This window comes from Myxine glutinosa, chromosome 4, assembly GCF_964187855.1.
Source record: "Myxine glutinosa chromosome 4, kmMyxGlut1.1, whole genome shotgun sequence".
Taxonomy (NCBI): Eukaryota; Metazoa; Chordata; class Myxini; order Myxiniformes; family Myxinidae; genus Myxine; species Myxine glutinosa.
This window is the reverse complement of record NC_136264.1, coordinates 203,038,677-203,099,624: the sequence shown is the minus strand read 5'-3', so window position 1 is coordinate 203,099,624 and position 60,948 is coordinate 203,038,677. Positions and strand designations below refer to the sequence as shown.

Below are 60,948 nucleotides of genomic sequence, written 5' to 3'. Positions count from 1 at the left end.
TCCTTGTTAACCCCATTGCCCGCATTTCTTCTTCCACCATCTTCAGCCAAGTCTTTCTCGATCTTCCCAGTCCTCGACTTCCTTCGACATTCATTTCCGTCACTCTTCTCAACCAGTCACTTTCATCCTTCCTCAACACATGACCAAACCATCTCAACCTGTTCCTCTTCACAACATCAATCACAGGCTCTATTCCCATCATCTTTCGCAATTCATCATTCGTCTTCCTCTCTCTCAACGATACTCCGCACATCCACCGAACCATTCGCATTTCCACCTTTTCCAGCCTTCGTTGCTTCCCTCAATTCATGACCCATGTCTCGCTCCCATAAATCATAACACTTCTCACACATGCAGCATACACCTTTCCCTTCAGCTTCAACGACACTCCCCTCCTCATCAGCACGCCACTCAATTCCTGAAACTTCTTCCATGCACATCTCACTCTAGCAACCGTTGCCGAGTCTGATCCACCTTCTCCATTCAGCATGTCTCCGAGGTAGCAAAATGTTTTCACACCTTCCAGCTTCACGCCCTCTCCAAGATCCAACTCAACATTTCCTCCATCTGCAGCTCCCTCTGTGCACACCTTACATTTGAATGTAGCTGCCACACTGGTTAATGACCCTCTCAGACCACAACATTTTTGATGAACCCTCTCAGCGCACAAGTTCACTCCGACACCCTTCCTGCACACAGCACATGGCCACTTCCCAGTTCTTTCCACCTCACCACATGCTTTACCACTTGCCATCACCTTCGTCTTTCCTATATTCACCTTCAGACCTTTTGTCTCCAAACATTCCTTCCACTTGTTCATCTTTTCCTTCAGTCCATCCATGCTTTCCGCAATCAACACCAGATCATCTGCATACAACAACTCCCACGGTAAACCCTCCTTTACGTTCTGAGCCAGCACCTCCATCACAGCTACAAATAGTAGTGGACTTAGTACCGACCCCTGATGCACTCCCACCTTCACCTCAAACTCACCACTGTTCCCGTCCTTCGTCCTTACAGCTGTGCGCGCTCTTTTGTACATTGCCATCACTACTCTGATCAACCATTCCTCCACTTCTAACTTCCTCATTGCCCCTGTCAATACTTCACGTGGAACCCTATCGAATGCTTTCTCCAGATCAACAAACCCAAGAAACAACTTCTTCCTCTTCTCCATGTACTTCTCCTGCAACTGCCTCACAATAAAGAGCGCGTCTGTCGTTCCTCTTCCTGGCATAAATCCAAACTGCATTTCATCGATCTTCACCTTCTTCCTTATCCTCCTCTCCAACACCCTTTCCAATACCTTCATTCCATTCTCCAATAACTTTATCGCTCGTTACGAGCCACACTCCAGAGGGTCACCTTTCCCCTTGTATAGAGGGACGAGGGTACTCGGTTCCCAATCCACCGGAATGCGGCCTTCTTTCCCCACCAGATTACAGATCTCTGTCATTCTCTTCACACCCCAACTTCCTGCTGCCTTCAACATATCTCCCACAACTCCCGTCAGCCCTCCCGCTTTTCTACTCTTCATTGCTTTTATGGCTTCCTCAACTTCCTCAGTTATCTTCTCTGCTGGGCCTAAAACTGGGTTACTCTCTATGTTGCCATCCCATTCATTCTCTGTATTCAACAGCATTTCCATATATCTTTGCCATCTTCCTTTAATTCCATCTGGGTCCACAACGATTTGTCCCACTTCATCCTTCAAGCAACTCACCCCCATCACATCACACCTCTTTCGCTATCTGCTTTGCAATCCTGAATACTGCTCTCTGACCCTCTTCCGAATCCAAGCATTCTCCGAACATTTTCCTACATGCCTCCTGCGCCTTTGCTACCTCTTTCTTTGCTGCCTAATAACTTTCATGCTCTGCTTTTTCTGCTCCCGTACCCTTCGCCTTCTGCCACTCCTTGAACTTCTTCCTCTTCTCGTCAATCCTCTTTCCAACTTCATCATCCCACCACCATGTTTCCGAGTGCCTCGGTGGTCCTTTTGTCCATCCACATACCTCACCAACGGCTCCCAACAGACTAACTTTCATTGACATCCAACCACGTTGAAGCTCAACCACATCATCCTCTACCCTACTCAGCCTCTCTTTTAATGCCTCCCTCACCGTCATCTCTTTCAACCTCCACACCTTCATTCTTGGTTGGTACTTCACCCGCCGAGCTCTCCTCGCACCTTTCACCCTTATGTCGCAGACAACCAAGTGGTGCTGTGAAACAGCCTCCTCCCCCGGGATCACCTTTGTGTCCCGGAGGTGCCCCCTATCTCGCCTACGCACCATCAGGTAATCAACGGTTGTCGTCGACCCACCTGACGTGTCTGTAACAAGCTTATTATCCCTTTTCTGGAACTGAGTGTTACAAATCAACAAATCAGCTCCATCAGCAAACTGCAAAATCCTTTCACCTTCTCCATTTCTCACACCATATCCGTAACCCTCATGAATCCCCTCAAAACCGTCCATACTCCTTCCCACATGTCCATTTAGGTCTCCTCCTACCACAACAACTTCCTCATCTTTCACGTTTTCCATCAGCTTCTCTATCACACACCAGAATTTGTCCTTCTCTTCATCGCTCCGACCAACCTGCGGAGCATATCCCGAGATGACGTTCACCAAGAGCTTTCCAATCATTATTTTCACCATCATCAACCTATCACTCACTCTCGTCACACTCACCACATTGTCTACAAACTCCTCAGAAAACAGGACACCAACACCATTCACGCCCTCCAGGCACCCTTGCCACACAAACTTGTATTTCTGTCCCTGCCTACCCTTCACCATTCTCACACCACTTCCCTCCATCTCGTCTCTTGCACACAACATATGTCTACTCTTCTTCTGACCAATACTTCCACCACTTCTCCTGATCTCCCTGTCATTGTCCCGACATTCCATGTCCCAAACCTCAGAAACCGATCTCCACTTCGGGCTGTACCCTGCCCATATGTAGTTGTAAGTCATGGTTCTCTTTTTGAGGCAATGTTTTTATGGCCGGATGCCCTTCCTGACGCCAACCCTCTGTCGCCTCTTATGACACGCAGGGATACGGTGTACCTATTCTAACCAGGGTACACACCGGTGAAAAACACACACGTCTAAAATTGGGTCATGACCTTAAATTAGGTCAAGGTCAAAAAGTTATGTCAACCCCGCATCGTTTTTATTCCAATTATTGATGCAAAATTTCATAAAAGTTTGAGCCAGTTCCGAGATACCGCTCAGAAATTGATACAGTTTTGAAATCTGGAGTGTTGGACATGCAGGAAGAAAAAAAAAAAATTCTAAATGGTGGTTTAGTGCTACTGGGGGTCTTAGAACCTCTGCAGTGCAATTATAAACTGGGGTCACTAATTGTGGAAATAAACCTTCCAGCACCAATATGCTACTTGGGAGGCTTATTAGTCATCAGACAGTATTTGGCAATTCGCGGGGGTTACGGAGAAATTGTGAAATTAATAAAGGGAGCGGGAGGGGTAAAGGTTATTTTGACCCTCCTCGCCTCCCCCTAGCATGAATAGGGTTAAGGGTCAGCTTTACCAGTCACTCCACAATCCAACATTTTACAAGCAGCTGCAGTGTGTGGGAGAATATTTTGCGGTAATTACCACAGCACCGAAATAAGTCAAAAGAAAAAAGCCATGGTGTGGAGTAGGCGGTCACGTACGCACAAACACAAATGTGGAGGGGAAAATAATCCAAGGAGGAAGCTACCGGTCACTCTCAATCACAAGCGGAGCCGGTACGACAAATTTATCCTCTTTAAATAATCGAGCCTACAAAAGTCCACTGGTTTGCAAACTTTGCCCGGAGCACTCGGGCATATTGTAAATAGGTTCTGGGTACTCTGTGACGGAGTCAGGCCTGGCAGCCAAACTCAGCTGTTCCCTGCTGTGCCGTTGTGAGTGGGGAGCGTGAGAGGGGGCAGGAATGTCGACTTCAGTTTGGCAGCCATTGCTGCAATCTCGGAATCGTGTGCCTCGTGACTTCTGACCACCTTGGTGAATTTGAGCACACCTGCACGCAAACATGGAAAGATCACGAATCGAACAAAAAAAAAATGTCGATTACAATATGTTTTACATATTTTATTAAATGTGAAAATTAACTTTGGTCCCATAAACCCTGAAGTGTTTTATCGTCTTACAAACCACTTTTTTAAAAACAAAATGGGGCTCGTGGTGTCACGGGATGACAGAGGATAAAAGACAAACTGACAGAGGGGTAATGGCAACGGTGGAACGCAACAAACACAGGTAAAGAACAAAATGGAAGAGGAAACTGTGACCTGCAAGCAAGACAACTACTGGTGACGTTAGGTAGGGCTAATTGGGGTATAAAAGATTGGTGAATGACATCAAATTGTGGTGCACCGCCATCTTGAAACCCTGCAGGGAAGAGTGGCATTGAACAGCCTCAAGCAGCCGGCTCCACACCTGGGAGAAAAGAGGAACAAAATAGTTGGTGTGCAGCCGGCTCATGTTCTGGAAGTTTAACCAGGAGGAGGTCGACTGGAAGATCCATGAGTAGGGGGAGTGGGAGGGCTGAGGGGGAGAGAGAGAGCACCTTGTCCAAGGAAAGAAGAAGCCTGGTGTTGGCTTAATGATTAAAGTGGCTGATACAAAGAGAAAATAAATAGGTACAACGTTGGGTGGCAAAGCACAGACGGTATGTGGAACAGGTAAGGATGCTTCATACCCCAGGTAGGCCCAAAGAGCCAGAGGTGGAACCCTCTCCTCCCACACCCTCCCTCCCCATCCCCATCCTGTTTCCTATAAATGAAGTACAGAAGCACCTTCTCCATCGTTGCTGAAACCATAGTTCTGGATCACTTGCTGCTGGATCACAATGGCCACCGGAAGCACCAGCTGAAGCATCTTGCACGTGTCGCCGCACGCACTTTCACGTGCTTCCTGAATGCGTGCGGCGTTCATGGGTTCAGCGAACGCAGCCAGCACCTGTGCCAAGATTGCTGTGCAGTACACAAGGGACAGTCAGGCACCTGGGAGATGGCAGGTAAATGTATCCTTTCTGTGTCACTCTTAGAACCACCTGTGATCCCAGGTTCACATCTCACATACTGTGTCGATCCATCGGTTTAATCAGGCCTTAGCCCTTGTATAAGTTTTAGACATTTACCAAAATAATTTGCTGCTTTGGACACACAATCCATAGCCATTTTGTGTGCAGTCATATGTACAGTAAAATCGTGTGGGATATTTACAAAGGAGTACAGTACGAGACAAACAAGATCCTGCTTATAATATACCGAGGCACTTTTAACTGTACTTCTCTGGAAACGTCATCTATCAGTCTCCGATATGAGATCAACAAAACTTGAGAGCTTTACATTCCACAGAACCCAGCAGAGAGATGTGATGCTGGAGTACCAGCCCACAAAGGGGAGCAATACTCCATTGAGCTACAGACAAAGTAGTTTTGACTTTGGGAGCAGTTTTGATTTTTCAAGCCTGGGGTTAAAGTGGTTGGTTTAAGATCTTAGGGTCTTGAGTTTGAGCCCCTTAGGCTATGAGCCAAGGGGGTTGGTCAGTACCATACAGATGGAGTAAGGCTCATTGTGATTTTTAGCAAGATATATGTCCCTAGATATGAAAAAAAAGTGATAGTGTATAACTCTCGGCCATCTCTGTGTTATCACCCGAAATATTATTATACGCCCGCTTTGCTTTGCCAAAAAATGTGATATTTGCTAAAATTGGAATAAATGTGTTTTTAAGGACCACAGAGTGCCAATAATTTGCATACTGGATGCCAACTAATATAGTAATAGAAATATAGAACATTTGTGGGGGTTATTTATCAAAATATTGATATAATGACAAAAAATATGTTAAATTTAGTGAAAAAGTGGTCGAAATCGCTTCGAGTTCAGAATTCGCATTGTACATTTTTGTCAATATTTCAAAAATGAAAACTCCCAGAGTAACATTTGACCCCTCAAAATCTTCGCAAGGAACCACTGCATTGGAATATATCATTACTTTGTAATATGGTGGTTGTTTGGGGCACATATTTTGGTAAAGTTCAAAATATGTTCAACAATACCCCCTAATTTTGATATTTTGGAACGAAACATAGCTTTTGAACATTTTAGGTTTATTCGTCTACTACTTTTGGTATCTCAGTGTAATTTTTGGTATTAGCTAGTATCCTAAAGTAGGTTTGTAACATCAGCTACATTATATTTCACAATGCATGCAAACTTGCTCCACACTCTAGGTTTACCATGATCTCTCGAACAAATACGATCTCGATCTCGATCTCGGCACTCTGTGGTCCTTAAAAACATATTTATTCCAATTTTAGCAAATATCACATTTTTTGGCGAAGCGAAGCGGGCGTATAATAATATTTCGGGTGATAACACAAATGGCCGAGAGTTATACACTGCTATCACTTTTTTTTCATATCTAGGGACATATATCTTGCTAAAAATCACAATGAGCCTTACTCCATCTGTATGGTACCAACCAGTCAATTTGGGGGGTCTGGCTCATAGCCTACCTGTCGTGTCGTTGAAATAACACCAGGTGGGTTGACAGCCTCTCATCCTTCTGAGGTCGGCAATACGAGTACCGGCTTACACTTAAAAACAGGGGCACTTCATCAGCGACACAACCGCGCTTCCAGAAAATGATGCAACCAGCAGCCACAGGCTACATACAAAATAGCAATTTTCTAGGAATGGCTCCCAGGAATGGCCCAGTCTGCAGACTGCCTTTGTAGAAGGAAGAATGAGTCTTGCTTGTGAAGGCTAGTGTCTATCTGCATCAACAGACATGTATGGTTTGTGAACACAAGATTTGGAGGCAAGGACCAAATTGAGACATTCTGGGCTAAATTTACGAAAGGCGCTGAGCAAGCATCTTCCTAACACATGCCTAACGCTTAAACGGTGACAAAAACATCGTTGTACGCACACTGGTAATCGCCCTTCTAAACAGCAATTTACGAAGGGAGATAAACAGCCGATTAGTTGTGCGCGTCTAAACAGCCGATTAACCTGTGAAACCCCGCCCCTATCTCCAACATCCAATCAAAATGATGCGCTTGCATGGAATCACAGCGCCACGAACAAATGTTGGAGGAGATTCAGCGAATTGCTCCTCATCGTAGGTTGATCCAGGCCATTTTACACTAGATTCAGCATAATGATTCCTTCGAGAGTCCGTAACTCGACAAATTTGATATCGTCATACTTCTTCATTGCATCTATCCTCGAAGATTCTTAATGCCCGTTGGCAACCTGCCCTATTCCTATCCTCTTCTGCCTCCTCTTGAGCCAATTCAAGCACTCCTAACATATTCATATTCACTGTTCCATGTAAACTACCAATTATAAGCCATGCAATGCAAGATGGCCTTAAACATGTCCTCACCGACGCCTAGACGTTTCTCTATTTAAATGTTTGTGATTAGGTTTTGATCAGCATTAGATAATTATCATCATTAGATCGATTATAATCGATCTTCAGCTATTGGCGACGAACTTTGAACATCGCTTGCACGAGATTAGCGATTCTACACAAGTCTAACACTTAAACACCTTTCGTAAATTCGGCCCATGGTCTTTTCACAAGCAAAGGTGAAAGAGGGAGGGAAGGAAGGGTGCAAGAGGGAGGAAAGGAAGGGTGCAAGAGGGAGGAAAGGAAGGGTGAACGAGGGAGGGAAGGAAGGGTGAACGAGGGAGGAAAGGAAGGGTGCAAGAGGGAGGAAAGGAAGGGTGCAAGAGGGAGGAAAGGAAGGGTGCAAGAGGGAGGAAAGGAAGGGTGCAAGAGGGAGGAAAGGAAGGGTGGAAGAGAGAGGAAAGGAAGGGTGAAAGAGGGAGGGAAGGTAGGGTGAAAGAGGGAGGGAAGGTAGGGTGAAAGAGGGAGGAAAGGAAGGGTGAAAGACGGAGGAAAGGAAGGGTGCAAGAGGGAGGAAAGGAAGGGTGAAAGAGGGAGGAAAGGAAGGGTGAAAGAGGGAGGAAAGGAAGGGTGCAAGAGGGAGGAAAGGAAGGGTGAAAGAGGGAGGAAAGGAAGGGTGGAAGAGAGAGGAAAGGAAGGGTGAAAGAGGGAGGAAAGGAAGGGTGAAAGAGGGAGGAAAGGAAGGGTGAAAGAGGGAGGAAAGGAAGGGTGAAAGAGGGAGGAAAGGAAGGGTGCAAGAGAGGGAGGGAAGGAAGGGTGCAAGAGGGAGGGTGAGATGGTGAAAGAGGGAGGGTGAGATGGAGGGAAGGAAGGGTGCAAGAGGGAGGGAAGGGTGCAAGAGGGAGGGAAGGGTGCAAGAGGGAGGGAAGGGTGCAAGAGGGAGGGAAGGGTGCAAGAGGGAGGGAAGGGTGCAAGAGGGAGGGAAGGGTGCAAGAGGGAGGGAAGGGTGCAAGAGGGAGGGAAGGGTGCAAGAGGGAGGGAAGGGTGCAAGAGCGAGGGAAGGGTGCAAGAGGGAGGGAAGGGTGCAAGAGGGAGGGAAGGGTGCAAGAGGGAGGGAAGGGTGCAAGAGGGAGGGAAGGGTGCAAGAGGGAGGGAAGGGTGCAAGAGGGAGGGAAGGGTGCAAGAGGGAGGGAAGGGTGCAAGAGGGAGGGAAGGGTGCAAGAGGGAGGGAAGGGTGCAAGAGGGAGGGAAGGGTGCAAGAGGGAGGGAAGGGTGCAAGAGGGAGGGAAGGGTGCACGAGGGAGGGAAGGGTGCAAGAGGGAGGGAAGGGTGCAAGAGGGAGGGAAGGGTGCAAGAGGGAGGGAGGAATGGTGAAAGAGGGAGGGTGAGATGGTGAAAGAGGAAGGGAAGGAAGGGTGCAAGAGGGAGGGAAGGAAGGGTGCAAGAGGGAGGGAAGGAAGGGTGCAAGAGGGAGGGAAGGAAGGGTGCAAGAGGGAGGGAAGGAAGGATGCAAGAGGGAGGGAAGGAAGGGTGTAAGAGGGAGGGAAGGAAGGGTGCAAGAGGGAGGGAAGGGTGCAAGAGGGACAGAAGGAAGGAAGGAAGAGGGGAGGAAGAAGGGAGGAAGAAGGGTGGAAGAAGGGTGGAAGAAGGGTGGAAGAAGGGTGGAAGAAGGGTGGAAGAAGGGGTGGAAGAGGGGTGGAAGAGGGGTGGAAGAGGGGTGGAAGAGGGGTGGAAGAGGGGTGGAAGAGGGGTGGACGAGGGTGGGAGGGGTGGCAGAGGTGGAAGAGGGGTGGAAGAGGGGTGGAAGGAGGGGTGGAAGAGGGGTGGAAGGAGGAGTGGGAGGGGTGGACGAGGGTGGAAGAGGGGTGGAAGAGGGGTGGAAGAGGGGTGGAAGAGGGGTGGAAGAGGAGTGGAAGAGGGGTGGAAGAGGAGTGGAAGAGGAGTGGAAGAGGGGTGGAAGAGGGGTGGAAGAGGGGTGGAAGAGGGGTGGAAGAGGGGTGGAAGAGGGGTGGAAGAGGGGTGGAAGAGGGGTGGAAGAGTGGTGGAAGAGTGGAGGAAGTGTGGAGGAAGGGTGGAAGAAGGGTGGAAGAAGGGTGGAAGAAGGGTGGAAGAAGGGTGGAAGAGGGGTGGAAGAAGGGTGGAAGAGGGGTGGAAGAAGGGTGGAAGAGGGGTGGAAGAGGGGTGGAAGAGGGGTGGAAGAGGAGTGGAAGAGGAGTGGAAGAAGGGTGGAAGAAGGGTGGAAGAGGAGTGGAAGAAGGGTGGAAGAAGGGTGGAAGAAGGGTGGAAGAAGGGTGGAAGAAGGGTGGAAGAAGGGTGGAAGAAGGGTGGAAGAGGGGTGGAAGAGGGGTGGAAGAGGGGTGGAAGAGGGGTGGAAGAGGGGTGGAAGAGGGGTGGAAGAGGGGTGGAAGAGGAGTGGAAGAGGAGTGGAAGAGGAGTGGAAGAGGGGTGGAAGAGGAGTGGGAGAGGGGTGGGAGAGGAGTGGAAGAGGAGTGGGAGAGGAGTGGGAGAGGAGTGGAAGAGGAGTGGAAGAGGAGTGGAAGAGGAGTGGAAGAAGGGTGGAAGAAGGGTGGAAGAAGGGTGGAAGAAGGGTGGAAGAAGGGTGGAAGAAGGGTGGAAGAAGGGTGGAAGAAGGGTGGAAGGGTGGAAGAAGGGTGGAAGAGGGGTGGAGGGGTGGACGAGGAGTGGAAGAGGGGTGGAAGAGGAATGGAGGAGGGGTGGAAGGATGGAGTGAAAGGGGGGGGGGGGTGGAAGGATGGAGTGAAAGGGAGGGGGGGGAACAGTGGAAGAGGGAGGAGGAAGGAGTTGAAGCGGGGTGGAGGAGGAAGGATACACCAAAGACAGACTTGACTACCAGTACCACGACCTTGAGGAAGGATACAGGTATGAGAGAGAGTTCACCCCTGAGATTTGTAAAATGATGTAAAAACTATCGAAACGACAAACAGTTTTTTAAAAAGGCAAAAAAGAAATAATAATTCGAATCCTCCTTTAGTAACAAAAAGGCGACTGGTTAATTTATCGGTCCTACTGTAAAAGAAGAATGTGTTAAATAAAATGATTCGCTGCATATTGTGGTGCAAAACGAGGTTATGGAACATAAACTTGTTCGGTAAAGAGGTTCATACTGTATATGTCAAGCGGTTCATTGTGATTATATATATATATTGACTATTGTGGTGCATAAAGCGTTCATCATCATGAGACATTTCAACGTTCACTTTTTAATATCCAGTCAGGATTCTAGAAAACTCAAACTCACCTTTAATTTGTTCCGTCGTATGTGAGCCCGATTGGCAGGTCGCCATTGCAACGACTTTTTTTTGTCACTTTCGAGTTAAATACCTTCACACATATAGCAACAACTAACGTGCAAGCCTTTTCGTCACCGCCCACCGGTCTATTTCGCGAGACGTCACTTCCTCAATGGACGGTTGTTGTTGTTTTACGATCAAAATATCCGGCCAGAACCCTCTCTCGATGCGATTCTTCGTATCAACATTTGTAATGGGTATTTCTCGACCTTAATAATTATTATTACGTTTAACAAACTAATAAACAGAGCGTAAAATGCAACAACAAAACATCAAGATAAAGGATGTATTGCACAGCGCGTCGAAAAACCGTCGTCGAATACACCGCTTAGAGATTCATAGGACAAAAATTGTGAGGCGCATCGATCGTTTCAAACTCAAATTTCTCATTTAATTCTGTCGAACCCAATCATATTCATTTTTGCGCACCATAATCCTTCGGGAATATCGGCTATCGTTATCTAATCTGCAGATATAATAATTTCCAAGAACTTTAAAAACTGCCTTGGTCTTCACTACTTTAACAACCTGTTATTCCTACTTTCTAGTGAGGTCGGTTGGGGACGTTTTTGGGCCGAAGTCATTCACGAACCAGCTGGCCAGGTCTGATCTTCAGGGATTTCTACATGCATGCGCACACAAAATGATAATCTTCATTGGCTGGAAGAGCCCTTTGAAGATTATGCAAAGAAAAAGAAGAGGGTGGGCAGGAATTTGTTGAGGGTGCTCACCAATGTTTAGCGAAAGCCACCGAGGGGGCTTTAACATCCTCAAGTAACGCCAGCAGAAGGGACAACCGGCTTAACGTCCATCCAAGAGACGACACTTTGTGATGTAATGCTCTGCTTGCCAAGCACAAACCTGAGCTTTTGTTATTGTCTGGTCGACGGTTCAAAGACAAGTGCACTTCCACTGCACTATGCTGCCAACTACCCTCAAGATGTAGTCTCAACCTTTTAAAAACAAAATTATGGACAATTTCCCTGTGAGCACAATGATGAAATTAATATATAATTAGCAATAGTACCCGCCCTATGGGCGGGGCTTCAATTGGGAGGCCCAAATGAAAAGGCAAAATATCAGAAATTGAAGGCTTTTTTTATTTTAAACGATTTATATAAACTTCCGTTAAATCATATCACACACAAATCATCAAAATCTAAACAGTATTTGTAGAATTTCAATAAAATCGACATCACTGTTCATATCGGTAAATATTATTCCATCGTGTTTGGAAAAACTGGAAAATTGGAAAATTGGGAAAACAATATAGCCTATTTTACTCCAGGGGGTCCCAGGATTACCCACCCAAAATTTCATTGCGATCGGTTCAGCCGTTTTTGCGGTACCTGGGAACAGACGGACAGACATTCGGTGAATTTTAGTGAGATTATGATAGGCCCATCAAACCTGAACAATGGTTGACGACCTATAGTTGTTTGGCCATCTTCTTTCCTTTTCAAATGCTGAGCGTCAAGCAAAGAAGCAGCACGTAACATTTCTTAAGTCTTTTGGAATGTCTCAACTGGAGTCCAAACAGCAGGACCTCCCAGACTCAGAGCGGATGCTTGAAGTCTAAGTATTACACCACCAGGTCTGGGTAAATAGTTCACACATTTATTCACCATTCTCAAGTCGATGGTACAAAGAGAAGCTTCAACCACCTGATTAAATAAGGTTTAAAAGAGAAAAACCACAAAACTTGACTTGATGCTGTCGAGCCCACAAGCGAATGAAGGGAAAAATAAAATAAAAAATAAAAAAAATGGACAAAGTAGCAACAAGTCATCAGTCAATGCAGCTGTCCCACCATGTGACCTTGGAGAAATCAAAGCAAGCAAGCTGTAGGAACAGCAGTCCGTAGGTTCTACGGTAAGTAGCGTGTTCGTGTCCTCGAGGAGCGCATCCGTGCTGAAGCCATTCATTTGCTTCAATGCTGAATCCATACCCGTGACCTCATTTCCTGTGGCAAATGGGTGGTGGCACATCCTGCTTCACGGACAAATCCCACCTACAATGTTTATTTCTTTCCTTTCACTGCTGCTTCCAGGCCTGTGATGTACTTGCTTGGGATCTTGTACTCATCTGCAGAAGTAAATATAAAAAGGGAGTTAGTTCACGGACGCTTGCCTTTTCCAAGGGCAATACTCACTGGTAAGCCGTCTACAGGTTGCCGTGTTGATACCAAGCATAACAGACAGAGGAGAGGGGATCTCACGAGATCTTGACGGCGACGGCACAGATTTTCGAAGCTGTACACGTTCTCCACGTTTTCAAAGTTAAGTCATTGTTCACAATTGTATTTTGTCGAAACTGTATTTATCTTTCGGTGTGTGAACCTATAGTGTGTCCCGAGGAAGTTTCTCAGTGTTAATCTTTCATAAATTAATCGTTTCTGTTTGCCGCACGTGTGCGGCCTTGCCTCAGGCTTCCCCGGGTCCCCTGTCGAAGTTTGTTCCTTCATTCGCTGTTTTTGCTAGGTTCTTAGATTTTTCCCTTCTCCCCCAAACTTCCCCGAACATCTACTCTTTGTCTAACGTTTTAACACCCCCCCGCCCCCCCCCCCAAAAAAGAAACAAAAAATAAAAAGTAAAAAAAGAACAACATTTATTTCCCTTTCTCCACGTGTGAAGTTGTCCCAACATATGCTTCCGTCCACGTGCACAGTCTCGCCCCGCCCCCATTATCTCCTTGCCTTCCACCTTTTCCCCTGATCACGTGACTCATGCTTATCCCTCAAGGCTCCCTCTCCCCGTTGGTATTTTTGTGAATATAAGACTGTTCTTCACGGTTCTGTTTAAATATGATTAAACTTTCCCCTGCAGTGTTTTATTCAGTGGTACATTACAACATGCTGTTTTTCTTCCTATTTAAAAGGCTTTTTTCAATTCCCTCTTCAATTCATTCCACTTCAAAAAAATATTCAATCTCTTACAATTCTTTCTCACTACATGCTCTAAATTCACAGTCATTCCACCCCTCCTCCATCTCAAACAGATCGCCAACTTGAAAATCACAATAAACCCAATTTGTGATAAATATTCGTCTTTCATCAATCATCCACTTTCGAAACTCCCCCCTTGCCCCTCCCCTCCAAATCTCCCCCTTGCCCCTCCCCTCAAAATCTCCCACTTTGCCCCTCCCCTCTTAAACTCTCCCCTTGCCCCTCCCCTCCTAAACTCCCCTTTGCCCCTCCCCTCCTAAACTCCCCCCTTGCCCCTCCCCTCCTAAACTCCCCCCTTGCCCCTCCCCTCCTAAACTCCCTCCTCACCCCTCCCCTCCTAAACTCCCTCCTAGCCCTTCCCATTGAAAACTCCCCCCCAACCCCTCCTCTTCAAATCTCCCACCCAACCATCCCTCTCCAATTCTCCCCCCTCCCACCTCCTCAAAGCTGCCTCCTCCCCACTTCGTCTCCCTTCTATCTCATACCTCCACCTCCCCCAACCTTCTACTTTCCTCTGCCCCCCCCCCCCTCAAACAACCCCTCACTGTGCCTCATCCCATCACCATCAAACCTTTCGTCCTCCTCATCCTTCCCTTTCTTGTAACTCTTCTGTAATCTCTGACACACTATCAACTGCTCTCCCTACGTCCCCCTCTCATCCTTCATCTGACCCTACCTCTCCCCTCCCCTGTCCTGCACCCGATGCTCCCCCTCTCTCCTCATTAATGGTATGGACCTCAAACATCCGGGGCCTTCGCTCAAACCTGATTGATCTCTCCATTCAGGTTGCTTCTGACAATACAGACTTGATCTACTTAACAGAAACTTTCCTCCTTCAAGATGTCTATGATCCCTTAATATCTCTTCCTGGTTACTCCCTCCTCCGGTATGATAGACTTGAGCCTTGTCCTGGTGGTGGGGTGGCTATCTTTATCAAAAACTCTCTTCCTCACTCTCCTTGCACTGCCCTCTCTCCACCCCACCCCCAGGAGTACCTCTGGCTATGGCTTCCTCTCCACTCCCACCTTTTGTTCATATGTGTTCTGTACCGTCCTCCAAACAGTGATGACTATTTACATTTCGCTGTCAGAAAACATGGACCAACTTCTATCAACTCATCCAAACTCTCTCTTCCTCATATGTGGCGACTTCAACTGTCATCATGCCAGCTGGCTGGGTGTGGGTTCCTCTCTCACTAGCCATGGCACCTCAGCAAAGGACTTCTGTGACTCATTGAGACTGACACAATCTGTCAATTTCCCGACCCTGCTCTCAGTCAAAGGAGTATCTTCTCTTCCAGACTTGGTTATGACAAACTTCCCTGCAAATGTCTGCTGCTCTTCTTCTGCTCCAATCGTTTTTCTGATCATGTGCTTGTTAAAGTGGACATCTCTCTGGCCATTCTCAAAGAGCCTCCTCAGCGCCGACGAGTCTGGCATTTCACTCAGGCTGACTGGCACGGTCTTCAAGCAGCCATCAATCATCTGGACTGGTCTCACATCTGTACTGCCTCTGACATCAATTCTTCCTGGGAATTCTTCCAAAGCAACCTGCTCTCTCTCATGCACAGATTTTCTCGTCTTCAGTTGTCCTACCCTTCCTCCCGTCCATGGTACACTGAATCTTGTGGTGAGGCAGTTGCCCTGAAACAACTTGCCTTTGCCTCTTGGAAGGCCAATCCAACTGAAGGCAATCTCAGTTCCTTCCACCAAGCTCGGAACAAGTGTGTGTCTACCCTCAGGAGTGCCAGGAAGCACTATCTTTCGACACTCAAGATTGAACTCTCAAACCTGTCTCCTTCCTCCAAATCCTGGTGGCGTCTGGTCAAATCCGTTTCTGGTGATTGTTCCCCCTCCATCCCCTCCCTTACCTCAAATGGCTACACAGTTGACACCGCACGTGACAAAGCCGAATGCCCCAACTCTGTGTTTGCCTCAAAATCTTGTGTCCCAAACCCATCCCTCTCTGTTCCCACCTTTCCCAGTCGAACCCAACTGCTCTTGGACTCTGTGTCCTTCTCTCCTGACAAGGTGGAGAAGTTTCTGTCAAACCTCGACTCTGATTCTGCAACTGGACCAGACGGCATCAGCCCACGGGTCCTAAAATCCTGCTCTGCCGCTCTATCTCACCCTCTCTCTGTTCTTTTCACCCTCTCTTTTGCTCAAGGTCATCTGCCAGCATCTTGGAAATCAGCAAACATTACCGCTTTACACAAAAAAGGTGCAAAAACAGACCATTGCAACTACAGACCAATCAGCCTGCTCCCAATTATCAGCAAAATCATGGAATCCATCATTGCTTCGGATATCAAATCCTTCCTCTTCTCCAATGGCTTGATCTCTGATCATCAATTTGGATTCAGACCAGGTCATTCTACTCTGGACATGTTGCTTCTGCTGTCTCAACAATGGATGGAGGTCCTCAATGCCAAACAGGAAATCAGAGCTGTCTCTCTTGACATATCACGTGCCTTCGATACGGTCTGACACCCAGCTCTGCTCACCAAACTCTCCTCCTATGGTATCCATGGAAATCTCCACTCATGGCTTGCGGACTTCCTCTCTGGTCGTAGGCAACGTGTGGCCTTGAATGGATTTCTCTCATCTCCCCTTCCTGTTGTGGCTGGAGTTCCCCAAGGTAGTGTTCTGGGCCCTGTGCTATTTCTGGTCTTCATCAATGATCTCTCTAACTCTGGAAAATCCTCTCTATCTCTTTGCTGATGACACCACTATCTGCCGCTCCATTCCTCATCCCTCAGATCGGCAGTCTGCAGCCTCCTCACTCTCTGCAGACCTGGACAAAATCACAGACTGGTCAAACAAGTGGAACATGTCTTTCAATCCTGACAAATCTCACACTCTTACTATGTCTCTCCGAAAAGACCGACTGGAAAACCCTCCCATCTACTTTCTCAACAATCCTCTCCAAGAAGTTCTGTCGCTCAAGCTTTTGGGTCTGACTATCTGCCATGATCTTTCTTGGGAAAACCACATTTCCAAGCTGGCCTCCAAAGCCAGTCGCCGACTGGGCATCCTCCATCATGCGAAGTCCTTCCTTGGCACACCTGAGCTCCTCACCACATACAAGGCTTTCATCCGCAGCTCAATGGAATACTGTTCCCCCCTCTGGGCTGGTGCTCCTGCCTCACACCTAGCTTGGCTTCACGCTGTTGAAACCAAAGCCTTCAGAATCATTGGAATCTCCTGCGATGAAGCTAACTCCGAGGGCCTTTCACTCACTCACCGGAGACAGATTGGTGGTCTTTCTGTCTTCTACCGACTCCTCTCCGGCCTTGCTCCCCCAGCTCTCTCTGTGCTCTGTCCCCCTAATATTCCTGTAGGTCGCACAAGATCTGCCAGCAACCCTCTTATGGTTAAACTGCCAAAATCTAGGCTCTCTGCTCACCTTCACTCTTTCATTCCCCTTTTCTCCCGCCTCTAGAACAAACTCCCCCACTCCCTTCAATCCCACTCCTCCCTCCAGGTCTTTAAAACAGCTGTTCACCACCATCTCGTCTTCCCCCATCCAAAACCTTGATCTTTTCTACACCTGGTAATTCACCCCAGATACACCTTTTTTGAAATTCCAACTTCTTTGCTGGAAGTCCTTGCAGTGTTCATGTTTTATACCTCTCCGACCTCCCCCCAAGCCCTCTCCCTCCCACATTTCTCTCGATGTCCATGCTCTCAAATGTTGTGTTTGTGTCCTTCCCCCTCTCTCCTCATCTTGTCTACCGCTCCTTTTTTTTTGTGTTTTATGTCGGTTTGACTTTTTGTGTGATTAATGTTAGCTCTTTCACGAGCCTCGATCTTGTATACAAAAAATAAAATAAAAAGTTTGAATGATACCGAGACTCCGACATGATTGCAGTGGTTTATTCAATTTTACCGATGGTGTTAATGCTAACTTTGGGACAGGTGACCTGTTGTATTGGTTTGGCCTCAACATGAGAACAGACTGTGTTTTGTAAATGTGGAGAAATGTGATCAACTTCCTGTATGTTGTCTTGTGTCCCCTCCCTCCAGTCTTTCAAGAGTGCTTCCTATCAACTACCTCATACTTTCTCCCATACTCACACTCACCTCTACTTTCTTCCATTCCCACTGAACCGACCCACTCCTCCCCCCCAATACCCTACCTCTCTATCCTTTCAGCCACTCAACCATTAATGTATGATGTCTGTCTCCATGTTCCCCTTTGATACACCGTCATCTGCTGCCAAATGTGGTTTCACTCCTCCATGAGCTTAGACTTCCGTATACAAAAGATATGGTGGGACAAATGAGATATTGTCTCAACAATGGATGAAATCAACAGAATGTTGATCGAGCTAAGCTCAGACCCGTGGGCAGCACGGAGAAGCTGACGTTTTGGACATTAAGCTCTTTTGCCCCGACGAAGGGTTAACGCCCGAAATGTCAGCTTCTCCTTGCTTCCCACGGCAGTTAGCAGACCCTGATCAACGTCCTATTTATTCCATCCAACGTTCTCGATATCCACAGACGCAGATTGACACGGTTTTACCAGCGAGACAAATTCTTCATTTGACCTATTGTCTTAGTTTAGCTTCTAATGAAAATAAGATGATACCATGTACTGTGTGTATTGTATAAAGGGGTGAAAATCAGTATCAAAGATCATTTACAACATCAAGAATAGCACTTTCAAGGTGATCTGGAAAAAAAAAAATATAGAACAGTTTCAGGGACGATTCAGATCAACAGATGCAATATAACAATTGGGCAGAATGCAGCAAACCAAGGAAACCCAATTGATGGAACATGCCATTCAAATATGGAAATTGAGGAGGAGGGAAATCAACAAAGCTACAATTTCCATTAAAAAGAGGACAAAGGTTAACACAGACAAAGAACTAGAACGGCACTCAGGAGAGAGCATACCTCCGCCACGCTGAACAGTTTACCTTTTGTTTCCCACCGATAGGCCGGATCTGCATCCTGACCATTTGTCCTTGTCCCACACCAAATCTAATCGGCTTGTTCTTGTCACCTCCACCCAACTCGCCCACAAAATTTTGTCATAGCTTGTCCACAACTTTTTGAAATGTCATGCTATATATCGTTTTTGGCCCCATCTCTCAATGAAGCATCACCTGGAAAAAATTTCGTATCCCGATCCAAATCTTCTCCAAAATCAAATAATTTCGCCACTATGACACATCCAACATGTCCACAAAGTTTCATCAAAATCCATACGTAACCTTTTGAGATTCCGTGCTCACAGACAAACAGAGAGGGGTGAAAACAATCTCCATCCACCTTTGGTGGCAGAGGTAATGATTAAACTTTAAAGGTGTGCTGTGTGCTGATATTCCAGAAAAAGAGTCTCACCAACGAGCAGTGTCGACATAAGAGCCACCTGGTTTCCTTGTACCTGAAGCTGGCTCAGCGAGCGATGGCCGGGCACCAGGTTCGAGGTGACACTCGCCTGTGCCCGTCGCTGCAACAGCCGCCCAAATGCTTCCAGATCCACACCGAAGAGCTCAAGGTTTCGCACAAGTGTCACCTCAGGGGAGTGGAGGAGGGGAGGGGTAAAGTTACTTGGAATGTTGGTAATGGGATGTGGGAAGCTGAATTTCAGGCTCACAACTCATTAAGGAGTTCATTAGTCCACTAAGGTTGGAGAACATTTACTTCCATTCCCAATAAATGTGCTGCTAAAATGTTGTGAGATGGGACAAGGGGCAGGCTATCGAGTTAGTAAGATCTACCTTTTTGTTTCCTCCTCGCCGTGCTACGGTGACCTCTATAGGTACCACGTCTCCCTTGCGGATCTCTTCTTTTCTCCCAGGGAATACCACTTTGTGACATGGGTTCAACCGCTTCATGCATCTAGTAAATAATGGGGAAACGCAAAGGACTGTGGGCTGCCTTACCTAGTTATGGGTTACCTCACCCCAAAGATTGTGACAATTCTACAACTCGAACTCACAACAATGAAGCAAAGAGCACACTGTATAACAGCTAGATATGCATTTTGCGGAGGAAATCAAAATTTACGGATTGGTAAAGAGCAGTAATATAATACATACAGTGATACGATGCAGTGGCAGTCAGTTCCATATAATATATTTATTTAATTATTTTTCAAACACAAACTTGTTTTTGGTGCAGTGCGAGGTTGCCAAGCCCCGAGCACAGTATATTTACCACCCCCGCCCTCGTCGGATTGCCATTTTTATTCCTACGACCGCTCGGCAGAAACATCCGTGCCCCGTGATGGTGTGGTGACCCTGTCCAGGATAAATTAGAACCTGGAGACGTTCATAACTTATTGCTGGTGCCCTGAAGCTCTGTCTCGACTATGGGCTCAACCACCCTTCTTGCTCCGAAATCAGAAACACTATTATCGAGGAAGGGATACGTTTGTATCACAAGTGAGAAACATAAAAGTCAAGGAACTCATCCCAAAGCCTTTTCCACTTTGCCCATTTCCTTCGCAAGAACAATGACAACTCAGCTGTGCAGGATGCCCATTATAAGATTTAAAAAATAAACAAAACAATCCACAGTTTCATAGCAACGATAGTTAAGAGGGGATGGGGGACGTATGTGGAACGTTTAGACATCTGTGCTGCATTTCAGATTGGGCCTTCAGAACAGTCTTCATAGGCCGAGGGTGGGGGAAGGCTTTATGACTACCCCTTGTATGTTATGCTGAATAAAAAATAAAATCTGAATTAAATTACCATTCTTTAACATTTACTTAACACAAGTTTCAGCTACTGTAGTTGATCAGCCTCATTTGAAATGACGGTTCAGATCTTTCAGCCTCAAACCTTTGAAAATAAATATTAATAGGTCAAAGAATAAGAGTAGAGTAATTACATGTGATATTAGATATGCATTGTAACTATGTTAAGACAAATTCCTTCCCTTCCCCACACCCACCCCCTCATTGTCCATGTCGAAAATCACCATCTGCTCTGACCTTTTATTTTAATGTGTTGAACTTTGTTATGTCTTAATGTTACTCTTCAGCATTTTGTTTGGCCGTTAGGTGCCAACTGGCAGGAAATGCCGGAGCTTGGCACTGTCCGTCTAAGTCTCAGGCATCCTGCAACAGCATCGGGATGGGGGACAGTCCTTACATGCATCAACTGCCCCCTCAGCCAATGGTGTGTGAGTGGGTGAGTGAGTGTGAGAGTGTGAGAGTGTGAGAGTGTGAGAGTGTGAGAGTGTGAGAGAGTGAGAGAGAGAGAGATGGGGCATGGTGCGTCATGGATGAGGTGTGTGCCTGAGGAGCTAAAGGTGCGCTTCGTCAGGATGATGGTAGCAGATGCCTAGGCCCAACAGTGGAGAGAGAGAGAGAGAGAGAGAGGCTGCTATAAATTTGCAGTGGTGCCGCCCGGCACCACACCCCCACCTAGCCAGCCACACCTCACCTCCTCACGTCAGGCTCCTGACTGAAGCAGGCCGTTCTTGCCTGTCGCCTTGCAATGCTTCACCTGTCCAGGCTGTGTTCTGCCAGACACAGCTAGCAGTTTTTCAGTCTAATCAGCCTCTAATGTGTATCTCTTGTGGTGTGATTGATTGGGCCCAGATAAAGCATATATAACTAGAACGGCACTCAGTATACATAGCTTTTTGCCCGATCTCTCAATGGTGAAGAATCACTTAAAAATTATATAATTCTCGTATCCGAATCCATATTCAGATCTTCACCAAAATTGAATCGATTCATCCTTGTCACACCCACAACCGGTCCACCAAGTTTCGTCCAAATCCGTCCACAACATTTTGAGATATCTTTTGAGATATTGTGCTATATATCGTTTTTGGCCCAATCTCCCAATGGTGAAGAATGACTTTTTAAAAAATTTAATAATTCTCGTATCCGAATCCATATTCAGATCTTCACCAAAATCGAATCGATTCATCCTTGTCACATACGCTACCTCTCTGCCAAAAATCCAAATCCGTCCACAACTTTTTGAGATACCTTGTTCACAGACAGACAGACAGCGGTGAAAACATAACCTCCATCCACCTTTGGTGGCGGAGGGTAATTAAGGAATCCGCCATTCATTTGTTGGTTCATAGGCGCATATGTCGGTAGTGGGTAAGGGGTTTTATTATCGACTGTTGATCGATTCTTGTAAGTTCCTCCCTCTCTGCCCCATTCCCATTATTGCATTAATTAAACCAACTTGGTCTCAGGTGAATTCTGGTTGTCCTGGTGTCTTTATTTGGTGGTTTCCACAAGTTATTTTCCATAACTCTTCCTCCTTCATCATCTTCTTCACATATAATAATGCCAAGCCTCATTCAATCCCGTTTCTCATATCGATTAGATTCAAACGCTTGCTATATTCAATAGTTTTTCTTTCAACATTTCCATTTTAATATCGCCATATCAAACACCATTTCCGAATACACACCGCCTATTAAAGCATCACAAAGCAGGTCGCTCTACAGTCTACTCGCAACACCAGAAAAAAAATTGGTGTTCGCGTCAGCGAAGCGACAGGTCTTATATTCGAGTTAACTATTAAAAGTGTAATATAATTATAATGTGGCATCCTCCACAAGCACCCAGTACGGCTCAACAAGAGAGCCGAAAGGAGAAGGTCCTCACCGAGAGAAAAGCATGTCCCATCGCAGTGTCGTGCAGTTTAGCCGCTCCTCCTTGTCAAGCAAAGAGTCACATAGCACGGGGTCCACACACACGAGGCTGCATTTGCACAAACAGATCATGGTTAAAATCCAGCAAGTCTCATCGTTGTTACAATCCAACAAGTCTCATCATTGTTAAAATCCAGCAAGTCTCATCTTTGTTAAAATCCAGCAAGTCTAATCGTTGTTAAAATCCAGCAAGTCTCATCGTTGTTAAAATCCAGCAAGTCTCATCGTTGTTACAATCCAACAAGTCTCATCGTTGTTACAATCCAGCAAGTCTCATCGTTGTTACAGTCCAACAAGTCTCATCATTGTTACAATCCAGCAAGTCTCATCATTGTTAAAATCCAGCAAGTCTCATCGTTGTTAAAATCCAGCAAGTCTCATCGTTGTTACAATCCAACAAGTCTCATCGTTGTTAAAATCCAGCAAGTCTCATCATTGTTACAATCCAACAAGTCTCATCATTGTTAAAATCCAGCAAGTCTCATCATTGTTAAAATCCAGCAAGTCTCATCTTTGTTAAAATCCAGCAAGTCTCATCGTTGTTAAAATCCAGCAAGTCTAATCGTTGTTACAATCCAACAAGTCTCATCGTTGTTAAAATCCAGCAAGTCTCATCATTGTTACAATCCAACAAGTCTCATCGTTGTTACAATCCAACAAGTCTCATCATTGTTAAAATACAGCAAGTCTCATCATTGTTACAATCCAACAAGTCTCATCGTTGTTACAATCCAACAAGTCTCATCATTGTTAAAATACAGCAAGTCTCATCATTGTTACAATCCAACAAGTCTCATCATTGTTAAAATCCAGCAAGTCTCATCGTTGTTAAAATCCAGCAAGTCTCATCATTGTTAAAATCCAGCAAGTCTCATCATTGTTACAATCCAACAAGTCTCATCGTTGTTAAAATCCAGCAAGTCTCATTATTGTTAAAATCCCGCAAGTCTCATCGTTGTTAAAATACAGCAAGTCTCATCATTGTTACAATCCAACAAGTCTCATCATTGTTAAAATCCCGCAAGTCTCATCGTTGTTAAAATACAGCAAGTCTCATCATTGTTACAATCCAACAAGTCTCATCATTGTTACAATCCAACAAGTCTCATCGTTGTTAAAATCCAGCAAGTCTCATTATTGTTAAAATCCCGCAAGTCTCATCGTTGTTAAAATACAGCAAGTCTCATCATTGTAACAATCCAACAAGTCTCATCATTGTTAAAATCCAGCAAGTCTCATCGTTGTTAAAATCCAGCAAGTCTAATCGTTGTTACAATCCAACAAGTCTCATCTTTGTTAAAATCCAGCAAGTCTCATCGTTGTTACAATCCAACAAGTCTCATCATTGTTACAATCCAGCAAGTCTCATCATTGTTAAAATCCAGCAAGTCTCATCATTGTTAAAATCCAGCAAGTCTCATCTTTGTTACAATCCAACAAGTCTCATCGTTGTTAAAATCCAGCAAGTCTCATCATTGTTACAATCCAACAAGTCTCATCGTTGTTACAATCCAACAAGTCTCATCATTGTTAAAATACAGCAAGTCTCATCATTGTTACAATCCAACAAGTCTCATCGTTGTTACAATCCAACAAGTCTCATCATTGTTAAAATACAGCAAGTCTCATCATTGTTACAATCCAACAAGTCTCATCATTGTTAAAATCCAGCAAGTCTCATCGTTGTTAAAATCCAGCAAGTCTCATCATTGTTAAAATACAGCAAGTCTCATCATTGTTACAATCCAACAAGTCTCATCGTTGTTACAATCCAACAAGTCTCATCATTGTTAAAATACAGCAAGTCTCATCATTGTTACAATCCAACAAGTCTCATCATTGTTAAAATCCAGCAAGTCTCATCGTTGTTACAATCCAGCAAGTCTCATCGTTGTTACAATCCAACAAGTCTCATCATTGTTACAATCCAGCAAGTCTCATCATTGTTAAAATCCAGCAAGTCTCATCATTGTTACAATCCAGCAAGTCTCATCGTTGTTACAATCCAGCAAGTCTCATCGTTGTTACAATCCAGCAAGTCTCATCGTTGTTACAATCCAACAAGTCTCATCATTGTTACAATCCAGCAAGTCTCATCATTGTTAAAATCCAGCAAGTCTCATCGTTGTTAAAATCCAGCAAGTCTCATCGTTGTTACAATCCAACAAGTCTCATCGTTGTTAAAATCCAGCAAGTCTCATCATTGTTACAATCCAACAAGTCTCATCATTGTTAAAATCCAGCAAGTCTCATCATTGTTAAAATCCAGCAAGTCTCATCTTTGTTAAAATCCAGCAAGTCTCATCGTTGTTAAAATCCAGCAAGTCTAATCGTTGTTACAATCTGACAAGTCTCATCGTTGTTAAAATCCAGCAAGTCTCATCATTGTTACAATCCAACAAGTCTCATCGTTGTTACAATCCAACAAGTCTCATCATTGTTAAAATACAGCAAGTCTCATCATTGTTACAATCCAACAAGTCTCATCGTTGTTAAAATCCAGCAAGTCTCATCATTGTTACAATCCGACAAGTCTCATCGTTGTTAAAATCCAGCAAGTCTCATCATTGTTACAATCCAACAAGTCTCATCGTTGTTACAATCCAACAAGTCTCATCATTGTTAAAATACAGCAAGTCTCATCATTGTTACAATCCAACAAGTCTCATCGTTGTTACAATCCAACAAGTCTCATCATTGTTAAAATACAGCAAGTCTCATCATTGTTACAATCCAACAAGTCTCATCATTGTTAAAATCCAGCAAGTCTCATCGTTGTTAAAATCCAGCAAGTCTCATCATTGTTAAAATCCAGCAAGTCTCATCATTGTTACAATCCAACAAGTCTCATCGTTGTTAAAATCCAGCAAGTCTCATCATTGTTAAAATCCCGCAAGTCTCATCGTTGTTAAAATACAGCAAGTCTCATCATTGTTACAATCCAACAAGTCTCATCATTGTTAAAATCCAGCAAGTCTCATCGTTGTTAAAATCCAGCAAGTCTAATCGTTGTTACAATCCAACAAGTCTCATCGTTGTTAAAATCCAGCAAGTCTCATCATTGTTACAATCCAACAAGTCTCATCGTTGTTAAAATCCAGCAAGTCTCATCATTGTTACAATCCAACAAGTCTCATCATTGTGACAATCCAACAAGTCTCATCATTGTTACAATCCAACAAGTCTCATCATTGTTACAATCCAACAAGTCTCATCATTATTACAATCCAGCAAGTCTCATCAATGTTACAATCCAACAAGTCTCATCATTGTTACAATCCAACAAGTCTCATCATTGTTAAAATCCAGCAAGTCTCATCATTGTTACAATCCAACAAGTCTCATCATTGTTAAAATCCAGCAAGTCTCATCAATGTTACAATCCAACAAGTCTCATCATTGTTAAAATCCAGCAAGTCTCATCAATGTTACAATCCAACAAGTCTCATCATTGTTAAAATCCAGCGTCTCATCATTGTTGCAATCCAACAAGTCTCATCGTTGTTACAATCCAACAAGTCTCATCATTGTTACAATCCAACAAGTCTCATCCATGTTACAAACAAAAAAGTCTCATCGTTGTTAAAATCCAACAAGTCTCATCATTGTTAAAATCCAACAAGTCTCATCGTTGTTACAATCCAACAAGTCTCATCGTTGTTATAATCCAACAAGTCTCATCATTATTACAATCTGGCAAGTCTCATCGTTGTTATAATCCAACAAGTCTCATCATTATTACAATCCAGCAAGTCTCATCGTTGTTAAAATCCAACAAGTCTCATCGTTGTTAAAATCCAACACGTCTCATCATTGTTACAATCCAACAAGTCTCATCGCTGTTAAAATCCAACAAGTCTCATCATTGTTAAAATCCAACAAGTCTCATCGTTGTTACAATCCAACAAGTCTCATCGTTGTTATAATCCAACAAGTCTCATCATTATTACAATCCAACATGTCTCATCGTTGTTACAATCCAACAAGTCTCATCGTTGTTACAATCCAACAAGTCTCATCCTTGTTACAAACCAAAAAGTCTCATCATTGTTACAATCCAGCAAGTCTCATCGTTGTTACAATCCAACAAGTCTCATCATTGTTACAATCCAACAAGTCTCATCATTGTTATAATCCAACAGGTCTCATCATTGTTACAATCCAGAAAGTCTCATCGTTGTTATAATCCAACAAGTCTCATCATTGTTACAATCCAACAAGTCTCATCATTGTTAAAATCCAGCAAGTCTCATCATTGTTACAATCCAACAAGTCTCATCATTGTTACAATCCAACAAGTCTCATCCTTGTTACAAACCAAAAAGTCTCATCATTGTTACAATCCAGCAAGTCTCATCATTGTTACAATCCAACAAGTCTCATCGTCGTTATAATCCAACAAGTCTCATCATTGTTACAATCCAACAAGTCTCATCATTGTTATAATCCAACAAGTCTCATCGCTGTTACAATCCAACAAGTCTCATCGTTGTTACAATCCAACAAGTCTCATCATTGTTACAATCTAACAAGTCTCATCCTTGTTACAATCCAACAAGTCTCCTCATTGTTACAATCCAACAAGTCTCATCATTGTTACAATCTAACAAGTCTCATCCTTGTTACAATCCAACAAGTCTCCTCATTGTTACAATCCAACAAGTCTCATCATTGTTACAATCCAACAAGTCTCATCACTGTTACAATCCAACAAGTCTCATCGTTGTTACAATCCAACAAGTCTCCTCATTGTTACAATCCAACAAGTCTCATCCTTGTTACAATCCAACAAGTCTCATCATTGTTACAATCCAACAAGTCTCATCACTGTTACAATCCAACAAGTCTCATCATTGTTACAATCCAACAAGTCTCCTCATTGTTACAATCCAACAAGTCTCATCCTTGTGAATAAGACCACAAATCTCGAGCACAATGCTGCTGCACGGGTACTTGGTATATCAGGTCAATGTTTTCTGGTCTTACCTGTGATTGGATCGGTCTACAAGTTCATTTTCTTTAACGTAACGGGTGATGACTTCACGCACCTCCACCCGGTTGAGCACCGCACCCTTCCTGCAGCAGGCAGTCACAAAACAATTCTGTTGGTTTGTCACACGTCAATTTACTGCTCAGCACATTAGGCAGGTTGGTTGGTTGGTTGGTTGGTTGATCAGCTGATCATACACTGCACCATCTACACGCACGGACCCTACTTGATATTGGCACATGCGAACAGCGGTTGCAGACGAACGGGGACGATGAAGAGCGGGACAATGTCGGGGGGCTGGTACTCGTACTCCGATGACTGAGCCGGCACGTCCTTCACCCGTGCCGATGCAGAACCAGATTTGCCCACACCCCTTGGTTTGGAGAACGAGACAATCCTGGGGAGACATGGAAGTGCAAGGTGTGAAGTTGTTTTGATTTACTTCAACAACTTCACTGGAATTTTGACATTTCAATTTTCAATCACATTTCATTGTGTAATAGACAGCTGGTACAGGCAGGGTCTGCCACTTTTTATACAAATCGTCACATGACATACACCTGTAATCTTATTGGGAGTTCGACAGGAGCAACTGACACATCTCGTTTCACTTATTGGTGATAAGGTGGCTGAAGAACCTTGGTGAAAAGATCCAACGAACATTGTGTGATGCAGTGCCCCATCAGAAATTGACAAATTCAGACACCCAATCAATATTGATAAGGAACAGGAAGCATCGGCTCAAGGCAAACACGCTACACCTGGTACGATGCCGAACTTGCAATGAAGCGATACGTGGGAAATGCGGAAGCAGGGAGGGAATGTACACAAGCGACGGGATGGGCGGGCACAATGATGCACTCTCACTCTGGGTGTGTCCAGGCCACGCCGGTTATGGTTTGCACTCCACGGGATATTTCCTTTACTTGCAACAATCCCCGGCGCTGCAGGCTGGACATGAAGCGCGAGAGCTGGGGAGGGGACAGGAAGCACTGCAAATGGCTACATTGCAGGCAAAGGTTATCCACAAGGAATTTGGTAAATGGGGCAAAAACCCACACCCCACCACCCTCACCCACCCCACCTTGCCCTCAAACTCAAGCCACTTCCCTCTCACTTTCAACATTTGGCTCATCAATGTTTCCACATATTGTGCTTAAACGTTGCATTTGGAGTGTAATACGTGTTAAATTCCCAGAACACAACTCGTACCTTTTTGAAGCTCGACTTCTTAATATCCACTTTTGTGTCCTTTGGGCTGGAGAGCAAAGGGAAGGATGTCAAAACAAAATAGGGACCAAATGCACTTGTGGCACAATTAGCTTGCTCATGAGATATTTTGCCCAACGTCAAATGCTGAACGTCATTCATGATGACAATTTGTTCATCATCCGTAATTACATCATTGGTTCATCAAATGCTGAATGTCATTCATGATGACAATTTGTTCATCATCCATAATTACATCATTGGTTCATCAAATGCTGAATGTCATTCATGATGACAATTTGTTCATCATCCATAATTACATCATTGGTTCATCAAATGTTGAACGTCATTCATGATGACAATTTGTTCATCATCCATAAATACATCATTGGTTCATCAAATGTTGAACGTCATTCATGATGACAATTTGTTCATCATCCATAATTACATCATTGGTTCATCAAATGCTGAATGTCATTCATGATGACAATTTGTTCATCATCCATAATTACATCATTGGTTCATCAAATGTTGAACGTCATTCATGATGACAATTTGTTCATCATCCATAAATACATCATTGGTTCATCAAATGTTGAACGTCATTCATGATGACAATTTGTTCATCATCCATAATTACATCATTGGTTCATCAAATGCTGAATGTCATTCATGATGACAATTTGTTCATCATCCATAATTACATCATTGGTTCATCAAATGCTGAATGTCATTCATGATTACAATTTGTTCATCATCCATAATTACATCATTGGTTCATCAAATGCTGAATGTCATTCATGATGCCAATTTGTTCATCATCCATAATTACATCATTGGTTCATCAAATGCTGAACGTCATTCATGATTACAATTTGTTCATCATCCATAATTACATCATTGGTTCATCAAATGTTGAACGTCATTCATGATTACAATTTGTTCATCATCCATAAATACATCATTGGTTCATCAAATGTTGAACGTCATTCATGATGCCAATTTGTTCATCATCCATAATTACATCATTGGTTCATCAAATGCTGAACGTCATTCATGATTACAATTTGTTCATCATCCGTAATTACATCATTGGTTCATCAAATGCTGAACGTCATTCATGATGACAATTTGTTCATCATCCATAATTACATCATTGGTTCATCAAATGCTGAATGTCATTCATGATGACAATTTGTTCATCATCCGTAATTACATCATTGGTTCATCAAATGCTGAATGTCATTCATGATGACAATTTGTTCATCATCCATAAATACATCATTGGTTCATCAAATGTTGAACGTCATTCATGATGACAATTTGTTCATCCATAATTACATCATTGGTTCATCAAATGCTGAATGTCATTCATGATGACAATTTGTTCATCATCCATAATTACATCATTGGTTCATCAAATGCTGAATGTCATTCATGATGCCAATTTGTTCATCATCCATAATTACATCATTGGTTCATCAAATGTTGAACGTCATTCATGATTACAATTTGTTCATCATCCATAAATACATCATTGGTTCATCAAATGTTGAACGTCATTCATGATGCCAATTTGTTCATCATCCATAATTACATCATTGGTTCATCAAATGTTGAACGTCATTCATGATTACAATTTGTTCATCATCCATAAATACATCATTGGTTCATCAAATGTTGAACGTCATTCATGATAACAATTTGTTCATCATCCATAATTACATCATTGGTTCATCAAATGTTGAACGTCATTCATGATGACAATTTGTTCATCATCCATAATTACATCATTGGTTCATCAAATGCTGAACGTCATTCACGATTACAATTTGTTCATCATCCATAATTACATCATTGGTTAATCAAATGCTGAACGTCATTCATGATGACAATTTGTTCATCATCCATAATTACATCATTGGTTAATCAAATGCTGAACGTCATTCACGATTACAATTTGTTCATCATCCATAATTACATCATTGGTTAATCAAATGCTGAACGTCATTCACGATTACAATTTGTTCATCATCCATAATTACATCATTGGTTAATCAAATGCTGAACGTCATTCATGATTACAATTTGTTCATCATCCATAATTACATCATTGGTTCATCAAATGCTGAACGTCATTCACGATTACAATTTGTTCATCATCCATAATTACATCATTGGTTCATCAAATGCTGAACGTCATTCATGATTACAATTTGTTCATCATCCATAATTACATCATTGGTTCATCAAATGCTGAACGTCATTCATGATTACAATTTGTTCATCATCCATAATTACATCATTGGTTCATCAAATGGTGAATGTCATTCATGATTACAATTTGTTCATCATCCATAATTACATCATTGGTTCATCAAATGCTGAACGTCATTCATGATTACAATTTGTTCATCATCCATAATTACATCATTGGTTCATCAAATGCTGAACGTCATTCATGATTACAATTTGTTTACAGAATCATTGGAATCTCCCACGATGAAGCTAACTCCGAGGGCCTTTCACTCACTCACTCACCGCAGGCAGGTTGGTGGTCTTTCCGTCTTCTACCGACTCCTCTCCGGCCGTGCCCCCCCCCAGCTCTTTCTGTGCTCTGTCCCCCAAATACTCCTACAGGTCACACAAGATCTGCCTGCAACCCTCTTATGGTTAAACTGCCAAAATATGGGCTCTCTGCTCACCTTCACTCCTTCATTCCTCTTCTCTCCCGCCTCCGGAACAAACTCCTCACTCTCTTCAATCCCACTCCTCCCTCCAGGTCTTTAAAACAGCTGTTCACCACCATCTCTTATCTTCCCCCATCCAAAACCTTGATCTTTTCTACCCCTGTTAATTCACCCTAGATCCACTTTTTTGAAATTCCAACTTCTTTCCTGGAAGTCCTAGCAGTGTCCATGTGTTTTATACCTCTTCCCCCCCCCCCCCCCCCCATACCCCCTCTCTTCCCATGCCTCCTCCACCCAAGCGCTCTCCCTCCCACAGATCTCCCGATGTCCCTGTTCTCTACTGTTGTACTTGTGTGCTTCCCTCTCTCTCCCCATCTTGCCTCCCGCTCCCTTGATCATATGTTTTATGTGTCAGTTTGTCTTTTTGTGATTAATGTTAGCTCTTACACGAGCCTCGATCTTGTACACATAATTTTTTTTTTTTAAATCCAGCAATGCCCTCGTCTTTATCCTCCATGTGCTTTAAAAACTAGCAAAAATAAAACAAAATAAAAGAGGAGGGTGAAGAAGAATAATGTTCCTGCAATTCATGTAAAACTATCACCAAAGTCTCCTGGAGTTCTTGTTACCTCCGTCACCGAAGGTGGAGTGCGGTTATGTTTCCACCCTTGTCTGTGAGCAGGATATCTCAAAAAAGTTGTGGACGGATTCGGGCGAAACTTGGTTTTTTTATCTTGATTTTTCAACCTCCCAGATCGAAACTTGATTCGGGCGAAAGGTTGTTTGTGTGACAAGGAGGGATTTATTCTATTTTGGTGAAGTTCCGGATCCCGATTCGAGTATTTTACGAAACTATACGCTGCCCCACATTCAGAGATATGGACACATGCGGCAATGTGGGTACCATGACGGGAGGATGTAGCTGCCGTAAAAGGTCGCGACCGTCAGGGGAAGGTCCTCTGGTCCAATGCGGCTCTTGAGCGTGTGCAAGCAGCACTGCAGCAACAACCAATCGTGCTGCTCTGGGAGGTTGAAAACGATGGGAAGAGGTATTGAGGAGATAGAAGGGAGATCACTCTCAATACTCACACAGTAACATACAGGGAGTAATATGGGTGCAGCATCCTCGACCATATAGTGAGGGGAGAGTATTAAACCAGCCATCAACTTGTTCTCTGCAGTATTTGATTATGTATGCAATTACAATAAGTTATTTTTTTACCTTGTGTCATACTATCTACAGCTTCCCCGGCCTTTTCCTCTCCTCGATTTTCTACCTCTTCCTTTATCTCGTGATGATCCTCCTCTTGCTGTTGCTCCCTTTCTTGATCTCGGTCTTCCTCCTTGTACCCTGGTTTCTTCAATTGCTCGTCTTCATACCTCTCCACTGCACTTTGCTCTTCCAAAACAAGTTCTGCCAACGAGGTGGCCATGGCTACGCCCTCTCCATTCTCAACCGCGCAGATGCCCACTTCATCTTTGGCTCCGCCGACTTCCTCGTCGGGTATTGCGATTGGTTGTTCAGGCTCCACCAGAGGGACTATAGGTGGATTTGATTTTGGACCGAAAGCCCTGAGCAATGACAGACGCAGACACAAACATACGGATAAACGAACACCTCCACAACTTAAACCCTCATGCACTCGAGCTTTTAGAGCAATTATCAGGTTTCTTTTTCTCGACAAGAGTGAGAGTCATGAACAAGCAATTATTATTATTTTTTTGTATACAGGATCGAGGCTCATGAAAGAGCTAACATTTATCACACAAATCAAACGCAAATCTTGAAAATCAAACGACACATAAAACATATAATAAGGGGAGCGGTAGACAAGATGGGGAGAGAAGGGGAAGCACAAACACAACATTTGAGAGCAGGGACATCGGGAGATCTGTGGGAGGGAGAGGACTTGGGGGGAGGAGGCGTGGGAATGGGGAAGGGGGGGGGTGGAAGAAGTATAAAACACAAGGACACTGCAAGGACTTCCAGGAAAGAAGTCGGAATTTCCAAAAAGTGGATCTGGGGTGAAATTAGCGGGATTCGATTATTGGAAGCAACAATTCATTTGGAGAAACAATTTCCCCGGAATCTGAGGACACTCGTCCAACTTCTTACCAGTTGTAAACTGCATAAAAACTTCACCATGGCAAGGTTCATCACCAACGAGACACGAAGGTATGACAGATGCAAGATAGCAGAATTTCAACCCTCGCTCTCCGACAAATTCATCATCGTTTCTACACCTGACAAGGAGGTGTGGTATCTCACCAGAGGTGGTCCGACATCGTGTGCAGGATGTTTACTCCACGGCCTCTCATGCCAACCGCCAGCATGTTTGCAGAGCTCAAAAAGGTGACACCCACAGCCACAGGTGCCCTGCACAAAGGACACTAAAATGCACACATTTCCACAAGGTTCTACCATATTTTGAAAAGACTTCCTCATCAATTTCACTGCAATTCATGCACAAAACAACAACTATAATGGGGAGAATTACATGTTGTGAGCAGACCCAACTCACCTATTTTCTACCAGGTGCACAGAGCACAGCTGGCCAATTTGTAGTACCGGTAGGCCTTCTGGTGGGATAACCACACCTGGCAGCATCAGGTCTGAAACGGACAGGATGAGAAAAACACAAACATTAAACCAAACTTAAAACTTGATAACTTCAGAAAATACAGGTGATGAAGTGACAGATGACCATCTAAGTCTTGTAGGGTAGACCAAGGTAGCAGATCATCAAGGTCTTACCTGCACCACCAGCAAGCCGGGTTAACACAGGAGGCCAGGTGGTCAAGCTGGGAAGAAGATCAGGGAACTTCCAAAGGGTGTACACTGCGAGGAAAAGGAACGATCAGTTGAATCGATGAATTTTGGTTATATAGGTAACCTTGTATACTTCAAAGGTGAACAAGGTGTGGGCCTCAAATTTAAACATTAAACTGGTTGACCTGTCACCATTACTCACTGATGTTTCACAGATATCAAGGTGCACCTGAAAATCACGGCAGACCTTTGGATGTCATGGTACCTTAGTAGCGAGGACATAAGACAGGTAGCCGAGAGGTTGCGGGTTCAAATCCGGTCAAAGGTAGCATCGTTAAACTGAAATATTAAATAAATATCAACTCTGGGGTTCTGTAAACGGAGATAGTCTCAGGAGTCATGAGATTGTCAGTAAAAGCCCAAAAGGCTCACTAATGACCTAAATGGAGGTGGTAATCTGGCTGCCTGGTCTGGCCTCCGTGTGGTGACATTCCACGTTTGGATAAACGAACACCTCTACGCCATACCGGTTGGTGTTAGGGTTAGGGTTGCGCCATACCGGTTGGGACAATACGACCGGCAGACACAAAAAAGGCCGGCTCCCCCGCCACAAAGTACACGGTATGGATTTGTCCGTGATGGTCAATCGCTCGTACAACAGCCAGCTCCCGCTTTCCCGGCAGCAGGCACCAGAGCTGCTCAGCACTCAGTTTGGGAAATGCAGCCAAGATGTCCGCCCTCAGCTTCCGGCTGCACAGAACAGGACGAGCATTGAAACTCAAATACCTTTCGACCCACGACACCTGCGTCACATTCACCTCTCACGATGTACTTTATCGACAAAGAAAACAAGACCATCGGTCGAGTAATGTAGTTGAAGCATGTTCGTATCCATTTTCCTTTACTGTGGTCTAAGGCTCGAGGGGGAGCGAGCACACACATCACACGCAGGACATATAGTCCTTGAGCCAACCGGCCATTTTTTGAAGTGAATGCTCCGGGGGGGGGGGGGGGGGGGGGGAGTAATTCTCATTATGATTTTCCATTAGACCAATGTCTCAAGTGTCAGAAAAGGTGTGATGGACATCTGAGAACGGTAGCTTAGTGCCCGGATGGACGCCATCTTTGAAACCACCCAGCTCGAAAATGCCCATTTGGTGGGGTACATTGTTGCACGTGTATCTGGACTTCTATACTAGCTATCGATGTGCGGTTGACGACTAAATATACGTCCGATGTGTACCGTCTAAATAAAAAATAATATGAAGCATTTTGTTTTAGATTAATTATTATAAAAATCAATTATCGAAAAAAAATCATATATTTTTCAATATTTTATTATTAGACTTGTACTTTTTTTAGTGAAACAACACTGGTATGATTTTCCAAATTATGCATTGTGCTACACCGTTTATCTGTCTATAAAAATAACTCAAAAACTAAAACATATCATCCACCACGAGTGTACACAAAAAATATATGAAAAGGCATGCACTTTCCACAAACCGAAACTATGTCAGTTGGAATTTCCCGCCGATAATCAACCCACAGAACCCAGTGCCGAAAGTGACGTCAGTCTATTCTATATCTATATTCTATATTCTATATCTCAGTCTGAGATTTGTTGCGGTGACCTGATTAATTTCTGAGGGGGGGGGGGGGGGGGGTGGCTTAAGAACTAAAAGTGAACATGTTAGATGGCGCCACATACAACTCTATTATAGAGTTGTATTGTGGCGCCATCTAACATGTTCACTGACTTGGATGAGTATGTCTATGTAAGCTGGCGAGCTTTTCGGATATCGGAGTAATCTAACGTCAGTCTTTTTGTTCTTTCAGCTGAGATGGCCGGTGTCGAGGCGAAACGGGCGAAGATTGAACCTGAGTCCGGAACGTGCATCCTGTGCAGCAAGAAGTCGCCACTCTCTGAACTAAGCAAGGCAGCGGGCAACAGTTCTTGGAAGACATTGTGTGACGCAGCCGCAGTTAGAAACTTTTATCCAATTCTAAAGCTAGTCCAAGAAGGCGCAGTTGAACTTCCTAATATTCCAATATTATACCATAGGGCTTGTAGATCAGACTTCACTCACAAAAACCACCTAGCTACTTTGACCAATGCAGCTAGAAGTTCTTCAGTTGATACTGGCGATGCGGTGCGACGGCGATCATCACGGGAAGAGACAGGATCAACTTCAACGGTCTACGATGATAAATGCATTTTTTGCCAGCGTGCTTCAAAATTCATAAAAGGCAGTCGTACCCGTGAAACAGTTGTCTTGGCTGTTGAACTTCGAGCAGATAAGACAATAAGAGATGCTGCGACAGCTCGCAATGATGAGAGAGTTTCGGCATTGACTACACGAGATATGGTTGCAGCTGAGGCTCACTACCACTTATCCTGCTATAGAAACTACACACGGCCCCAAAAACCTCAAGTAGAAACTGACATTGAAGATAATATCGAGAAAAAAGAAATGATACGATGTATATTCAATTTCATTCGCACTGACTTGTTCTTGAACCCGAGGATTGTTCCAATAGTTGATGTTGCAACAGATATCCTGTCTTCAGATACATTTTCAGTTGATGTTCGTGACTCCATCAAGAAGAATCTGCAGCGCACATTACAAAGAGAGTTTGGAGAATCGCTCATCTTCTTCAATGTGAAACACCGTGTATACTTGATGCCCGATAATCTGACAAAGCGAGAGATTGCTGCAGAGTGCGTAAACCTGAAAGCAGAAGTGAAAGCATTTGAACGAACGGACGGTGAAAGTAACATTGTGCGTGCAGCTACTTCACTGCGACACCAGATCAAAGATGCTCATTACAATGAACGTTGGCCGCCTCAGCCAGCAGAACTCACTTCAGATTACGTGAAGATACCAGATTCTCTTCGTGTATTTCTGCATACTTTGATTTGCGGGAGTGGGGGTAGCTCTGCGCGTGCCGACACACTGGTATGGTCGATGGCTCAAGATATCATCAATGCTGTACACCGGGGTACCATCAGAACATCGAAGCATGTCCTACTTCCGTGGGTCATGAAAACGCTCACCGGTAATACAGAGGTCATCAGAATATTGAATCGACTCGGGCACGGATGTTCGTACACAGTTCTGGAAGAAATCGAGACAGCGCTATGCATAGACAAATTAGCAAGTGTGGAGAAAGATACAGTACCACTTCCGTCACATGTGCACCCTTCGGTCCCGACGGTATTAGCATTCGATAACATCGACAGGCTAGAGGAATCGCTGAGTGGTGGCGGAACATCGCATCGCGTCAACGGTATCATTGTCCAACCGAAGTCGCAGTCGTGTTTGCCGCCCCAACCTCCATCGGCAGTATCCAAAGCAGATAAGAAGCGATCTATCCCGTCATCCAGCGATTTAGTTCCAATATACAGCGGTGGGAAACGAGAGGGCCCACCTGCAATCAAGCCTGCAGATCTTTCTGACACTCTTGCAGGCGCAACATCCCTTGCGCAGCGCCGAAATCACGTATGGATTATGACTCGCATGCTGGAACCATGCGACCAGACAATCAGTTCGTGGACTGGTTTCAACATCATGACTAGAGATCGTGTTCAGGTGACGGAAGATGTAGTTGGCTACCTGCCGACTATAAACGCGCCTGCCACAGATATGGCAACAGTGCAAGAAATCCTCAGAGAAGCTCTGAACATCATGTCATCACTTCAGCTTGAGCGTATACCGGTGGTGCTAGACCAGGCACTATTTGCTAAGGCGACCGAAATAGCATGGAAAGATGTCGATCGATATGGAAGAATCGTGCTCATGATGGGGAACTTCCATACCATCTGTAACTTCATGTCGAGCATTGGGAAAATGTTTGGAGATGCAGGCCTTCGGGATGTAGCTGTTGAGTCAGGAGTAATCGCTGAAGGTTCCATCAACAGGGTTCTGGAAGGCAAGCAATACAACCGTGCTGTGCGACTCCACAAGTTGATGTACGAGGCACTAATGCGCATCATTTGGAAGGGCTTCCAGGTGTGGATAGAAAGCAATCATCCTGACAAGGAACCCCAGATTCGAAGCACTGACCTCAAAATTCGCAGCATCAAGGAGGATGTTTGCCACGAGACTCTCGCTGCTGCTCTCGATGATGATTCATGTGTACAGAGCTTTGACATGTTCGCGAAATACCTACATTTTCTGCGAACCAAACATGGAGACCTGGCTCGCTTCTGGATGATGTATATTGATATGGTAGAGACCCTGCTGGGGTTGATTCGTGCGGATAGAGAAGGCGACTGGATGCTTCACTTGGCTTGTGTCAGAAGAGTGATCCCTTGGTGTTTCGCAATGAACAAGGTGAACTATGCTAGATATCTACCAGTGTACTATGCACAGATGACGCAACTCCACGAAACATGCCCCGAGTTGTACAGGCATTTCAATCAAGGCTACTTCTCCGTACAGCTTAGACCAGGGAATCCATTTGCCAGAATCGCTGTTGATCAGACAACAGAAGAAACAGTAAACAAAGATACGCAAACAGCTGGAGGAACACGAGGTTTTAGTCTTCGACAAGGGGCTGTGTCACGATACTATCTAACTGCAGAAAATCGGGCTACTGCACTGAGGCAACTACGAGAAACTATCCTTGTGAATGGCAGCGACACATCTCACGCCAAGCACCCTGACTTGTCTACTTCTCGCATCAAACGTGATGAGTCTGGCGTCACAGCTATCTGTGATCTACTGGAAAATGACTGGACCAATCCATTCGCCGATGATCCGTCATGTCTTCTCAGTATATCTACCGGAGCGGCTGCGAGGGAGGACGTTTCTAATGACCTACTCAACACCCTGCAAAAGGGGGAAGCGGCGTATCAAAGCTTCCAGAAACGTCTTGAAGAGGGAACAGGCTTTCATGACACATTGAACAAGCTAAACTTGAAGACCTTTGGTAAGATCAAGCAGAAAGTTGTGAAGGGCACAAACAAGGAGATCGTCCTGAGAGCTGACAGACAACTGTTTGCCACCATGATACTCATCGCCAAGACAAGGAACCTCGACATGCAACTTGTCCTTTGTCACCCACTAGGGCCGTTACCATGGTCTTTGGCAAACGTTGATGGGTCAATGAAAAAAACGAACAAAGCTGCACTTGCGAAACACATGGAAGGTCTTGTGGAACCAGCCGAGAGCGTTGACAAGCGAAGTGCAACAATAATTGATGCGATGGCTCTCATACAAAAGATGCATGGCGAGAACGACACGTTCGAAGAACTATCTGACCGCATCCTTGCTGCAGCGCTTCACGCTGGTCAAGGCAGTGAGCGCATCGATGTTGTCTTTGACACATACACAGAAGAATCCATCAAAGCAGCTGAGCGTGTGAACCGCGGTTCAAATGAAGGCATCAGTTTCAGCGAGATCAGACCCGCACACAAAATCATGAACTGGCGGCGTCTCCTTGCTTGCAGCCAGACAAAGGAGAAACTGGTTGTGTTTCTGGCGGAGTCGTGGAAACATGAAACAAATCGCGAAAAGCTAGGCAACAGAACACTGTATGTCACCTGTGGTGAAAAATGTGTGGTACTGACCCGCGATAGGTGGAAGTTGGTGCAAGCACTCGAATGTAGCCACGAGGAAGCAGACACGCGTATGTTTCTCCACGCAAAGCACGCCGCTACCCACTACAAGACGATCATCTTAGTGGCAGATGACACCGACGTTCTGATCATCAGTCTTCATCTCAGCAGAACCATCGATAGTCAGCTCTTCATCAGACGAGGAACAAAGGTTCGAGTCAGAATGATCGACGTTGGAAAGTTGGCTGCGGTATTGGGGTCTGGAGTTTGCAGTGCATTGCCAGGGCTTCATGCATGGAGCGGGTGTGACACTGTGAGTGCTCTGGCTAGCCAAGGAAAGATAAAGGCTTTGAAGCTTGTGCAAGCGAATGAGCTGTATCTTCAAGCATTCACAGATCTGGGATCTTCGTGGAATGTACCAACAGACGTCTTCAATAGCATTCAGGCCTTCACGTGTCAGCTGTACGCCAAGAACACGAAGATCGTCGGTGTTAATTCGCTCCGTTATCACATGTTCTGTGCAAAGAAGGGCCAGATCGAATCTGGACAATTGCCGCCTTGTGAAGACTCCTTGATGCAGCATACGCTTAGGGCCAACTATCAGGCGGCTATCTGGCGACGCAGCCTTGAAAACCTACCAGACGTCCCAACACCATCAGCAGGACATGGTTGGGAACTCGATGATGGCGGTTCGCTCACAATCCGATGGATGGCGGGTCTACCAGCTCCAGATGTCGTCTTGAATCTCATCTCATGCACATGCAGAAGGACGTGTCGACCGTCAGATTGCTCCTGCATACTGAATGGGTTGAAGTGCACTGTTGTGTGTAAGCTGCAGGGATGCTCCAACATGGTGCAGGATGATGCTATCGTGGCTCAGGATGCCAATGACTCTGATGGCGACTCTGATGATTAACTTTGTGTGCACTGTATATTGTATAGCATATGTTGTTCTCTATTATAATGCAGGCCAAATTGCCTGAAAATCTTTATAGACAGATAAACGGTTTAGCAAAATGTATAATTTGGAAGATCATACCGGTGTTATTTAACTAAAACATGACATGTTCAATGATACCTCCGCTTGCTTATTAGGAATATACATCGTATGGTGTTAAAATCAGCTCCATACGTGTTTCCAAACTCTAGTAATGAATAATTAATATAATTGGCGGCCACTTTGAAATCCAAGATGGCCACCAAAGTGCAGATTTCCTATGTAACAATTTCCGCCTGCTTATTAGATATCGTATGGTGTTAAAATCCTCTCCGTACGACATTCCTAACTTGCGTTATCGTCAGAATAGATAATGCCAGCGGCGGCCTAAGTCATTTTATGCCTCTTTACATTTATTTGTTGTAAACTCGTGGTGGATGATATGTTTTAGTTTTTGAGTTATTTTTATAGACAGATAAACGGTGTAGCACAATGCATAATTTGGAAAATCATACCAGTGTTGTTTCACTAAAAAAAGTACAAGTCTAATAATAAAATATTGAAAAATATATGATTTTTTTTCGATAATTGATTTTTATAATAATTAATCTAAAACAAAATGCTTCATATTATTTTTTATTTAGACGGTACACATCGGACGTATATTTAGTCGTCAACCGCACATCGATAGCTAGTATAGAAGTCCAGATACACGTGCAACAATGTACCCCACCAAATGGGCATTTTCGAGCTGGGTGGTTTCAAAGATGGCGTCCATCCGGGCACTAAGCTACCGTTCTCAGATGTCCATCACACCTTTTCTGACACTTGAGACATTGGTCTAATGGAAAATCATAATGAGAATTACTCCCCCCGCCGGAGCATTACTTTTGGTCTGGCTCAAGGACTAATACAAGTTTTTGTTATTTTTTTGTTTACAAGGTCGAGGCTCATGTAAGAGCTAACATTGATCACAAAAAAGACAAACTGACACATAAACATATGATAAAGGGAGTGGGAGAACAAGATGGGGAGCAGGGACATCGGGAGATCTGTGGGAGGGAGAGGGCTTGGGGGGGAGGAGGCATGGGAAGGGGGGGGGGGGGGGGGGGAGAGGTGAAAAAAACAAAACATGGACACTGCTAGGACTTCCAGGAAAGAAGTTGGTATTTCAAAAAAGTGGATCTGGGGTGAATTAACGGGGGTTATCTGGTGTTTTGAAAAAACATTTGATCCGGGGTTATGTGGTGTTTGGTTATGTAAAAAGTGGTGTTTTGAAACATTATCAAAACTAGAAGGGCACTCAGTGGAGAGCAAACCTCCGCCTGGTTGGCCATATCACTCAATGGTGAAGAATCAGTAAAAAAATTAAATAATTCTCTTATCCGAAACCACATTCAGATCCCCACCAAAATCCAATCCATTCGTCCTTGTCAGACACCCAACAGCGGATATTAGTGTACAGAACTATTACATCTATCTATAATTCCAGTAATCTCTGTGTGTATGTATGTATGTATGTATGTATGTATGTCTGTGACCGCTGTTTCTCGACAACCACGGGTCCGATATACTTTAAACTTGCCAGGTATATTGCTGGGGACCCGAGGATGTGCCTTTTCAAGGTTTCATATTAATCGGACAAGTAGTTACCGAGCTATGTCCAAAAAACGATTCAACCAATCAGAGAGCAGCGAGCTATCACGTGTGCCGAACGTGCCGAACAGACTCTGCCTCGGACGGCACATTTGAGAGCGTATTCATTTATTTCACGTTGGCAAACTATGTTGGCGTTAAACTATGTTTTAAAACTAATTAAAACTAATTTTCGATTCTTTCGCTTTCCTGCGCGTTTGTGCATGCTATGGCGATTTCTTTACCAAACTCCGCAAGCCGTTCGCTTTGGACCAAACCATTTCATGTAAATAGAGGGGGGGGGGGATATAATTTTAGATATAGATATAGTACGGGCATGCCCTAGTTCATTATAAGGACATCAAGTACACCATCAACTATTACACCAGCGTGATGCGGAGGTAGTGCACATGATTGACATTGAGCTTTCTCGTCTGGGTTCGATTCCAGACCCCGATTTAAACTGTCAGGTTGGTGCTTTCACAGGCAGTGGGGTGCTGCGTTCGCCAGAGGGACGTTAAGCTGGCTGTCCTGTCTTTTAAGTTGAGCTGGGTGCATCATTTGGTGGACGTTATAGAACCCTCAGTGGCTTTCGCCGACAGGTGAGCGGCACCCTGGCCGAATTACAAATTCCTGCCCAGATCAAGTCCCGCTGAGCATCAGGCCTAGCCAACCGGTTCGTGAATGACTTGGCCCAAAACGACTCCCTGCCGACCCCACAAGGTAGCAACTATTGAGGCCGTTAAATTTATAGTGGTGATGGTGATGGCAGTGGTCGTCATGGAAGTAGTAGTAGTGGTAGTAATGGTATTGGTGATGGTAGTAGTAGTGTTAGTAGTATTAGTATTAGTGATGGTGGTAGTGGAAGTAGTAGTAGTGGTAGTAATGGTATTAGTGATGGTAGTAGTAGTGGTAGTAGTATTAGTGATGGTAGTAGTGGTAGTGAAAGTAGTAGTAGTGGTAGTAGTAGTAGTAGTAGTGGTAGTAGTAGTAGTAGTATTAGTGATGGTAGTAGTGATAGTGTTGGTGGTAGTAGTAGTGGTGGTGGTGGTAGTAGTAGTAGTAGTGGTGGTAGTAGTAGTAGTGGTTGTAGTAGTGGTAGTTGGGGAGGTTGTCGTGGTAGGGGAAGTAGTCGTAGTGGTAGCAGTAGTAGTATTAGTATTAGTGATGGTAGTAGTGGTGGAAGGAGTAGTGGTAGCAGTAATAGTAGTGGTGGTAGTAGTAATAGTAGGAGTGGTAGTAATAATAGTGGTAGTGGTTGGTAGTAGCAATAGTAGTGGTGGTCGTTGTGGAAGTAGTAGTAGTGGTAGTAGTATTAGTGATGGCAGTAGTGGTAGTAATAGTATTAGTGATGGTAGTAGTAGTGGTAGTAGTATTAGTGATGGTAGTAGTGGTAGTGAAAGTAGTAGTAGTGGTAGTAGTAGTAGTATTAGTGATGGTAGTAGTGATAGTGTTGGTGGTAGTAGTAGTGGTGTTGGTGGTAGTAGTAGTAGTAGTGGTAGTAGTAGTGGTTGTAGTAGTGGTAGTTGTGGAGGTTGTCATGGTAGGGGAAGTAGTAGTAGTGGTAGCAGTAGTAGTATTAGTATTAGTGATGGTAGTAGTGGTGGAAGGAGTAGTGGTAGCAGTAATAGTAGTGGTGGTAGTAGTAATAGTAGAGGTGGTAGTAATAATAGTGGTAGTGGTGGTAGTAGCAATAGTAGTGGTGGTCGTTGAGGAATTAGTAGTAGTGGTAGTAGTAGTTGTGGTAGTAGTGGTAATAGTGGTAGTAGTATTAGTATTATTGATGGTAGTAGTGGGAGTGGAAGTAGTAGTAGTGGTAGTAGTATTAGTGATGGTAGTAGTGATAGTGGTAGTAGTAGTAGTGGTAGTAGTATTAGTGATAGTGGTAGTGGAAGTAGTAGTAGTGGTGGTAGTAGTAGTGGTGGTAGTCGTAGTAGTAGTGGTAGTAGTATTAGCGATGGCAGTAGTGGTAGTGGTAGTAGTAGTAGTAGTGGTAGTAGTATTAGTATTAGTGATGGTAGTCGTGGTAGTGGAAGTAGTAGTAGTGGTGGTAGTAGCAATAGTATTAGTGATGGTAGTAGTGGTAGTGGAAGTAGTAGTAGAAGTGGTAGTAGTATTAGTGATGGCAGTAGTGGTAGTAGTAGTAGTGGTAGTAGTATTAGTATTAGTGGTAGTGGAAGTAGTAGCAGTGGTAGTAGTATTAGTGATGGTGATGGTAGTAGTGGTAGTAGTAGTAGTGGTAGTAGTATTAGTGGTGGCAGTAGTGGTAGTAGTAGTAGTGGTAGTAGTATTAGGATTAGTGGTAGTGGAAGTAGTAGTAGTAGTGGTAGTAGTATTAGTGATGGCAGTAGTGGTAGTGGTGGTAGTGGTAGTAGTAGTAGTAGTAGTGGTAGTAGTAGTAGTGGTAGTAGTATTAGTGGAAGTAGTAGTAGTAGTATTAGTGATGGTAGTAGTGGTAGTAGTAGTACTAGTAGTGGTAGTAGTAGTAGTGGTAGTAGTAGTACTAGTAGTAGTATTTGTGATGGCAGTAGTGGTCTCTCAACACCAATCAAGAACCAGGATATCATACATCGGTCCCACAAACGACCACCACCTCCATGTCAACATGTGGTGCTCCATGTACCTGCACACTCACACTCACAGGTAGTAATTATAACAAAATGAAATACCTTTCTGACCCCTTCATAGCACTGTTTGACTTCACACGAAACGGCTTCACGAACATAGTCTCTGCTGGTTTGTTTCGCGCACATGAAACAAGCTCCAAACTGCTTCGCGAACAGCAAATAATCACGAAACATTTGCTTTGAAATGTAAGCAAGAAAATACAGTATTCCGATGGAGTAGATCGCCCTGCACTCACCGACGCACAAACACGCCGTCGCCGGCACACGCACACTCACACTCGCACACTCTCAATATCGTGCTGAAATCTTTACTGATACGGGACGCCTTGAGGGCAGTTGTGAGGTGAATGATTTAATATACTAGCGTCACTCGGCGCCTCCAAGGCATATTTCATATGTATTAATCAAAGCTGTTTTGACGTAAGAGAAAATGTTCTGATAAGAAACAACTTGTTTAAAACTTCATAAATATAGTATTCATACCTATACAGTTCCTTTTTTGAGCAAGACGATAGATTTGTTAAATAAATGGTTGGAGAAATAAAGAGCTTTCCTTTTATTCTTCAGGAACCAAATTAATGCGACTCGAGTCCTGGCGTATCAATCATACGTCACTTCCGCCTGTGGGATCGTTGCACGTGGGTTTTTCGGCTTGTCTATGTTCTGCACTATATTGTAGTTATAAGATTTCTGTAAATCATCATCGGCACTTTGAATTATGCATAGCGACTTTGTGCGTGTACAACTACCTTCACGTAGCTGATTGTTGTGTATTCCAGGTAGCGAACGGTTAAATATGACGTGTGGCTTTTCAGGCCGATTCGAGTAGTTCGACTTCGAGGCCGCTTTAAAATCACCTTCGGTCACGAAGTTCACAATTTAACTTTTATCTTCAGACATATAATGATATATTCGCTAATGAGTAATGGCTGGCGGGATATCCTCGAGGTACACACATTCGCCTCTGAACCGTCTATCCTCGGTTTCTTTTTTTTTTTACATTTTTATTTTAATAGAAGGTCGAGGCTCATGTAAGAACTAATAACGAGGCTCATGTAAGAACTAGTAAGAACTATAACATTGATCACAAAAAGACAAACTGACACATAAAACATATGATAAAGGGAGCGGGAGAACAAGATGGAGAGCAGGGACATCGGGAGATCTGTGGGAGGGAGAGAGCTTGGGGGGGAGGAGGCGTGGGAAGGGAGGGGAGGGGAGGAGGGGGGTGGGAGAGGTAAAAAAAACACATGGACACTGCTAGGACTTCCACGACAGAAGTCGGTAATTCAAAAATGTGGATCGGGGGTGAATTAATGGGGGTAGAGAGGATCAAGGTTTTGGATGGGGGAAGATTAGAGATGGTGGTGAACAGCTGTTTTGAATACCTGGAGGCAGGAGAGGAATTGAAGAGACTGAGGCAGTTTGTTCCAGAGGCGGGAGTAAAGAGGAATGAAAGAGTGAAGGTGAGCAGAGAGCCTAGATTTTGGCAGTTTAACCATCAGAGGGTTGCTGGCAGATCTTGTGCGACCTGTAGGAATATTTGGTGTTCAGAGCACAGAGAGAGCTGGGGGAGCAAGGCCGGAGAGGAGTCGGTAGAAGACAAAAAGACCACCAACCTGCCTGCGGTGAGTGAGTCAGTGAAAGGCCCTCGGAGTTAACTTCATCGCGGGAGATTCCAATGATTCTGAATGCTTTGGTTTCTACAGCATGAAGACGAGCTAGGTGTGAGGCAGGAGCACCAGCCCAGAGGGGAGAGCAGTATTCCATTGAGCTGCGGATGAAAGCCTTGTATGTGGTGAGGAGCTCAGGTGGGCCAAGGAAGGACTGCGCACGACGGAGGATGCCCAGTCGGCGACTGACTTTGAATGCCCAGTCGGCGACTGGCATGGCAGATGGTGAGACCCAAAAGCTTGACTGACAGAACTTCTTGAAGAGGATTGTTGAGAAAGTAGATTGTAGGGTTGTCCAGTCGGTCTTTTCGGAGAGACATAGTGAGAGTGTGAGATTTGTCAGGATTGAAAGACATGTTCAACTACTACTACTGCCAACACTACTACTACTACTACTACCGCTACTAGTACTACTACTACTACTACCACTACTTGGAGCACCACTACTACCACCCTAAGTCTCGTCTGCTTGTATTCGTCGGTGGTCGTTAAACATCCCATGGTGTCCTTCGCTTAGAGTAGGCGAGTTATTGCCAGCACACTAAACAAATTACAAATTCCTATCCTAATTACTGCTGGGAGAGGGATAGTGAACCTCCCAGCATGGCTCAGGCCAAGAAACTACCTTGGCAGGACCAACGCGCTAACATGGAGTAGGTACCACATCAGGTGAGATATCATCATGTTCTCTAAATTTTATTTGGCTTTGTCTTACTTTTTACAGTTAATGCACCACTAACATTTTTATAATTACTCATGGAGGAGTCAAGGCTCATGGAGGAGCTAGGTTATTGTCCTGCGTTTACATTCCTTGTAAGAAACGACGACTACTACCACCTCTACCTGTTTGACACTCACCTGTAATTACGAGGGGTATTTCTAGGAAGTAAAAATTTTGGCCAAATATTTAATAAACGGATTGGCAATGGCTGATGTTCGACTGACGGTGATTCGGCCAGGAGTTTGTAATTTGTTGAGGGTGCCGGCGATAACTTGCCTACCCCTGGTGAAGGACACAGTGGGATCTTTAAAGTTCACCAACTAATGCCGGACAGGCTGGACGCAGTTTAACGTCCATCCGGGGACGATGCACTTTGTTATCCAAATCCCTTCCTGTGAAGCACCAATCCAACATTTTATAGTCTGGTAGGAGATCAAACCCAGACGAAGATGGTGCACTCACATCATGTAGTACATGCTTCATTTGAGTTTATCAAGGTCGGGTGTCTCATTGTGTTTGTCATTTCTTATGATAAATCCAAGAATGCAATATTTAAACAAGAAAGAGCAATCGCAATAAATTGAATTTACGAAGGAATCGTATTTTTAGCTCTTTCACGAGCCTCGATTCAGTATACAAAAAAAAAAAAAAAAAAAAATCAGAGATCGCAGACCCTCGCCAGAACGTGTTTCAGTCGTTTTTAAGGCTTTTGTGTTAAAACAAATATGGCGGCCGAACCACGTGACCGATGACGTCATCATTATTATTATTATTTTTGTCCAATTTATCCCTAGATGATGCTCAAGAAATTTCATCTTGATCGGATGAAGTTTTGTACTTCTCGAATTATGACATCATCATGGAGGCATCTGTGACGTCATCATTAACAGATGTTATTCCACATGGAGAGTTCTTTACAATGAGCCATGTAGTCAGGTTCACTATGTTTTTTCGTTCAAAATTTTGGTAGATTAGCAAAACTATACATTTTTGGAATATTCAGAGCATGAGGAATCCAAACATTAATGTTTACATTTGCGTAGACACCTTTGCGAAAATGACACTCAGGACAGTGATGAAGATCTGTAAAAGCATATTCCTGAACGGTATAGACCTCGTAGATCCTGTGTATAGGACTTATAGTTCAATCTGATACTACCTATAACTTCCTATAACAACCTATAACTTCAAAGGACTTGCAATATCATGTATTATGTAATACAGTTATATCACAAATATAAAGACAATGGTTTTCAATTACCTTTGTTTCTTGCTTTTCTATAACCCTGAGCACTATTTTGAGGCCTTTATTGGACTCCTTGACCCAGAAAACATAGGATTAGCATATTTAATTAAGTCTCTAGGTTGACTACAAGCCGAGATCACGCAAAATATGTATTTTATGGCGGCCATTTTCAAAATCCAAAATGGCGGCCATGCAGGTGTCTGTGCAAATGCCAACATTGATTTTCAGATTCTCCATGCTCTGAAGATTCCAAAAATGTACAGGTTTGCTAATCCCAAAATTTTGAAAGAAATTATATTTGTTAACATAGTGAACCTGACTATCTTCATCACTGTCCTGAGTGTCATTTTCGCAAAGGTGTCTACGCAAATGTAAACATTAATTTTTGGATTCCTCATGCTCTGAATATTCCAAAAATGTATAGTTTTGCTAATCTACCAAAATTTTGAACGAAATTATATTTGTTAACATAGTGAACCTGACTAATGTCTCGATTTTTTCTATGCGGCACTTTTGAAAATATAGAGGTGCAAACGTTTTTCGTTTTTTTTTCGGATGGCGCCTGTACCACGTGACCTATGACATCATCATTATCATTAAAACATTATACAGGTGGACTTGCACCTATGGTGGAAATTTCCTGTCAATCGGACCAACGGTTGCAGAGAAAATCATATTTATTCTGAGTGGACAAACAAACAAACAAACTAGAAATCGGTCAGAGACCGAGGACTTGCCGGAATGAACTTTTCTTTCAGGGGTGTTGGTTAGAAGGGAATCGGATAATGTTTGACAGTTATTAGTAAAAAATACAACTTTTGACCTTGAGTTTGACCTTTCAAGGTCACTCAAGGCCAAAGGTCATGGTGCCCAATGAAATGTCGTATGTGACTTCCTATATGTCAGTAACAGTAAGTGTATGCATATCTCTTGTACTTTTAGAGTTATCGTGGTTTGAAACATATTTTAAATGAAAACTCGACCCCCACCCCCCCCCCCCCCCCCCTGATTTCACGTTTTGAGTGACCTTGGGCCTAGAGAGTTAAAAATTGGGCACAGTCTATTCCAGGGCAAGGCAAATATGTGTGTAAAGTATGGTGATGTTATGTGCAACGATGTAGATGTAGTACTGCACACAAACAAACAGACAGACACAAACCAACCAACCAACATACTTGCCGGAATCTTTTCCGACAAGTAACAAACAGACTCAAATGCAATACCCTCTCCTCTGGCCAGGGTAACTAGAGCGAGGCCTAACCTAACCCTAACGCACCGTTGCAAATCCCAACACTTCCCACCTCAATCAAATTTGAAAGATGACATAAAGTTCCACCAGGAATGACCCAATATCAAATTTTGAGTTGAATCTTTTTCTCATTTTGACCCCTGTGACACCAAGTCCCTACCCCCTGGAGCATGAACCGGAAGTCAAAACAAGCCATGCGTCCATCAAAGATGATTTGTGTTTGCAAACTTTAATTTAAAAACGTGCTCATAATGGCATTGTTTGGTATTCGATCTATTGATCCTGCCCACTACCAAGTTTGGTGAATTTCTGCCCATCCATTTAGGAGGAGATAGCATGATGGGCAGACAGACGGAGCCCTTATTGCCCTTTTTTCCTGACGCATTTCCTTTGTGTTACGGATTTGTCACTTCCGCCGTTGTTGTTATAATATACTTGTAGGATTTTTAGTTTCAGGTAATATTGTTTTTAAGATTTCTGTGTGAAATGGAGATACCTTTAGTAAAAGGTAAAAAGAAATGTTTGTGGAGGGAAAAGAAAAATGCGGCAAATAAACAGGAAGAGGGGAGGAGAAAAATCGGCGGGGAAAAGAGACGGCCGTGAGTCACATTGAGGCTGCGAGCGGACTTCCTCGATATTGGTCTCAAATGAATTGAGGCTTCCCGTGAAAGGGATTGCCCGCGACATTGTCCCATATTGCGGTTGCAATTAAACCTGCATCTCAGGTTTTGATACCAAGCGTGAATAATTATTGTTGGCGGGAAAGCAAGCGCCTCCATTACAGGCCAATCCAGCATTTTCCCTCGAGGAGGCGGTCCACCTGGTGCTTCGTGTTTTGTCGTTGGGATTCCCATACCGACCTCTCACCTCGTAACTCCTCATCCACAGCCGCGCCGATACCTGCCTGTTGTTCTTGCCGTTCTGCACGATTTTTACCTTCACCCAGCGTGGGGATTCGTGCATGGACTTTGGGATTGTTACATTCCACTCACGTTTGGCGTATCGTGAGTTTATTGATTGGAGAGTATTGGGGAATGATGGTACCATCATATGTCTTGTTCATGAGATGCAAATTGTATTTTCATGGTACTTTCGTTGAGTGTTAGTTACTATTGTGTCTGTGAGAGTTCTTAATACAATTACTTGTTTTGTTCTACACAATTGCATTGGTGTGGTTTTACTATGATTTATTGGAACACTCAAAAATAACAAATCGTTCTGCCGTGCTCCCTCTCGAGAAACTGAGGGGCACCCTAACCAGAGTTTGGGGAGGTAACACGTAACATTTGTCTTTCCATGTCCTGTCTCCTTCTTTTCTCCAATTGTTATTTTGTCTTTTGTCTATATTTTCTTCCTTTGGCCACGACCTGCGAGGCTGAATACGCTTTCGTGTCGTGCCTTTCATCGTGGGTGCTTGTCAGTTGTCACAGCGTCTGAATATCCGCTCGCACCATGCAACACATTGCTCTAAAGCCTCTCGTTGGCTATGATCAGATGTAGTTTGTTGCGCTTCTTCTCCACCCAACCACTGATATCTGCTGTCAAAGGAAAACATACATACTGTTACATTTGGCACTTTGAAACGGTACGCAAGACTTTTTTTATGCAATTCATGATGAAAGGTTTTATTGACATTCTAGGTCTGGTCAGTGAAAGAAACAGGAAGTAACTCCTAGTTTCTGTGTTTTTATTATTTATTTTTTAAAATCGAAGTGCTGGAAAGCTTTGGAGTAAGATATCTTGAATACCGGTTGCTGGCTGAGATGTTTGGCCTTGAAGTGTTCAGGGTACAGAGGATCATCTGCTGTCATTTTTCTTTCCTTACTCCTCAATGTTTTATTTATTTATTTACTATATTCTCCACAGGACGTTAAAGATATTTTGATTTGTCGATACTTTGCAGGTCATGGCCAAAGGTGCTCATTGCAAGTGGAAGAGGAAGATGCGTGCAGCAAAGCGCAAACGATATGCGCCGCGGGAGCTCTCCCGGCTGAAGGCCACGCTCGGCAAGCTGTCGGCATTCTCGGCCCTTTCGGACATAGCCAGATTCACAGGCCTGGAGAATAAATGGATCAAGAAAAAGCCACGAGACAAAGAAATGGTCACGATCGATTCAGGAGTGATTGAGACACAAGGTACGTATCCTCAAGTTAATCAAATAATTTTTGCCTCTGACACTAAAGGTGGATGGAGGTTATGTTCTCACTCACCCCCGTTGATTTATTTATTTGTGAGCAGGATATTTTAAAAAGTTTTGGACGGATTCGGACGAAACTTGGTGGACAGGTTGGGTGTGTGACGAGGACAAATTGATTAGATTTTGCTGAAGATCCAGATCCTGATACGTTTTTTTTTTTTTTTTTTTTAAAGCGATTCTTTATAATTGAGAAATAGGGCCAAAAACTATGTGTAGGATATGACAGATTCTGACGAAACTTGGTGGATTGTTTGAGTAGGTGACAAGATGCAGCTTTTGGATGCAGTTTCGGCTCATCAGTGGAATACAAAACGTAAACGGATCGGCCTGGCAGAGTTATGTGCTACCGAGTGCCGTACTAGTATTTGATCTGATGTGTCCCATGATCGATCATTCGGGCACCACATGGTCATTTCTATGCGCAGGAGCCCCAGCGGTGCCCATTTCCTCTTCTCCTGGTTGGGGTATGGCAGAAGTCCAGGACTTGGCCATCGTATTGGCACAGCATCACTTGCTTCTTTTAAATTCAAGCCTAACTTGGGATTTCCAGAGGACGGCATGCTCATTGATGCAACATCCTGCCTGCGAAGCACCAGGATGGCAGTATACAGCTGGGTCGAGATTCAAACCCAGGCTAGACAGCTTCTAAGTGAGTCTGCATACCCAGGCTAGACAGCCGAGAGGTGAGTGTGCTTACCCAGGCTAGACAGCTGAAAGGTGAGTGTGCCTACCCAGGCTAGACAGCCGAGAGGTGAGTCTGCATACCCAGGCTAGACAGCCCAGAGCTGAGTCTGCATACCCAGGCTAGACAGCCCAGAGCTGAGTCTATATACCCAGGCTAGACAGCCCAGAGCTGAGTCTGCATACCCAGGCTAGACAGCCCAGAGCTGAGTCTATATACCCAGGCTAGACAGCCCAGAGCTGAGTCTGCATACCCAGGCTAGACAGCTTCGAGGTGAGTGTGCTTACCCAGGCTAGACAGCCTAGAGGTGAGTCTACATACCCAGGCTAGACAGCCTAGAGGTGAGTCTACATACCCAGGCTAGACAGCCCAGAGCTGAGTCTGCATACCCAGGCTAGACAGCCTAGAGCTGAGTCTACATACCCAGGATAGACAGCGTAGAGGTGAGTCTACATACCCAGGTTACCCAATAATTTTATTGTGGTATCGGGAATCGAACCCAGACTACATGGCTCAAAAGCGAGCACAAAAATGTTATAATGGCAATACTATTTGTAACAGTTTTTTAAACTATTATACGGATACAATATGGATTTTTGTCTTCCAGAAATAAGTTTGGATGGCGCACAGCCGATGCAGACAGAGGAAGCGACACAGGAGCGCGAGACAAAGAAAATCAAGGTGGAGAAGATGGAGTCATACCAAAAACGGAATCCCAAAACCATGCTCGACCAAAACGGACACTATCCAATCTGGATGAATCCCAGGCAATGCAAACGGCTCAAGCGGAAGCGCCTTGGAACAGTGCGGAAGGGCGTGTGGTAGTTGCACAGCGAGACGAGACGAGCATTCGCTGCTTATGCAACGCTCGATGATAAATAAATAAATAAAAAAGCCCGTGCTCACACGCTGTACCTCTCATGATGTTTTATCCCATCGTTCGCCATTGTCTTCGTCATCAGGAATCGTTTTACAGGACCTTGTTAACTTCCTTCGTTTCCTTTAAACAGTTTGTTAATAAATCGCTTTGACCTCCTGCCTTGTTTAAGTCCTTCCATGGGGCAAGGTCATTTCCGGTCCAGGTGGCATAATCGTGAACAGGTTCGATCCTTTACACCGTTTCCACCGGCCGAGGGCTCGGATTGCTTCATCCTTCCTGGGTGCCGTGACCAAGGCCGTGCCCAGAGAGAAGCAGCAAATAGTCAGGTTCATCATGTTAACAAATATAATTTCGTTCAAAATTTTGGGAGATTAGCAAACCTGTACATTTTTGGAATCACCAGAGCATGGAGAATCCGAAAATCAATGTTGGCATTTGCACAGACACCGGCATGGCCGCCATTTTGGATTTTGAAAATGGCCGCCATAAAATACATATTTTGCGCGATCTCGGCTTCTAGTCAACCGAGAAACTTAATTAAATATGCTAATCCTATGTTTTCTGGGTCAAGGAATCCAATAAAGGCCTCAAAATAGTGCTCAGGATTATAGAAAAGCAACAAACAAAGGTAATTGAAAACCATTGTCTTTATATTTGTGATATAACTGTATTACATAATACATGATATTGCAAGTCCTTTGAAGTTATAGGTTTGGGTTTATAAAGCAAAAAAGCAGCCTTGTTAGTATCAGATTGAACTATAAGTCCCATACACAGGATCTACTAGGTCTATACCGTTCAGGAATATGCTGAATATGCGGAATGTTTTTTGTATCACTAACATCTGGAAAGTCCTAAAAGTGAAGCAAGTGTTAGGATTAGAAGTCTAATGATCCCACCAATGGTTTTCCTGACCCAGAAAACATAGGATTCGCATATTTAAATGAGGTTCTAGGTTGACTAGAAGCCGAGATAGCGCAAATTATATATTTTGTGGCGGCCATTTTGAAATTCCAAAATGGCGGCCATGCAGGTGTCTACGCAAATGCCAACATTATTTTTTGGATTCCTCATGCTCTGAATATTCCAAAAATGTATAGTTTTGCTAATCTCCAAAAATTTTGAACGAAAAAACCATGAACCTGACTAAAAGTTTTGGTGACCGAGAAAACCAGATCCAGTCAAGTCTTGTTAAACGATGAGATTGGTACGTCACAGAATAATCTTAACCCCATTTAAAACTCCTTCAAGATCTTGTCGACACGTCGAGTGTGCACGGCGTAGGATGTCACATGCAGTCGGGGACAATGTTGTGGATCGACTACGGCGCAGCTGTGCGCACCCTGCTACCGGAGTTGCTGTGAAGGACAGAGATGGAATTTGGGCCGAAACCTGTCAAGTACGGAAGAGTGGGTCAAAAGTTGAGTGATCGAGATGGAGAAGTGGGAACGGGGAGGGGCAGCAAAGGTTAAAAATTCCTCTAGTTCTGTGTCGGTATCCTCACCAGAGATGAGTGATTGTGCATGCTGAGAATGAATTTGGAAATCCATTCCAGGGGGGAATGCAATTGAAGGACACGGAACAGTCTCATCGTAACCTTCATCTTTCCCTCGTCCTTGACTCGCTCGTCTACTTTTCCTCAGCCCGCGGTGCCGTTCCAGAAGGAAATGCAAGTTTTTCTTTGCTCCACTGTAAAAACGAGTAGTTTGTACTTGTAAATGCGTTCAGCGTGATGACGTCGATACGCTTTAAAGTCGTTATGAGGAAAACGTCATTCATTCGAAAAAAAAAATTCAATAACGTCAAGAAAATGTGTTTAGTTGGACAAAAGGCGGATTAGGGACACTCGTTATCAGTCTTACCTGGGAGCTGGAATGCTTTGGAATGAGCTGAGGTGGATATCGCAGAAGTTGTGCGCGGACTGTTTGACATAACTTTCAGTCTGGGCCCAGCTGTGTTTCCTTTGGGAACGCCGAACCTCCGCCTCACTCTTCCAATCTCTCCCTGGCTTGCCAGACTGGATCGCATGTGGAACCAACGTGCACATGGTGAGGGCCGAGTTGTCCACGGCGGAATCTGTCCGCGGAACCACGTGCGTGTGCATTTTACACCAAGTGAGTGTGGCTGCGTGTACGTGTGTGTCCAGTGAACACTTGTTTCAATCTCTACAAGTTTGATAAGCCGATTTTTTGCCACGTAAAGTTACCTCCGCCACCAAAGGTGGATGAAGGTTATGTTTTCACCCCTGTCTGGTTGTCTGTTTGTTTGTTTGTGAACAAACTATCTCAAAAAAGTTGTGGACGGATTCGGACGAAATTTGGCAGAGAGGTAGCGTATGTGACGAGGACGAAATGATTAGATTTTGGGGAAGATTCGGATCCGGCTACAAGAATTTTTTACGTTTTTTTTGTATACTGAATCGAGGCTCGTGAAAGAGCTAACATTTACTTCACAAACAAATCAACCAGACAAACAAAATACCCAAAAAGAGGGAGCGGAAGACAAGATGGGGAGAGAAGGGGAAGCACACAAACACAACATCCGAGAGCAGGGAGATGTGTGGAAGGGAGAGGGCCCGGGGGGAGGAAGCATGGGAAGGGGGGGGGACCTGAAGAAGTGATTCTTCACCATTGGGAGATTGGGACAAAAACGAACGTCATTCATGATTACAATAATTGTAATTATTTACAAATTATTTGTTCATCATCCAGCAATGACCTCGTCTTTATCCTCCACGTGCTTTAAAAACTAGTAAAAATAAAACATAATAAAAGAGGAGGGTGAATAAGAATAATGCTGCTGCAATTCATGTAAAACTATCACCAAAGTCTCCTGGAGTTCTTGTTACCTCCGTCACCGAAGGTGGAGTGCGGTTATGTTTTCACCTTTGTCTGTGAGCAAGATATCTCAAAAAAGTTGTGGACGGGTTTGGACGAAACTTGGTGGACCGGTTTGGTGTCTGACAAGGACAAATAGATTCGATTTTGGTGAAGATCTGAATATGGATTCGGATATGAAGATTATTTAATTTTTTAAGTGATTCTTCACCAATGGGAGATAGGGCCAAAAACTATACATTGCGGGATATCTCGAAAAGTTATGGATGGATTTGGAGGAAACTTGGTGGACAGGTTGTGTGTCTGACAAAGAAGAATCTATTCGATTTTGGTGAAGATCTGAATAAGGATTCGGATATGAAAATTATTTAATTTTTCAAGTGATTCTTCACCATTGAGAGATGTGGCCAACCAGGGGGAGGTATGCTCTCTACTGAGTGCCGTTCGACTTATCCTCGCCAGAGGAGAGGGTATTGCATTTGAGTCCGTTTGTTTGTTTGTCCAGATGGAGAACATCGGTCACGTGCATCGGTCACGTCTGTCTGTTTGTCCGCACATACTAAATATGATTTTCTCTACAACCGTTGGTCCGATTGACAGGAAATTTTCACCATAGGTGCAACTGCACCTGTAAAAAACATTCAATGATAATTATGACGTCATAGGTCACGTGGTTCGGCCGCCATCTTGGAAAATCAAGAAACTTTGCACCTCTATATCTCCGAAAGCGCTGAATAGAAAAAATTGAGACGTGGCTCAATGTAAAGAACTCTCCATGGGGAATAAAATATGGTAATGTCATAGATGCCTCCATTATGACGTCATAATTCGACAAGTACGAAATTTATTGAGCATAATCTAGGAATAAATTAGTTTAGGAAAAAAAATGATGACGTCGTCGATCACGTGGTTCGGCCGCCATATTTGTTTTAACACAAAAGCCTTATAAAACACTGAAAATACATCCTGGCGAGGGTTTGCAATCTCTGATTGCTCTTTTTCTTGTTTGTTTTGTAAAAGGCAACGCAGCTGTTCAATATTTTTGCCAGGATTTAATCCAAAGGACAGGCCAAGGTTTAAATTCAACTTCTTTTTACTGCTGTTATCCCCTCCTGCTACCACCCCCTCTTTTTTTGTCCAGTACGTGGTTGCTGGTTGCAACAATTCAAGAATGTGGCTATTCTGATGATTTTGTGCCCCCTCAGACCCCAAACACCATCTCCCTCCCTCTCCCCCCCAAACCACCTTTCAGAGAGCGTGGCAGCAATATGCATTTCAAGCAGTGCTCCACCACACATCGGTCTACTCTTCGAGAAAGACACCGTGGCATCTTTAAGGTCCATCAGAGAGACAACTTCTCAAATGCGCTGAGATTGTTACCCTTTCCAGGATGACCCCTGTCGTCGTTCAAACAACTCCAATTGATGGACTTGCAGGACAGTTCAAAGGTCAGGTACTCACCTCCAGGTCGTGTACTCACCTCCGAGTTGGCCATTCTGTGTTCAATTTTCCGATGGAATACAGTGCTCGACTACAAAGTTTCATCCTTGTGTGTTCCACGGCCAGGAAGCCGCTTTGGAGGGATGCTAAGCCGGCCGTCCCATCTGCTGCCCATTAAAGATGCCATATGGTGCTTTGAGCAAAAGATTCGATCTTCGTGTGCTCGACTCCTGGCAAAATTCCTGCTGCTGTATTTCCCATTGGGAAGGCATTGGCAAACCAACGACTATTCTGTGCCGAGGAAGTCATTCCGGTTGAACCAGCTATGTTATACTAGAGTTATTTATTGAGTGCGACTTCATAAATTATTTGATGAACGTGACCAAATGTACCCGATTTAATTACAAGTATTATAATTAATAAAGTGTAACCAGTGGGATCAAATGTTTAAAACTTTTCAATTCATGCACGCATTTATCCCATCTCGTATTCAGTTGTCGTGCCCTTTCTCCCGTCCATGGGACACTGAAGCTTGTGGTGAGGCAGTTGTCCTGAAACAACTTGCCTTATCCTCTTGGAAGGCAAATCCAACGGAAGGCAATCTCGTTTCCTTTCACAAATCCCGGAACAAGTGTGTCTACCCACAGGAGAGCCAGGAAGCACTATCTCTCGACTCTCAAGACTGAACTCTCAAACCTGGCTCCCTCTTTCAAATCCTGGTGGCGTCTGGTCAAATCTGTTTCTGGTGTTTGTTCCCCCTCCATCCCCTCCCTTACCTCAAACGGCTACACAGCTGACTGCACGTGGCAAAGCCGAATGGCTCAACTCTGTATTTGTCTGTACCCAACTTACCCAGTCGAACCCAGCTGCTCCTGGACTCTGTGTCCTCTCCTGACAAGGTGGAGAAGTTTCTGTCAAACCTCGACTCTGATTCTGCAACTGGACCAGACGGCATCAGCCCACGGGTCCAACAATCCTGCTCTGCCGCTCCATCTCACTCTCTCTCTGTTCTCTTTGCCCCCTATTTTGCTCAAAGTCATCTGCCATATGCTTGGAAATCAGCAAACATTACCGCTTCACAAAAAAATGTGCAAAAACAGATCCCAGCAACGACAGACCAATCAGCCTTCTCCCAATAATCAGCAAAGTCATGGAATCCATCATTGCTTCGGATATCAAATCCTTCCTCTTCTCCAATGGCTTGATCTCCGATCATCAATTTGGATTCAGACCAGGTCACTCTACTCTGAACATGCTGCTTCTGCGGTCTCAACAATTGATGGAGGCCCTCAATGCCAAACAGGAAATCAGAGCTGTCTCCCTTGACATATCACGTGCCTTCGATACGGTCTGGCACCCAGCTCTGCTCACCAAACTCTCCTCCTATGGTATCCATGGAAATCTCCACGCATGGCTGGCGGACTTCCTCTCTGGTCGAAGTCAATGTGTGGCCCTGAATGGATTTCTCTCATCTCCCCTTCCTGTTCAGGCTGGAGTTCCCCCCCTGTGCTATTTCTGGTCTTCATTAATGATCTCTCCGACTCTCTGGAAAATCCTCTATATCTCTTTGCTGATGACTCCACTCTCTGCCGCTCCATTCCTCATCCCTCAGATCAGCAGTCTGCATCCTCCTCACTCCCTGCAGACCTGGACAAAATCACAGACTGGTCAAACAAGTGGAAAATGTCTTTCAATCCTGACAAATCTCACAATTTCACTATGTCTCTTCGAACAGACCTTCTGGAGAACCCTCCCATGAACTTTCTGAACAATCCTCTCCAAGAAGTTCTGTCACTCAAGCTTTTGGGTCTCACTATCTGCCATGATCTTTCGTGGGAAAACCACATTTCCAAGCTGGCCTCCAAAGCCAGTCGCTGACTGGGCATCCTCCGTCATGCGAAGTCCTTCCTTGGCACACCTGAGCTCCTCACCACATACAAGGCTTTCATCTGCAGCTCAATTAAATACTGTTCTCCCCTCTGGGGGGAGAACTCCTGCCTCACACCTAGCTCGGCTTCACGCTGTTGAACCAAAGCACTCAGAATCATTGGAATCTCCTGCGATGAAGCTAACTCCAAGGGCCTTTCTCTCTCTCACCACAGGCAGGTTGGTGGTCTTTCTGTCTTCTACCGACTCCTCTCCGGCCGAGCTTCCCCAGTTCTGTCTGTTCTCTGTCCCCCAAATATTTCTAGAGGTCGCACAAGATCTGCCATCAACCCTCTTATGGTGAAACTGCCAAAGTCAAGACTCTCTGGTCACCTTCACTCTTTCATTCCTTTTTTCTCCCACCTCTGGAACAAACTCCCTCACTCTCTTCAACCCCACTCCTCTCTCCAGGTCTTTAAAACAGTTGTTCACCACCATCTCTTATCTTCCCCCATCCAAAACCTTGATCTTTTCTACCCCTGCTAAAACACCCCAAATCCACCTCTTTCCATCTCCAACTTCGTTCCTGAAATTCCTTATAGTTTTCCTTTGCTTTATACCGTGTACACCTCCCTCCTCCCCCAGCCCTCCCCCTTCCACAGATCTACCGACGTCCTTGTTCTCTGCTGTTGTTGTGCTTGTGTGCTCCCCTCTCTCCCCCTCTTGTCTCCCGCTCCCTTCATTGTATGTTTTATGTCTCTGTGTATATTTTCCTGTTCAATGTGTTAGCTCTTACACGAGCCTCGATTCTGTATAAATAAATAAAAATCATATTATCATCTGTGAAAAGGATCGCCGAAAGGTATGCATACTCCCCTCCAGGCTATCCAGCCTGGGTACACACACTCACCTCTATGCTGTCTAGCCTGGGTATGCACACTCACCTCTACGCTGTCTAGCCTGGGTATGCACACTCACCTCTATGCTGTTTAGCCTGGGTATGCACACTCACCTCTATGCTATCCAGCCTGGGTACACACACTCACCTCTATGCTGTCTAGCCTGGGTATGCACACTCACCTCTACGCTGTCTAGCCTGGGTATGCACACTCACCTCTACGCTGTTTAGCCTGGGTATGCACACTCACCTCTATGCTATCCAGCCTGGGTACACACACTCACCTCTATGCTGTCTAGCCTGGGTATGCACACTCACCTCTACGCTGTCTAGCCTGGGTATGCACACTCACCTCTATGCTGTTTAGCCTGGGTATGCACACTCACCTCTATGCTATCCAGCCTGGGTACACACACTCACCTCTATGCTGTCTAGCCTGGGTATGCACACTCACCTCTACGCTGTCTAGCCTGGGTATGCACACTCACCTCTACGCTGTTTAGCCTGGGTATGCACACACCTCTATGCTGTCTAGCCTGGGTATGCACACT

The 60,948-nt window shown here is 44.4% G+C and overlaps 3 protein-coding genes across 4 annotated transcripts; 1 reads left to right on the top strand and 2 right to left on the bottom strand.

Annotated features, from left to right (window-relative positions):
• Window positions 1–3,161: 3,161 nt before the first annotated feature.
• Window positions 3,162–10,812, bottom strand: C4H12orf57 (chromosome 4 C12orf57 homolog). 2 transcript variants are annotated; one of them, XM_068114280.2, is made up of 3 exons: window positions 10,647–10,812; window positions 4,816–4,992; window positions 3,162–4,037 (listed from the first exon to the last, which is right to left on the bottom strand). In XM_068114280.2, the coding sequence occupies exons 1-3, from the start codon at window positions 10,690–10,692 to the stop codon at window positions 3,898–3,900; spliced, it is 363 nt and encodes a 120-aa protein (XP_067970381.1). In that variant the 5' UTR covers window positions 10,693–10,812; the 3' UTR covers window positions 3,162–3,897. The 2 variants fall into 2 exon arrangements, with proteins under 2 accessions (XP_067970381.1, XP_067970382.1); XM_068114281.2 differs by having other exon boundaries at window positions 4,816–5,022; window positions 10,647–10,798.
• A 965-nt stretch (window positions 10,813–11,777) lies between these two features.
• Window positions 11,778–44,995, bottom strand: EIF2D (eukaryotic translation initiation factor 2D). The gene is made up of 16 exons (XM_068114293.2): window positions 44,945–44,995; window positions 44,751–44,849; window positions 34,506–34,696; window positions 33,932–34,015; window positions 33,699–33,789; window positions 33,446–33,553; window positions 32,399–32,748; window positions 32,081–32,198; window positions 28,490–28,535; window positions 28,145–28,248; window positions 27,504–27,674; window positions 27,274–27,363; window positions 22,241–22,336; window positions 19,374–19,494; window positions 18,994–19,168; window positions 11,778–12,783 (listed from the first exon to the last, which is right to left on the bottom strand). The coding sequence occupies exons 2-16, from the start codon at window positions 44,804–44,806 to the stop codon at window positions 12,719–12,721; spliced, it is 1,866 nt and encodes a 621-aa protein (XP_067970394.1). The 5' UTR covers window positions 44,807–44,849; window positions 44,945–44,995; the 3' UTR covers window positions 11,778–12,718.
• A 295-nt stretch (window positions 44,996–45,290) lies between these two features.
• Window positions 45,291–53,512, top strand: LLPH (LLP homolog, long-term synaptic facilitation factor). Its single transcript, XM_068114294.2, has 3 exons — window positions 45,291–45,346; window positions 51,501–51,732; window positions 53,084–53,512. The coding sequence occupies exons 2-3, from the start codon at window positions 51,504–51,506 to the stop codon at window positions 53,299–53,301; spliced, it is 447 nt and encodes a 148-aa protein (XP_067970395.1). The 5' UTR covers window positions 45,291–45,346; window positions 51,501–51,503; the 3' UTR covers window positions 53,302–53,512.
• Window positions 53,513–60,948: the final 7,436 nt, after the last annotated feature.

Bases quoted from the DNA above. Each gene is read 5' to 3' on its own strand.
- C4H12orf57 (XM_068114280.2), bottom strand. From the start codon at position 10,692: ATGGCGACCTGCCAATCGGGCTCACATACGACGGAACAAATTAAAG. The intron at 4,993-10,646 runs GTGAGTTTGAGT...TGTACTGCACAG, and splicing joins TACGACGGAACAAATTAAAG to CAATCTTGGCACAGGTGCTG. The intron at 4,038-4,815 runs GTGCTTCTGTAC...GTTTGCGTGCAG, and splicing joins TTTCAGCAACGATGGAGAAG to GTGTGCTCAAATTCACCAAG.
- EIF2D (XM_068114293.2), bottom strand. From the start codon at position 44,806: ATGTTCGTGAAGCCGTTTCGTGTGAAGTCAAACAGTGCTATGAAGGGG. The intron at 27,675-28,144 runs GTGAGAGTGCAT...ATGTCTCCCCAG, and splicing joins GTGGCCTGGACACACCCAGA to GATTGTCTCGTTCTCCAAAC. The intron at 12,784-18,993 runs GTGAGACTCTTT...TTACTTCTGCAG, and splicing joins TATGTCGACACTGCTCGTTG to ATGAGTACAAGATCCCAAGC.
- LLPH (XM_068114294.2), top strand. From the start codon at position 51,504: ATGGCCAAAGGTGCTCATTGCAAGTGGAAGAGGAAGATGCGTGCAGCA. The intron at 51,733-53,083 runs GTACGTATCCTC...TTTGTCTTCCAG, and splicing joins AGGAGTGATTGAGACACAAG to AAATAAGTTTGGATGGCGCA.